At 47.1% G+C, this 70,817-nt stretch overlaps 2 protein-coding genes and 1 long non-coding RNA gene across 4 annotated transcripts; 1 reads left to right on the forward strand and 2 right to left on the reverse strand.

The window, feature by feature from the left end:
* Positions 1–20,264: 20,264 nt before the first annotated feature.
* SHISAL2A (shisa like 2A) lies at positions 20,265–40,417 on the reverse strand. Of its 2 annotated transcripts, none has more exons than XM_014844296.3 (3): positions 40,236–40,417; positions 34,450–34,589; positions 20,265–20,533 (listed from the first exon to the last, which is right to left on the reverse strand). In XM_014844296.3, exons 1-3 carry the CDS (start codon positions 40,415–40,417, stop codon positions 20,295–20,297), a joined length of 561 nt encoding a protein of 186 aa, XP_014699782.2. In that variant the 3' UTR covers positions 20,265–20,294. The 2 variants fall into 2 exon arrangements, with proteins under 2 accessions (XP_014699782.2, XP_044626729.1); XM_044770794.2 differs by having other exon boundaries at positions 20,273–20,548.
* Positions 35,797–47,226, forward strand: LOC139045309 (uncharacterized). The gene is made up of 3 exons (XR_011503392.1): positions 35,797–39,710; positions 40,266–40,592; positions 44,398–47,226. It is a non-coding gene; the product is annotated as an uncharacterized lncRNA (long non-coding RNA).
* Positions 47,227–55,652: 8,426 nt separating this feature from the next.
* On the reverse strand, positions 55,653–62,281 carry GPX7 (glutathione peroxidase 7). The gene is made up of 3 exons (XM_014844295.3): positions 61,762–62,281; positions 57,582–57,843; positions 55,653–56,262 (listed from the first exon to the last, which is right to left on the reverse strand). The coding sequence occupies exons 1-3, from the start codon at positions 62,065–62,067 to the stop codon at positions 56,099–56,101; spliced, it is 732 nt and encodes a 243-aa protein (XP_014699781.2). The 5' UTR covers positions 62,068–62,281; the 3' UTR covers positions 55,653–56,098.
* Positions 62,282–70,817: the final 8,536 nt, after the last annotated feature.

Consider the following 70,817-nt stretch of genomic DNA (forward strand, 5'->3'; position numbering starts at 1 on the left):
GTGAAGGAGACTAGCTTTTAAAACAGGCTGCTTTTGCTGCCATTCTTTTAACCTCCAGGGAGCTGATGGTGAGGCTCTGTAAGGGTATTCTCTGCTTCGAACAGCTGCAGGAGGCTGGCCTGGAGAGGGTGGGTGGGGCCTGCCTCCTGCCTCCTCCTCCTCTCTTGCCCAGTGGAGAGGGAGTCGGTGAGAAGACTTGCACCTGCTGTGGGCCCAGAGTGGAAACTATTCCCAGCGGTGCCCCTCTCCAGGCTTGAAGAATGATATTATATTACAGTTTATAAATCAGGCCTCCTCACTGTCTAAGGGGAAAGGCCGAAATTCATTGCCCAGCATGTCTCCTCACCCACAAGATACAGTGCCTGCCACCATATTTAGCCCCATCTTGTTACTAGCTTGCGCTTCTGCATCAGGGAACTGTAGTCTCTGCACCACGCCAAAAAAAAAAAGCAACAAGAAAAACACCCAGGCTGGTTCTTACTGCCACGCATCTGTGACGCTGGCTCATCTCTCTGGAATGCTCTTCATCTGTTAAGCCTAGAAGCTGATCACACTGTGTCATCATCTGTGTACTGATGTCTCCACTGCCCACAAGACTGAGTTCCTGGAGAACCGGGGCTTAGCCGGCTTCATCTCTCTCATCAGTGCCCAGAGTGAGGATGGGCGCATGCTGGGCCATCAGGGGCTGCTTGCTGAGATGAGCAGCACAGAGTGGTACCTTAGCAGCCTCCTGACCCCCCCAAGACACATCAGGCTCAGGCTCCTTTTCAAGCCACAGGGCTGTACTGGTTTTGAAACTGCTGATCAAAGAAAGCTCCGGTCTAAGCTGGAACTGGCTCCTGATGGATCAGTACTCTTTCTTGAGCTCTGTTGGGGAAAGTGTCTTTAAAAAAAAAAGGGGGTTGAAACAATGAAAGAAAAGAACCCAACACAGAGCCACCCTGGCACCCTAAAGTACTTGCTCAATAACTTAATGCCGACAAATCAGTAATAATATCCTCATGGCTAGAGAATCACAAGTCCTAGTATACCGCATACTTTTCTTGGAATACTAAGAATTAATGGTCTTTGCTCATCATTATAATTACTTGTTTCCGTGTTTGTCTGATTAGTCTATGAGGCTTCAGTGACAGGGACCGAGAATTCTATCCTCTTTGAAATCCTTCAGAGATTTCTCGTCCCCTCAGCAGTGATGACCACCCTCCTCCTCGGTCTCTTGGGGCACCTGCTTAAAATGGAGATCCTCGAGTCCACGTAGATGTACTAAACGAAAATCCAGATTTTCGATAAGCAAACCCCAGGAGATTCGTATGCATATGAAAGTGAGTAACCCACTCCAGTGGTCTCAAGCCCCCGCTCCTTAGCTCAGCACCACGACCTCTCTGTAGTCTGGGCCCCTCAGCTTCAGCTCTTTGCACAGCCATTCACCAGAACGTCCTGCTTTCCCACCCCTCTTGGCACAAGCCTGGCCAACTCCTAATGGTCCTTCAAAACTCAGCCTACATGTCACCTTCTCCAGGAAGCCCTCTTGGACCCCCCCAAGTTCTGTGGTGCTCTAGCAGTCCTGTGCTTCTCGCTCTCAGTTCTTTCCACCTGGTTGGGGACAGGCTGTAAGTGACTCAAGGGCATGGATTATATCTGACTCATCTCTGCTCCCAGTGCCTAGCTCAGGACCTGGTACAGATAAGGTACTTAATCTCTATTGAAAGAAAGGGAAGGGAAGGGACTCTGGGAAGAAATCTATCTTCCTGTGGATCCATTGAGCATTGCAAAGGTAGTGTTTTGGAGAAGGATCTGGATTTAAATAATTTCTCATGATTTAAATGTTATACCAATGTGTCATGTTACCTCTCTGAGCCTCATTTTCCTCATCTCTCAAGTAAGGGTAATGCTTACTTTCAGGACTAATGTGAGGGTTAAAGAGTTAAATGAGATAAAGTAGGTGAGGTGCTTAGCTCAGTGCCTGGCACATTCTAACTGTATAATAAATCGCCGGAAGACTCTTCTGGAAGGGGAACTGGGCTTGTTCTGTAAGCTCCAGAGAACAGAACGAGGCTCGATGGATGGAAGCTGCAGGGAGACTGGCCTCAGTTCATAGAGTCTGATTAGAAGAAAAAACTTTCCACGTGACAGGACGGGAAGCCTTAGGAGGAGGTGAGCTTGCTACCACAGGAGTGTGCGAGCTGAGGGTAGATACTCACCTGTTGGGCTGACGCAGCGGGCCTGATTCTACGTGGGATTTGGGGTGAGTGTGACGGAAGATGGGAGCCTAAGGCGTTTCCACTCAGTGCCTTCCATAATGCAATATTTACTCAACCCACACTGAGAGCGTCCTCTGGGCTGGGCCCTGGCTTGGGCACTGGGGACACAGAGCTGAACCTGACAGGTTCCCTGGAACTTAGGAGCTCACAGTCTATATGGTGGTCATTTATTGAGCGTCTGCTATGTGCCAGATGCCTTAATCCTCTCAACAACCCTCTGAGGAAGCTTTTATTCTCACCATTTTTCAGGCAAAGAAACTGAGGCTCTGACAGACGGAGTGGTTTGCAGAGACACATAGACCCAGTGAGTAGTGCAGCTGGGATTACAATGTAGTCCTGCCTGTCTCCCAACCGCTCTTTCCACCGCCCAGGGCTGCGTGTCATCCAGATGTTGGAAACTCTGCAGTCTCAGGGAGATCCCCAGACAGCACCCAGGCCCCTTCTGGGCACCAAGTAGATGCTGACAAACGTGAGTGAAAAGGCTGAAGTCAGCTTCAGGAGGACGTGGTCTCCCTGCAGCACGCTCTGTGCCCCAGGCGCTCTCCAGCTTGGGCCATGTGGAGGGCCCAGGAAAACATGCTGAGGTCAGACCTCGCTGCTCACATGACCAGCCCAGCTGCCTGGGCTGAGGCTCCCTGAGGAAACCTGAAACCCGGCGGGGTTCCATCAGCTCCAAGAATAGCAGCTGACCCTACTCTCCCTGAGCTGGTGGCCTCGATCAGGTTCCAGGAGGCCCCAGCCGACTCCAGACATCAGTGGCAGAAGCTCTGACCTTGAGGCTGCTCTGGGGAAGGGTAATAACAGCTACATTCACTAAGGGCCCACAGTGTGCAGGGCATCTCCTGGAGCAGGGGACAACCTTTAAGAGAGGTCTCGGAAGTACAGAACCCATTTTACAGATAAGGAAAATGGGGCTCAGAGATACTGAGACCTTGCCCAGGGTCACAGTCGGTATGTAGCAGAGCAAGATTTGAGCCTGCCTCTGCCAGTGACACTGCTTCTGTGAAGAGAGAAGAGTATGCTTGAGACCTCAGAGGAGTCCTGGGCAGAGGAGACAAATTGCATCAGCTTTCAAAGTAACGTCATTCCAGCCGAGTGGGGCCCAGGCGCCTAGGAACGCAGGATTTGAGAGCCAGTAGGGCTTCTGGAGAGCATCCCTGTTGGCTTGAGCCTATTTCCTCATCCATAAAGTCAGAAGCACAGACACATGGCAGCTTCAGAGCACAAGCACAAGCAGACTTTAAAGCCAGGCAGATGTGGATTAGAATCCTGGCTCTGGCATTTCCTACCTACGAGACCTGAGACAAATCACATCACTGCCTCTCTGAGCCTGTGGCCTCAGTCATTTGTTCCACAAATAGCTTTTGAGCACTGACTATGTGCCACGTGGCATTCCAGCAGCTGGAGAGACACAAGTGAAAAAAGCAGACAGAAATCACTAGCCCTGTCAAGTTTAAATTCTAGAGTTTTGAAAAATACCTCATAGGATTGTCATGAGGATTAAATGGAGGAATGTAGAATGGAGTAGTGTGTCTGGTAATGTAACAGTCTGGTAAATAATGTGTTCAGTTTAATGGTCTGATTATTACGATGTGAACATGCCTGGTCAATGATCAGTGAAAGAACATTTAATTTGATACTGAATTCAACCCTTTCATTTAATAGACAAGGAAACTGAGACCAGAGAGGGCATGAAATGCCTCTTGTTGCCCAGCAAGGCAATGGTAGATTTCCAGCTCCTAGTCTGTTGTTTCCAGCACCATCTACTAAACCCAGGGGGGCTATCTATGACAAAGGGAGCCAGGGAGGGAGGTGGGCAGCCTGAATCTTACAGCCAGTGAGGTCAAGGTAGTCTTATAGCTAACTGATGGACTCCAGAGCCCAGTGAACTTTGACTCTCTTTGTGTAAACGCTTCCTGTGTTTCTCAGGCGTGCCAGGAGCTTCCCAGGCTCAGCCTCCACATGGGCTCATGGCAGGTTGGGCTGAAGGTGGGATGGGGTGATGAAGAGCTGAAGATACAGGGTGCTGCCCCTTGCTGGCTTCATGGATGTGCCACCTGTGCATTTGCACAGGGCCCCACACTTGGTTTAATGCTCTGTTGTCACTGCCTTGAATTCCTTAATAACTTCTGAACAAGGCCCCTGCATTTTCATTTTTATTTCACTGGACCCCAAGGATTACGCAGTTTATTTATGTAGGTGCTGTGCTCTGGGGTGGAGGGTAGCAGGCCCCAACCTGAAATGGTTCTGGGACTTGTCAGAGGCTTGTTGATACTATGGACCAATGGCTGAGTTGCCAACAGACAGGAAAGAAGCCAGACAAAGCCCCACCGTACAGGTCTGGCCTGTGACGGCAAATCTCTGCGACCATAAGGGGCAAGGGAGACGACAGGCTCTAAGGAGATTCTGGGGGTAGAGCTGGAGCCGACAGAGGAGGAGCATGATCTGAGGGGATTTCAGCTCAGTGTGAGGAAGACTTTCCTAACGGTCCAAATGCAATCATAATATGTCAACTATATGTCAATAAAGCCGTTAGAAATCTGATCATCATACTGGCATCATACTGCCGTACTGTGATCATCGACTGGGTGCTTACTGTGTGCAAGGAGTTATGCTAAGCACCTCACTGAAAATCTGGAGGATAGCAGAGCAGTCAACAACACCGGGTCTCGAGCCCTGCCGCCTGGGTTCTATCCTGGCTCCACTGCTTATTAGTTGTGTGACCTGGGGCAAGTTACCTGACCTGTCTGTGCCTCCGTTTTCTCATCTGGAAAATGGGGATAAGAATGTTGTCTACTTCCCAGAGTTATTGTGAGAATTAAATGAGTTTGATGCCGGCCCTGATATCAGTTCCCCTACATTAAACCCAGCATATATGGGGTTAAAACCAAAGCACTCTTTCTCTGTTTACTTCCTGGCTCCCTGGCTCCAGAATCTACTATCTGCCATGGAGACAGACACAGCCAAGGACAACCATCTGGATTCCTTATCATCTCCTTTTCCTCCCAAGGCCGAATGCAGCCTGGTGGGAAAGCTCCGACCAGCAAGGCCACTGACTTCCTCCGCCTCTCTGCAAGCAGCCACATTCCTCACAAACCTTTAAAACCCCTTGCCTCCCCTCTTTTAGATAGATGAGATGAAACAAGACAAATTTGAGGGCTCTCTCTCGTCTCCCAGCTGATATCATCTGAAATAAAAACCCTTTCCTTGGGGGTGGCCCCGTGGCCAAGTGGTTAAGTTCACGTAGTCCGCTTCAGCAGCCCAGGGTTTCATGGGTTCGAATCCTGGGCGCGGACATGGCACCGCTCATCAGGCCATGCTGAGGAGGCATCCCGCATGCCACAACTAGAAGGACCCACACTAAGAATATACAACTGTGTATCAGGGGACTTTGGGGAGAAAAAGGAAAAATAAAATCTTAAAAAAAAAAAAAAAAAAAAACCCTTTCCTTGCCATAAGCCTGGTGTTCCAGTTTTTGTTGGGCCCCTCTTGTGTGGCGGGTAAAGAACCTATGTTTGTAGGCGGTAACAAGTTTACACATGTAAAACACTTAGCATAGTGTTTGAGGGGCTGGCCCCGTGGCCAAGTGGTTAAGTTCACGTGCTCCGGCTCGGCAGCCCAGGGTTTCGCGGGTTCGAATCCTGGGCGCGGACATGGCACTGCTCATCAGGCCACGCTGAGGCAGCGTCCCACATGCCACAACTAGAAGGACCCACAACTAAAAATACACCATTATGTGCCGGGGGGCTTTGGGGAGAAAAAGGATAAAATAAAATCTTAAAAAAAATAAAATAAAAGAATAGTGTTTGACATAGATCTACTACTGTATATAAGTGTTAGTTATTGATTTAAGCCTCAGGACAATCCTATGGTGTAGGGAGTTATTTGCATTATGCCCATTTAACAGATATGTAAACTGAGCCTTAGACGAGGTCAGTGGCTTGCTAATCACAGAGTTGGTAAAGGGTGGAGCTGGGATTTGGCCAGCAGTCAAGGAATCTTTGAGGAGATTCCACCTTAGGAGTTAGGTCAGACTAGTTGACCTTCATGCCCAGTGTTTAGAACAGAGTAGGCGTCTGGTGAGTTTTTGTTAAATTAATCAATTACTGTTTCTTTCATCTCTGAGATTCTAAGCCTCTGGGAAATGTGTGCCCTGAAGGAGGAAGATTCAGGAACCCAGCTGCTTGGGATTTCTTACCAATTGTTGGCCTCAGCATAATTAATATCGAGTGTTGAGTAGAGCATGCTTTACTCTAGGCCTTCTGGACTCACTGCCTGTTTGCTCCCTCCTGTCATCCCTGTGGGCGCTGCCCGGGCTCCAGTCTCATCTCTCCGGACTCGGAGCTCAGCACCACTGCACACCAATCCCGGTCTCTCACATCTGCACAGTCCTTCACCACATACTAAAGGTTTTCACATTCAGCGATTCGTTGCTCTGTGTGGCAGACAGCTCAGTGCTCGTGCCAGGCCTCTGAACAGAATCCAGCCAGCCAGAGCCAACTGCATGGGCAGGGGGGTGCGGTCTGGACACTTGGGGACACTCGGTGAGTTGTTGCTCTCTGGGTGTATTTGGGGATCTCCTGAGCCAAGGAGCACTGAAGGGGCCAAGCTTCTCACCAGGGAGTGTTCCCTGCCGCTCACACTTAAGAGCTCAGACTCAGAAACAGTGCTCGGGGAATGCTGTCTGAGGAAGGCAGGCCCTCGGCTCCTCTAGAAGTTTAGCAAGTATCCCTTCATGAAGCTCCAGCTACAGAGGGCTGCTGCCCTAAACCTCGTCCTGCCACAGAATCGCTTTTTCCCAAATTGCTATCAACCTATATCCAGGTTTGCTGTAGGACGTACAGCGGAGTGCCGCCACATCTATATTAAAAACAGTAAGAGCAGACACTCTGTGTCAGGTACTGTTTGAAGTGCTTTGTAAATATTAACTTTTAATTCTCACAACAACCTTATGAGATAGAGACTGTTTTTATTTAACTTACAGAAATTCAATTTTACTTGCTGTGAATAAAAAGAGACAGAGAGATGGAAAGAGAAAGACCAGTAATCTATTAAATACTATTTCACTCACTCAACATGTGCCCCGGGATCAGAGTGTCCTGGGAGAGGTAAATCTATTTCTCCCACTGGTATCAGTCCCTATACGCCTCATAAAATCCTCAGCGTGTGCGCGTTTGGCCACACTGACTGTGATTCTAGAGTTTAAGGATATGTCTCTCCCCCAAGCAAGCCAATCTCTTCATCAGATATCCCACCAAGGAAAACGCAGTCTGCTCCCTCACTAGAGGAAAACCGGCTGTGCTGTTGAGAGGTGCTTCTATACTCTACTTAATGGGTGATTGAAAGGCTTTCCAAGGATAATTTTGATTATTCACTATATTTTAGAACTTTACCCTCGTAAGCTTTGACTGAACTACAACTCACAAATAAGGTGACCAACCTTCTCAGTTTGTCTGGACTCGAGGGTTCCTGGCACAGGAGACTTCTAGTGCTCAAACTGAGAGAGTCCCAGGCAAACCAAGATGAGCTGGCCACTCTGCCGCAGAACGCCCCTCTGCGTCTATCGTGAGAGCTGGCTGAGGCTGTGGTCCATTGTATCATTCTTTATGAGGACGTCAGGAGAAATTCTTGTCTGGTCTTCAAACCAAGAATACTTGTATGTCCTCTAAGGAGTAAATGGTTTGTTTTTATCTCGTGAACACTGTGAACTGTGTAAGTGAATAGGTTACCCTATTTGCCTTGGCTGCTGGAATTCTTAGAGCTAAATATGTACAACACAAATTGAGCTGTGCAGGTCACTGCGTTCTGCACTTTTTGCACCATTCCAGGCTCCACTCTGTCCTACCTTGTTTTTTTCAATCTTATCTTGTCCCATCCTAAACTTAATGATCTTGTTTTACTTTAAATGTCTTTTTTGGATTAAGGCAGGGTAAAATTAAACAGTTCTTGACTTAGAGTCCATGTACTCCGCTGAGAGTCGTTAAAAATCTGAAATGTTATGCAAAATTTATATCTATATACATTTTTTTCCTGTGGGGAAGAAGACATAGATTTTAAATATTTCTTGAAGGAGTCTATGCTCCCCAAAATATTAAGAGCCATTGGTATAAGTGAACCAAGGACCAAATAAATGCTTTTAGTAGAAGGAAGTTGGAAAGTCGAAAGTTTCAACTTTAGTCCTGATATTTAAAAATATTGGAGAGATGGTATGGAGGAATGTTGGCGGGGCACAATATCGGAATGGTGGAGAGAGGAGTGTTCGTGGGGTGGAATGCCCCATAACGGAATGGCAAAGTAACTGAATGTGGTGTGCTGGAACATTAGCATGTTAGACTATTAGTATGTTCTGGAATGTTGATGTACCTGAGTCCCTAGAACGCTTCCTTCCAGATGTCCTGGCATCCTCCTTGCTTAGTTGTACCTCAGGGTTGGGCCTCTATCTGATTCAACCTGTAAATCTCCCGTACCCCCTATCTCAGTGCCATGTAGGAGCCCAGCAAAGATCCAGTTGGCTGCTAGAGCCTCTCAGTAAAGATCCAGTTGGCTCTTAGAACCAACCACCTGGCTGGTTCATGGGCTTCTGCCCACTCCACACTGAGATGCCTATTCCTTTCTGACTTTGCCCACTCTCCTTTAAGATACATCTCAAATACCTTGCAGATTCAGGATCCCAGCAGACTACCTTGTCCACTTCTGTGTCCTCAGTGCCTGTCTCAGGGCCTGCCCAGAAGGCATGCCAACCCTATGGCTACTCTAGGGCAGCCGGGCTAAGCTGCTGGCCAGAGGGTTGCCCGCAGATGGGGCTCTCAGCACTGGAGTTCAGCTTCTGGGGACTTCAGGCTGAAGGCAACTCAGATCCTTGGAGTTGCTCAGGAGCAGGGGGAGCCAGGTCAGAGTTAGTTGGGGGAGACAGTTGAGGCTTCATTACTGGAGGAACTGGTTCAAAGGCCAAATCCAAGAGTCGGGGTAGGACAGAGACTGACGTTCCTCAGCCTGGAGTGTCGAGTGGAATTAGATAGAGGAGGAGTTGGGCTGAGGGCTGGGATCCTAGATGTTCCCTCCTCTTTTTTCACTATCCATTCATTCAATTAGCTATCATTTGCTGAGGCCTCTCTGTGGCAGATGTGTCCATACCCTGAAGTTAATAGTCCGTAATAGAGGAGACAGGCACATAGACAATGACAACCCAGTGTGGTCAGGGATGTGACATAGGACAGACATAGGGACTGTGGGAGACCAGAGTACATCCCAACCCAGTGCGGGAGTCAAAAAATTTTCCTAGAGGAATGCTGTCTGAACTGACTCTGGAAGGAGTCAGGAGGGGTTGGGGGGGGGGGCATCCGTGTGGTAGGTAGGCTGCCTCAAGGACCAGGGCATGTGGAAATTCCCCAGTGTCTAGGTGTGGGCCTCACACGAAGGTGCTAATGATCACAGTCTGTCCAGTTCTTTGGGCTGCACAAGTTTGACTTGTCCAGGTCTAATCGAATTGCCTTCAGATCCCTCTCCCCAGCTATTCCAATAACCCACAAATGTGTCTGTTGCAATCAATTCCAACCAGGAGAAGATAATTGGCTCTTAACGTTCGGAGACATTTCCTATTATGAGAGAACAGGATTTTCTGGAGGTGCAAAGCCTCCTACCTTCCAGCCCTCCTGCTGCCATGTCCTTTCCTCTGGGCCCACACCTTAGCCAGGCCCTCATCCAAACAGCTGGTGGGCGATTTACTCCACTTCTGTCCATCTTAGTCACATCAGTTTTAAAACGAGCTCCATAATGGTGCGGAGAATGCTCACTAAACAGGGAGGCAAGAGAACTGTATTCAAACCCCGGCCCTTGTCCAGGGGCTTCACAGAGGGCTGGCTGTGTGAGGTTGGGCTGGGCACTTCCTCTCTCTAGGCTTCAGCTTTCCCATCGGTGAAAAGGGGGAAGGATGCAAAGATTCTAAGGCCTCTTCCTGCCTTGACATTCTGTGTCTGCACTGAACCCTGGATGTCCTGTTTTCAGCCTGCTCCTTTGAAACAGAGGCCATGTGATAGAGCAGACTCTGGAGACAGGAGACCTAGATATGACTCGAGTTCTGACTTGCTTTGTGAGCCTGGGACCGCTACTAAACCTCTCTAAGCCCCACTTTTATTTGGTGAACTGAGGTAATACCTACCTCACAGGGGTTTGTGAGGCTCCAATGAGCTAAAAGCAGTATAATGATGGTGATGGTGATGGTGGTGGTGGTGGTGGTGATGGTGATGGTGGTGGTGGTGGTGGTGATGGTGATGGTGGTGGTGGTGGTGATGATGGTGGTGGTGGTGATGATGGTGATGGTGGTGGTGGTGATGATGATGGTGATGGTGGTGGTGGTGATGATGGTGATGGTGGTGGTGATGATGGTGATGGTGGTGGTGGTGGTGATGATGGTGATGGTCGTGGTGGTGATGATGGTGATGGTGGTGGTGATGATGATGGTGATGGTGGTGGTGGTGATGATGGTGATGGTGGTGATGGTGGTGATGATTGTGGTGATGGTGGTGGTGGTGATGATGGTGATGGTGATCTGTCTGCATAGCAGTCAATCTCTTGGAATAAATTACAATTGTGAGTGTTGTTAGGAAGTTAGGGGCCAGCTCCAGAATCACAGGAGAGGTGACAAGTCTTTGAAAGCCTTCCCCATGGCTGAGCAAACATTCCTGGCAAGAGCTAGTACTGAAGGGGAAAAGGCATTAATCTTTGCTGACCCCCTATATCCATTTGTTTCTTCCATTCCTGTGAGGTGGGTGTTAGTGTCCCACTTACTGGCTGGGTGACCAGTAACTAAGCCCTTCAGGGACTCAGTCCCTTCATCTGTAAAATGTAATGTTACCTGACCCAAGGTTGCTGAAGGCTATAGTGGACACTGACTGCTTTTGGCGTCCCAGCATCCAAACGCTTTGCCTACTTTGGAGGACTTCCAGGCTACACGGAAGCTGAAGGGGGCAGCAACTCTTCCCTTGACCTCTGTGGGGTTGGGCTGGGCCAAATTGGTGCCCCACCAGGGCTTGAGTCTGGTGGGAGGTAGGCAGAGCGGGAGGCCAGTCAGAGGTTACTTCAGGAGGCTGCAGTGGGGACAAAAGCCCAGCAGTGCAGGGCTGAGCAACAAGTGGCTATGTGGCTCTAGGTAGAGTATGTCCTAAGCAGACAGTTCCTGTGGCAGGACTTTGGCTGTGCCCAGCTGCCCCTGATTCCTGTCCAGCTCGCCAGTCTCCCTTCATTTCAGTGATCTATCCAGTAGCCTTCCAGGAAAGCTCCTTTTTGCATAGTTTTGCCAGAGGTGTTTTCAATTGTTTACAACTGAGAACTCTCACTGGTACAGAGTAAACCATGTCCTTGCCAGACACAGTGCCCAGTGTATGGTAAGCTCTCAAAAACTACATACATACTCGCGCATGCACACATGGAAACAAAGGTTCAGAGAAGTACAACGACCTGTCTGAGGTGACACAGCTAGGCAGTGGTGCTGGTATGGGGCTGACCTCGAACATCTTAGTGGTACATTGTATTTACATATGACTTTACATCATAATACATTACTGTTGCACAATTATTGTTGGGTGAGTCACTAGCTGCCTGTGAGGCCGTCATGGAGGGAACACCAAGTACCAGAACTTGCAGAAAGGAATGCTCCTATAACCACTATGCTTATCTGGGGTTTGGAGGAATAAAGGGAGGGTGCTTGGGGTACAGCATGAGGATGGGGAGGGGACATATGGCGTCATCCTAAACTGGGACCTCCTCTGCCGGGCCTACCAACCAAGGGAGGTTTTGATTCCTGCAGTGTCGGCAAAGTGGATTAATTGAACCTAATGGGAGACAATGTGTAATGAATATGGATAATACAGGTGATGAGGCCCCAAGGAAAGCTGGCTGGAGGAAGGGTGAAATGCTGAAGACAGGTCTGATAGGAAATAGGCTATGGCTCCAGGGGTGCGCACAGGGACAGCTGCTCCTCCCCAGGGGCCTGGGACCATCCTGCTGACCTGGTCTCCACCCTGCCCTGGCCTTCAGACCTTCCCTTCACACTTGCATGGAATCAGAGAATGTCAGACTCACAGGGTTCTGGGATTAGAATCAGGCTCAGGATTCTAGAATCATAGACCTTTAGCATCACATACGTTAATCATAGAAAATTTCAGAATGTAACAATCTGACATTTGGAGGCCCTGGGCGAAAAACTTAGGAGCTCCTTCTCCAACCTTCATTTAATAACAGTAATTAACATCTGTTGAGTATATCACACCTTCCATAGTCCTTTCCATGTGTCCGGCCATCACGGGGGAGTGGGCGGTCTTCTACCTTCAGGTTAAGTAGTGTGTAGAAGGTCAAAAGGAACTGCGTGGGACGGGGACCCAGCTCTGCAGCTTATTTTCCATATGCCAAGGTTTTGATACCCTTGTCTTCTAGAGTTATAAAAACACTTTTAACTACTTGGTATAATGTGTCCAAATTATCAGATGTTTGTTGTTGTAAAAATTTTGCATGGTCATGTACTGTTTTTCTTAATTCTGGCATATTGCAATGCTCAAAATCACAAAAATGTGATTATCTTTGTTGTATCAGCATAATTAAGGCTAGTACATTCTGTGATAGCTTTTGGGCAGGTTTTATCATCCAGCAGTGTTTTCACTTCACAAAGGAGTTAATATATCCAAGATAGATTTAAAGTCACTAACGTAAAGACTGAACTTCAAGTCACTCTAGGTTTAATTAGAACATGTTCTGATTTCCTTAGAATAAAAAGTTAAACTACCAAAAGAAAGAAGATAAAAGGCAAAAGCCTCCGTGGACAGGAGCGCTGAACGCCACACCGAGAGGCGAGGTGCGCCTCCCGCAGGGAGGAAATCTGTGTAGGATTTTGCCAGTAACAGGCGGCGGGCAGCCTGGGGCAAATCCCTGCCCTCCTCTGGGTCTCAGTTTCCCCCGATTTCAAACGAGGATAACAATTCCTGTCCTGGGAAAGTTCAGGAGTTTTCTGCCCTGGGAGAGATGTGCCGCCGCTGGAGAAACAGCTAAGAGAGATGGCGAAGGGGGAGGGGCGCGGAACAGCAGGGAGCTGCGAGGGGCTTGCGGTCTCCATGGTAACGCACCGCAGCCCGGAGAGGAGGCGGGGCTTGGGAACCCGGGGCTGGAGGTTTTGAAAATGGAGGTTTCACAAAGAAAGCTCCCTGCTCCCTGGAGAAAAGCCTCCTCGAAGACACAGCTCGGCCCTGGAGCAGCCGTCTGTGCCGGACGGCGCAGCGGTTCTTGCCCTACGTTACAGATGGGAGAACGAGGCCCGGGGGAGAGCCGGAGCTGTCCGCAAGTTATCGGCAGGGCAGGCATTTGAACCCTGCTGTCCTGACATGCAATCACTGCCCTTGTCGGTACCAGCATGTTGTTCTTTGAACCTTGGTTTCCCCATCTGTATCATGAGACAGTGAAAGGAATAGGTTTCTGAGGGCCCTTCGAGCTCTGACAGCGTTCAGTGAAAGTATTAGCAAACACACCCAGACGGTGAATATTAAGGTGAGGATCACGGGTCCGTGAGGCCTGGGCATTGTCTGATTTGTCTCTGTGTCCCCGCCCCCACAAGTGGGAGGCACAGAGTGGACGTTTGGTATTTGTGGAATGAATATTTATGCAAACGAGACATTCGTTCTTTTGTTCCACAAGGTTTAAAGAACCTGCCATGTGCCAGGTACTGTGATAGTTCAGGGAAGGGCTCGTGCACTGAGGGCCGGACGCTGCTGGAGGAGGAAGCCCTGGGCGAGGGAAAGGGGAGCCAAGAGGGCACAGGTGAGGGAGAGGACTCCGCTGCCGGGACCCGCCCTACAAAACGCACTGCATTCCTGTCCTGGGACTTCCCGGGCAAGCATGATTTGCCCCCATCCCCAGTCTCTGGAAGGACAATTTCCTTCTCAAGGTTCCTGCTGGGCAGGGAGGCAGGCAGAGGGCCAGGACCTCCGTTGAAGAAGAGGGTGGGGTCCCCTTTGTTTTTTGTCTTCTTAGGGCAGGCATATGGGAGTGAAGGTGTGTGGAGGTGGTGCTCTTCCTCACCTGTATGGCAAAAAGAGCACTGGATGGGTAGGCAGAGACCTGGATTCAAGTTCCGGCTACCTCCAGCTCAGTGTGTGACCTTGGGCAGGTTGTTTTCCTTCCCTGGTCTTAGCTTGCTAAAAACTATCTGGGGATAGTGCTCTTGGTAGTTGTGTAGCGAGAATCGAATGGGAAAATGGTTATGAAAGCCTTCCGACCTCCTCACCGAAGTCGTATTTATCATTTACTGTGAGCCAGACATTTTACAAACATTATCTATAGTCTGAGCAACAATCTTGCAGTGTTGGTATTTGTTATCTAAATTTAACATGTGAGGAAAATGAGGGTCAGAGGAATGAAGAAATTTGCCCGCGGCCACACAGCGAGGAAGCCACAGAGCCAGGAACCTAAGTCTTTCTGACCAAATTCATTCTCAAATTCTCAAATTGGATAATTTGAGAAGAGTTTAATAAAAGGATTATTTAATACAGAGACAAGTAATAGGGAGTCCTCCAGGGTGAAGCAGGTTAGGGCACTAGTTACCACCCTTAGGCCCATAGCAGCAGGGGAGGGAGCAGTTACTAGAACCTGGAGACAGAGAGCTGTGCTAAGGGCAGCTTGACAGGAGCTATGTCCCTTCCTTGGTTGAGAGATGCAGCCAGCCCATGATGTCACTTCAGGGAGGAAGCGAGGGGACTATATACTCTGCTGTGACTCCAGTTGGCCAAACTTGACCAGAATCCAGAGGGCAAGGGAGCCCCTTGTAACCCATAGAAATCATCCTTCCAAGGTGTGGAGCCAGGTCAAGAAGGGAAGAGTGGATCTGGAGTGGCAGACAGAAGATATTCCCCACAAAGACAGGGTCTTTCCTCTGAGAAGAGCTCACAGACAAATGAAAAGACAGGTACATTCACAACTGAAGTAAAATATGTGAAAAGAACTGTATCAGTAAGCTATTGCTGTGTAACAAACTACTTCAAAACAGATGGCATAAAACAATAACCATTCATTTGACTCTGTGGATTGGCACTTTGGGCTGGGCTTGGCTGGTGGTTCTTCTGTGATCTCACCTGGGGTCACTCCGTTGTTGCAGTCATCTGGTAGCTCCACTGGGAGCTAGTTGGTGTAGGGACCCTCAGTGGAGAGCTCTTGTGTGTTCTACACGATCTCATGTTCCAGCAGGCTGGTCCAGGCTTCCTTACTTAGTGACACTGCATTGCAAGAGGGTGGAAGAGGAAGTTGCAAGGTCTTTTGAGGCCTGGACTCCAAAATAGCACAGTGTCACTTGTGCAACTTTCTATTTGTCCAAGCAAGTCACAAAGTCAGCACAGAAACAAAGGATGGGGAAAATACATTCCACCGCTTGATGGGAGGGGTAGCAGTTACATTGCACTAGTGTAGCGCCATGTATGAGGTTAGCATAGCCTATCTTAGTGGTAGGCCATCTTTCAACTGATGAATGAATAAAGAAATCATGGCACTGTCTACACCATTGTAATTATCTATTTAACCTTCAGTCTTTGCCCAAGAGCCTGAGAGCTCCTGAGGGCAAGAGTTGTGACTGATTCATTTCTTTGTTCTTGAAGCTCAGGACAAGGCCTGGCACATAAAAGATATTAAGTGTGTGATGGTTGAATGACTGTGCCTGGGGGTGGGCTGTTGAATGGTTTACTTGTCCAAAGTCCTTGGAACCACAAGTGGTACTCTCTTTAAAGTTGACATTATAGAACACTTCCTCTACCTTACTGAGACCCTTCAAACATTGCTATAGTCCATCAAGGTCAAATTCAACCCCCACTTCCTCCGCAAATGCTTCAAGACTATTTCTTTTCTCCTGTTTTAGAATCTCTGCAACCTTAATGGCCTTTGCCCCGCAGCTTGGCATTTCTTTTGAACTCTCTCTGACTGCTCTTAAGGATTTTCATGGGTTGAACCTATTCTTCATCCCTTGAGACTAAGTCCCTAAGGGCAGGGCCGCGTCTTCTATCCTACAGAGCTTGTCACAGTGCTGGGCCCACAGCACTCCCTGAACGGACCCACTCTGGGTGGCCTTGATCCTGGGAGGTTCAGAGAAGGTGTGCAAGGAGCCATTCACATGCTGGTGAGGGTTCCACACGTGAGAACCTCCTTGGTCTCTGGGACAGCAAGGCATGTCGCTCTCCTGGGCTCCGGTCTGTGGCCTGGGCCTCAGTGGCCCCCACGCTCCGGCCCCTGGGCTAACTGGGCATGGATCAGAAAGAGCAGTGTCATGGATGGCAGTGGAACGGCCTCCTCCTCCTGACAGGAAGAGAGATGTCCAGGGCTTGAGCCATTTCTTGTGAGCACAAGAGCCATAGCTGTCCTTCAGACTTATGAGGTTTCTGGGACCAAAGGGGCAGGTGTTCAATAGGTCCCAAGACAGAGCTCCTGGGTGACAAATTTCACCTCACTGTCATGATGAACATGAGAGCAAGCTATCACACAGGGTGCCCAGTTCCTTTCCATACTTACAACCCTTTCCCATGGCTCCCCCTTGCCTGCAGGGTAAAGCCCAAGCCCCTTAATATGGCAAAGGTTTCAGGACTTGGCCCACACTTCCCTCCAGCTTCATCTCTTGCCATTCCCCACCTTGACTATAGTGTCCACTGAACTGAACTACTGTTCCTTGAAATCACCGTATGTTCTCTCTTTGCTCTGGATATATATTTTTTTCTTTTTCTCCCAAAATCCCCCCAGTACATAGTTGTATATTTTTAGTTGTGGGTCTTTCTAGTTGTGGAATGTGGGATGCTGCCTCAGCATGGCCTGATGAGCGGTGCCATGTCCGCGCCCAGGACTTGAACTGGCAAAACCCTGGGCCACAGAAGCAGAGCACGTGAACTTAACCACTCAGCCACAGGGCTGGCCCCAGCACTGGGTCTTCATGTATGCTGTTCCCTCTGCTTTGAATGCTGTTCCCCACCTTATACCACAAACCCCCTTTCACTTGCCAGTGGGTCCTTCAAGACTTAATGCAGGCATCACTTCCTCCAAGAAGCTCTCCCTGAAGCCCTTGGCTGGGTTAGGGATCTCCTATAGATGCCATAGTCCTGAGCTCCTTGAGGACAGGGACTGGGACGTCATTTAGCCCAGATCCTGGCAGAGAATCACTGTCAGTCAATGTTGAAGGAACAAACAACAGTGAATGGTTGAGGACAGGCCGGAAAACTACCTGACAGGAATGGAAGGTTCTAACATTGTCAAATTCCCAGATTCAACAGTTCCCCAATTCTTGGCTGAAGATTCAGCCTTGGCCTCCGCTCCACCTGGTGCCCACTCCCCAGCCAGCCACCCTCACCCGGTGCCCGCGAGTGTTTGTTCTCCGGCAGGCACATGCACGTTCTCAACATAACTGAGAAAGCAGTGTGCAAGAAATAATTGCTGGTCAGTCGATGGGTGCTTGGGAGCAGCAGTGAGCTCAGACTATTTCTGTCTGTGCGTCAGCCCACCCAGCTTCCTTCCTCCTCGGCTGCCCTTGGGGAGGTGGGGGGAGGGGAGCTTCCGCTGCACAGGTGGGCAGCTTGTTTCCAACCCAGGACTCAAGACAGGCCAACTCCAGTGAGAGCCAGCTCTGAGGATTGATTGAATTCAAACGAGAGAGTCGCTGAACGTGGGGGATGTGGAGGAGCTTTATGAGGCCTGGGACGTGCAGGTCAGCAAAGGCAGCACACAGCCTATTTTCCACCTATCCCCACCCCATCCCCACAGGCTCCTGCTGGGGAAGTCCTACCAGGTCTTCAGGGCCTTGCTCAGTGTGAGGTCTCCTCTTAACCTCCCCAGCTCTGAGTCCTCTTTGTTCTTCCTGGCGGGTCATGCTCAGAGGGTGGTCCCAGACCAGCAGCATTGGCATCACCTGGAACTAGTTAAAGATGCACTTTCTGGGACTTACTCCAGACTCACGCAATCAGACGCTCCGCGGAGGGCCGAGAGGGGGCCCGGCAATCTGCGTTTTCACAAGCCCTCCCGCTGATTCTGTGCAGGCTGGTCTCAGAGCCTCTGCCTCGGGCCATGGCTGAGCAACAGATCACCTCCCGCTCTCAGACCCTGAGCAGCCTAAAGGCAAGGGCAGTGTCGGATTCTTTCTCATAACCTCCTGGAAGGCCCAGTGCAGAAAGAGTTCAGAGAAAAATTGAATTTTACTGATGGGGATACCAAGGAAAGAGACGAGATCAGTTCCATGAAAGGTCACACAGAGCGTCAGTGACTATCCCTCTCACTTATCACCACTCCTGCCACACACCCACACCCACACCCACACCCATACCCACAAACGCCCTGAGCCCTCTCCACGATAAGTAACTTGCAGTTCCTGGGCTGTGCTGGGTTCTCACACTGTTTTTCAACAGGTTGTTCTCTGACCATAATGTCTTCTAACCTTGTCTCCCCTGGAAACCTTGACTCATCTTTGATGATTCAGCTCAGACAGCATGTACTCCTCCCTCCGGCTGCGTGAAGGGCCCCACTGGGCCCGCTGCCCTTTGGTGCACCTGCCTCACCCTCCATATGAACTCCCTGAGGGCAGCAGCTGTGGTTGATTCCCTGTTGTTTCTGGTTAACTGCACAGGTCCTTGCACAGAATAGACACCATTGAATGTACAATAAGTGGGCAAAGGTGCTGGGTTTCGAGTGCTGAAAATAAAAGACACACACATGCACACATGTGCACACGAGACAACAAATAAAGCAAGACCCAAAGTGAAGTCTCTCGACTTCTAGCCCAGGGCACTTCTGTAGGTGACACCCTGCCTTGCCACCGCATCCTGTGCCCTTGGCCAGCTCAGGCCCCATGCACACATACCTGAGTGACCACTTTGCTGTCGCCAAATCCAGCAGCAGTTCATGTCACTGTCAGAAATGTCAAGAACTGCTTTCAGTGCTTACTGAGTCTCCCAGATTCTTGCCTTGCCCTCCCAAGGCAAAGCCTAAAGCCACTGCCAAAGTGAGGGTGAGGAGAGCAGCCAGGGGACAGGAGTGGTAGTCAGCATCCTGCCCTAAGATTCCTTTGCTGTCAGCTTAATAATAAAAAATAAAACAACAATAATAGCCAACACAGGGTGCTTTCTATTTGCCAACACTGTCCTAAGTACTTTGCATGGACTCAGTAATTTAATCCTCTCCAAAACCCTACGAGGTAGGTCCTACTATTATAGCTGCTTGTTTGGATGAGAGGATGGAGGCATGAGTGTTACCTAGCAGGTGAGGGCAGGGAGAGGATTAACCAGGCATTTGGCTCCAGAGTCCCAGCTCTTACCACGTTTTTGAAAAACACCCATTGGTAATGTTGAAAAAGTCTTTGTAGCACTTTCATGTTTATGAAGGGGCTTCATATCCATCATCTCATTGAACACTCACCAAAACCCATCAAGGGAACTGAGGCTCAGGGAGACTAAGGGACTTTATCAAGGCCACACAGGGTCAGGAAGTGGCCAAGTCCACACTAGAGCCTGTGTTGGGTCTGCCAACCATTCACTCCCTCACTCGTTCAGTCGCTCTTCCATCCACCTAAGGAACTGAATGGTATGAGACACAGCTGGGTCCTGGGTACTCTACACTCCCTCTCATTCTGTTCCTTGGCAAGGGGCTCGCTCCAGGAGAGGCAGGAGTCTCCTGCCTCCGGGTCCTGGTCACCAGCCCAGGTAGCCTAAGTACACTAGCTCTGTGGCAGGAAGACCAAGTCAGAGTTCTCTGACTCCCCAGGTTAGGTGAGGGGCTCCTGAGCCTCCACAGGTCCCAGGCTTCTCCCTGATTGCATGGAGTTGTTACTGGCCATTTTACCTGCGACCCATGTTGAAACTTCCTTTGGCCCACAGTAGGCCAGGCAAAGCAGTATAGCTGGGCCCACAGGTTTGGGTTTGTTGGGAAAAGCTCTCATTTATCCCACTAGGCTCCAAAGTCCCTTTGATCATCCCCACCCACACTTTTCACCGAAAAGAGACTCCAGAAGAGGGTGGTGGAGAGACATTTATTGGATGTTTATGGGGCTGGTCCACGTGGGTCTAGATTAGGGACAGGGGCCTCTTCAGGGCTGCCTGGAATGTCACTGGCAGTCACTGTGGCCATGAAGCAGTGTTGGAGGAGGCGTTTGGGGTCCGTGTTGCAGTCCAGCCGTGGGTTCAGAAAAGGGTGACTCTTCCCCAGAGGGCTCACTCCTGCCACCTCCACCGAACCGCCCATGTTCCCACCTTGGCGATCAGGGGGCACCTCCTCGGCGTCTGGAAAACAGCAAGCTGGGGACATGGGGCTTCCTCCTGTAGCCCCTTCCTCCCCACCAGGACACAAGCCCTGGCTGACTTCCCTGAGTGCTTACCTTGGGCAGGACTGTGCTCAGAGTCTTAAATGCATCATTCGTTTAACAAACATTTATTAACGATATGCCACATCATGCACTAGGAACTGTGAATGCTTCTCATGAACTTAAAGTTGAGTGGAGAAGAAGCACAATAAACAATTGTTAGGAGAGATGAAGACTGCACCTTGACCATAGACCTATGAGGTCGGTACTGTTAAAAACTCATTTCATAGACGAGGATAAAGGCTTACTGCACGGCTAGTATGCAGAGAAGTGCTGGAAACTTAAAAACGTACCTTTTTCTCTGCTTTAAGAATAGATGCCATGACTCTCTTCATCTACTGCTTTATCCTCCTCTTATATCTGAGCTTAAAAGGAAGCTCACTTGGCCTTATTATTCCTCACTTCCCATTCATGACTTATTCTGTTGCAGGTTACTTGGTTTCTGCCCCCAACATACTTACAATGTTTTGTCACTAAATCCCACGGTCACATAAATCCTTATGTCCCTTGACTTATCAGGAGCATGTGGCACAATTGAGCATTCCTGCCTTTCAGATAAAAAGTATATCAAGTGTTCAAGCTCAAGGAATGTGAGCATCTCTCACCCTTCTCCTCAACCCCTTCACAAAGCCAAGCAATTCAGCAGGTCCTGCTGATGCCACCAAACCACCATCTGCCATATCCACCCATTTCTCTCAGACACGCTCAAGGCCACCACCTTAGGTAAGGCTTTCATTTTCTTCTGCCCAGACCACTGGAACAGCTTCCAGTCGGGCCCCTTTCAGTCCATCCTCCAGGCTGTAGCCAGAGAGATCTTTCTAAGGTTGAGTTCATGTACTGTTCTTTCTTAAAAGCCTTCAACGTCTTCCCATTACCTGTGATCCTTGAGGTGGCATTCAAGGCTCTTTGTGTCCTGGTCCCATCCCTTCTCTTCAGCTTTGTTACTAACCACTCTTCCCTCAAGAACTCTTTGCTTTGCCACACCAAAATTTTCATTGTTTCCTTCACATCTCTGGGTGTCGCCTTGTGCTGTTTCTTCTGCCTGGAATGACATTTTATACCTCTGTCTAGAAAACTCCTATGCTTTAAGACCTATTGCTAGAGGCTATCCAGGAAGAATGGTGCATCTGAAACCAAGGCAAGAGTGAATTTCAAGAAGGTAGTTGTACTGGACATTGGAGTTGGTACCCAACATCCACCCCACCTCTTCCCACCTGGTGATAAAAGTTCTATTTAGGGGAGATTGGCCCCACCCCAGCTCTAGGAGTTGGGCCTGATTGATGTGAGCCAATTGGGCAATCCCATTCCTTTACCACATGGATGGGCAATCAGTGCATAGCATTTCCCTGGGCACACTGACTAGTTTAGTGGTGAAACATGCCCTAAGGTGGTCCAGTGAGAGCAGAGCTCAGGCCTTTTATTTTCTGGTTAAACGAAGAGATAGCTGCCTCTTTCTTCTCCTGACTAGAAGGGAACAAAGAGCACCTAGTCCCAGGGACTGCTGGCAGCCAACTTACTACCATGAGAGAAGTCAGTCTGAGGAGAAAGCCAACACAAAATAGAGCTGAGAGAATCTCAGAGGATGGAGCCACAGGCCTGAAGACATTGTGGACTTCTGTTCAAACCATGCCTGAAGCCCACCCTCCTTTTGGACTTCTCACCTACAGTCAATAAATTTCCTTTTTTGTTTGGAGCTTTCTATTTTTAAACAATTTAAGACTCACAAGAAGTTACAAAAACAGTACAGAATTCCAATGTATGCTTCATCTAGCTTTCTCCACTGATGACAGCTTACATAACCATAGAACAATTTCAAAACTAGGAGACTGACATCAATTTAATACTATCAACTAAACTACAGATCCTATTCAATTTTACCATGTTTTATGTGCACTTCTTTTTGGTGTATAATACTATGAAAATTTATCACGTGTAGATTTATATAACCACTGCCACAATCAGGATAAAGAACTGTTCCATCACCACAAAAATACTTCCTTATGCTACCCCTTTATAATCAGACCTTCCTCTTAAACCTCTCTAGGTAACCACTAACCTGTTTCCCATTACTATAATTTTGTAATTTCAGAAGTGTTATGTAAACGGAATTATATAGTATACAATCTTTCAAGATTGGCTTTTTCTTTTTCTTTTTCTTTTTTTGGTGAGGAAGATTGGCCCTGAGCTAACATAAGTTGCCAGTCTTCCTCTTTTTGCTTGAGGAAGATTGTCGCTGAGCTAACATCTGTGCCACCTTCCTCTGTTTTGCATGTGGGACACTGCCACAGCATGGCTCGACAAGCGGTGTGTATATCCGCACCCAGGATCTGAACCCGTGAACCCCGGGCCACTGAAGCAGAGCATGTGAACTTAACCACTACACCACTGGGCTAGCCCCCAAGATTGGCTTTTTCACTCTGCATAATACCCTTAAGATCCATTCAAGTTGTGTGTATCAAGAGTTGTTCCTTTTTATGGCTGCACATGTTCCACTATATGGTTGTACTACTTGCCCACTGAAGGACATTTGGGCTGTTTCCAGTTTTTGCCTATTACAAATAAAGCTGCTATGAGAGGTTGTGTATAGGTTTTTGTGCAGACTTACATTTTCATTTCTCTAGGCTAGATACCTAGGAGTGTGATTGCTGTTTAGTGGGCTGAACGGTGGCCCCCAAACATATCAGGTCTTAATCTCTGGAACCTGTGAATGTTACCTTATATGGTAAAGTTTTTGCAGATGTGATTAAGGGTTTTGAGATGAGGAGATCATCCTGAATTATCTGAGGGGACCCTAAATGCCATCACAAGTGCTCTTGAGAAAGGCAGAGGGAATCGGACACACACAGATGATGTGAAGACAGAGGGAGAGATCGGTGTGCTACAGTTACAAGCAAAGGAGAACAGATCCTCCCTGAAGCCTTTGATTCGGCCCAGCAAAACTGACTGGGAACTTCTGGCCCCCAGAGCTGTGAAAGAATAAATTCCTATTGTGTTTCTAATGGGCTTGTTTGTTTTCTTTTTTTTTAATTTCTCCTTCTTCTCCCCAAAGCCCCCCAGTACATAGTTGTATATTCTAGTTGTAGGTTCTCCTAGTTCTGCTATGTGGGACGCCGCCTCAGCATGGCCTGATGAGCAGTGCTAGGTCCACAACCAGGATCCCAACCAGCGAAACCCTCGGCTGCTGAAGCAGAGCGTGCAAACTGAACCACTCGGCCATGCGGCTGGCCCCTGTTTTGCTTTCTTTTTTTTTTTTCCTTTTTCTCCCCAAAGCCCCCTGGTACATAGTTGTATATTCTTCGTTGTGGGTCCTACTAGTTGTGGCATGTGGGACGCTGCCTCAGCGTGATTTGATGAGCAGTGCCATGTCCACGCCAGGATTTCAACCAACGAAACACTGGACCCTCTGCAGCGGAGCGCGCGAACTTAACCACTCAGCCACGGGGCCAGCCCCTCCCTGTCTGCTTTCTTAATGTTGAGTTTAGGGGATTCTTTATATATTCTGGGTAAAAGTCCTTTGTCGGATATGTGAATATTATTAAGCCCAGTATGGGGCTTGTCTTTTCATCCTCTTAATAATAGAGTCTTCAGCAGCACAAAAATTTTGAATTTTGATGAAGACTAATGACCAATGTATTTTTTTTTTTTAATGAGTTGAGCTTTTGTGAATGTCTAACAATTCTTTGCCTACCTCCAGGTCGTGAAGATTTTCCCCTGTTTTCTTCTAAAAGTTTTATAGTTTACATTTGGGTCTATGATTTATTGTGAGTTAATTTTTGTCTAAGGTGTGAGGTTTAGGTAAAGGTTTATTTTTTTACTTATGTAAGTCTAGTTGTTCCAACATCATTTATTGAAAAGACTATTCTTACCCCATTGAATTGCTTTTGCACCTTTGACAAAAATCTGTTGGACATACTTACAGTGTGGGTCTACTTCTGGCCTCCATCTTGGTACATGTTTCGGTCCCTCCTCCAATATCACACTGTCCTCGTTACTGTTGCTACATAGTAAGTCTTAAAAATCAAGTAATGTGATTTCCTCCAACTTCATTATTCTTTTTCAATATTGTTTTAGCTATTCTAGTTCTCTTATCTTTCCTTATAAATCTCAGAGTCAGTTTGTCTATGTATACTGGGTCTGCTGCAGTTTTCATCTTTACTGTGTCGAGTCTTCCAATTCATGAACGTGGTATGTCTCTCCATTTATTTAGGTCTTCTTTGATTTCCTTCATCCACATTTCGTAGTTTTTATCATACAGATCCTTTACATGTTTTCTTAGTTTTATACTTAAGTATTTCACTTTCTTTGGAGTGACTATAAATGGTATTAATGTGTTTTTAATTTGGTCTCCAATTGTTTGTTGCTAATATATATGAACACAGTTGATGTTTGGTTCTGACCTTACATGTTATTGATGAGGATTTTAGGCTGGTTACTTTTAAAACTGGAGATGAGAAGCAGGCTCCGAGGAGCAGATCTTGCTTGCCCTTTGTTGGGAGGCATTTGCATTTGTGGGGGAACCCCCATCTGTGGGGATGCCTCCCTCTCTGTGCCAGGAAGAGGGGAGATGACCTTATCTCTAGAAACTCTTAATCAATGCCAAAGGCAAGAACTTAAATTGGTTACTGTCTGGCAACCTCATGTAACTGATTTAGGGTGGTGGCTTCTGGCCTTTACTTAATCCTATTTGATTCTTATCTAAAAGTTGTGGGACCACCCAATGGCCAGATCCCACCTGGACTGATACCATTTTAACTTTTTTACATGTTCTTTCCTTTGTCTTGTAAAGAGATGGCTCACATACCTATGCCTTAAAATTAGCCTTACTCTCCACTCATTTTTGCAGCAGAAGCGGCAGCAGCAACATGCCGGCAGCAGCTCTGCCTGCCCATGGGTCCTGTCCCCACGCTATTCCATGCTATTCTCTAAATAAAAGAGCACCACTGCCAGATCTTGAGAGTCCAAGAAATCTTTCTTTCGACTCCTCGGCTCACCGACCCTGCATCAGTTATGACCTTACTAAATGCACCTATTGGTTCCAGGAAGTTGTTTTGTGGGTCTGTGTGTGTGTGTTTTGTAGATTCCTGGGAATCCTTTGTCATTTAAGCTTGCATTTTAAGGCATTCCATTGGGTACAGAGGTTTATTTCAACCTTCTATTCAGTGCAAGAATCTCCTTAGGTGAATCCTACATTTGGCCTTTTCCTGGTTACCTTCCAGGCTTGGGGGTGCTCTTTTTTTTTCTTCCTAAACCAAGAATTACCAACTGATGAACCAAACACAGCCCAGAGTGATGAGGGTGCTCTTTATAAGAGCATCTCAAATCTTATCCTAAGAGAGGTCTACCTCTATTGAGTCAACACCTGCCTCCCTATGGCTTCCACCACTGATCCCAGTGCTGTTCTCTGGCTTCGCACAAAATGTCTCCTCATTCCCCAGGACAGCCTTGTAGAGATCTGAGGCCCTAGGCTGTGAGCCCTGAGAATCCTTTGCTCAAGGCCAAATGTCCCCAGCTCTTCAACTTGATACTCACATGACCTGGTTTGCACACTGAGCTGGTCACCTGCCTCTGATCACATTCTGATTGGTCAAAGTCCCTCTTAAATTGTGGGGCTCTGAGCAGCAGGTAGTCAGGGCTCTGGGGAAAACCGTTAGCCTTCTAGAAGCTATAAAACCATGGCTCAAATCCTCATTCTGATATTAAATCATTGTGCTACTTTGGGCTAACCCATTCTCTTCTCTGGATCTCATTCTCTAAAAATTCTATAAAATGGGGTAGAAAGTAGGGCTGGCCTCATTTTTCTATTTATTTTCTCTTGAATTCCAAGTTTTAAAGGATTCTGTCTATATAATGAACTGCATTTATTAAGTACTATTTTTTTTCCATTTTGTATTAATCAAAGAGCTCTGATTAGCAGGAGAGAGCCCATGCTAATTACCCCCCTTGAACTAACATAAGTCTAGATCAAAGCAAAGAAACTTGGTCCCTTGGATGGTGAACATGATGTAATCTACACAGGAATCAAAATATAATGATGTACACCTGAAATTTATATAATGTTATAATCCAATGTTACTGCAATAAAAAAGAAAGAAAGAAAGATACCTGGTCCCAGTAAAACCTTTGAAATATTGGAAATTGCTCAAGAATCCTAACTGCTATATTTGGGGACCCTCAGGTGACAGGCACTCAACATTGGGAACCTGTGCTGTGGATGCCAAAAAGTTACCTCTGAGATGTGGTGGCTGGTGTGTTCTATCCAGCTGGGAGTAAAGAAGGACTATCACTCTCTTGCTTCCAGATCCTATATATCTGTTAATGCAACCTGAGATTCTACTCACCTTTATTTTGGGCAGACACGTCACAATGCTGGTTCATACTGAGCTTGTGGACCCACCCTGTCTTGTTTACATGACTCTTTCCCAGATCCTAGAGCTTCCCTGAAACGTGTAGCCTAGGCCCTTCAACTCCACAATCCTAGCCTTCCGGGGAAGCCAGCAGAACAGGCAGTGGTCCCACTCTCGATTACACGTTTCTGTCTCTTCCTTTGACTAATACGGACTTATTGAAGTCCCGCAGTGGTGCCTGAAGCCTGTGGGGTCCCGTCTTTGAAAAGCTGCTAGCCAAGAGGCACTTGGGAGAGCAGGAAGCCTAAAGGCAAATATGTCAAGTTCGATCTTCAAATTACGATAAGATTCCTGTTTGGCTAAAATGTGCTGGTACAACAATCTTATCTGATTCTCCTCACAACTCTCTGAGGTGGGTACTATTATTCCATTTTACAGATAAGCAACTGAGGCCCAGACAGAGAAGGTCAACATTGACACAGCTATTAAGTATTGGATCCAGGATTCTCTTTCCATTCTGCTTGATCCCAAAACTTGGACTCTTTCCACAGAGCAGGCATTCCCTTAGTGTGGGCAGGAACTATGCTGGGTCCTGGGGACACAAAGGGGTTTAAGGCATAGTTCCTATCTTTGACATTAACATTAATCTTTGATATTAACAGACTCTTTGAGGAAACTAACATGTAAAAATCTAAGTGCCTAATAATAATTAAAATGAGAGCTACTGGGCCCGCCTGGTGGCACGGTGATTAAGTGTGCACGTCCCGCTTTGGCAGCCCGGGGTTCGCCGGTTCGGATTCCAGGTGCAGACATGCCACTGCTTGGCACGCCATGCTGTGGTAGGTGTCCCACATATAAAGTGGAGGAAGATGGGCACGGATGTTAGCTCAGGGCCAGTCTTCCTCAGCAAAAAGAGGAGGATTGGCAGCCGTTAGCTCAGGGCTAAGCTTCCTCAAAAAAAAAAAAAAAAAAAAAAAAGAGAGCTACTAATTGTTAAAAGCCTACCATGTGTCAGAGACTAATTAGTTCCTATGTAAGCACCGCTTCTAGTTTTTACCACTTTTTTAGTAGGTATTATTGTATGCATTTTACAGAGTAAATTGAGGCCAAGAGAGAAGTGACTTGTTTAAGGCCCCACAATGCAAGTGACAAAGCCAGGATTAGAGCCCAGTTTGCTGACATCCCAGCCCAGGGTTGTGCCTTCCAACCTTTCTCCAAGGACCTCTGTGGTGACTCCCCTCATTGCCTGGGCTCCTCAACCCTGAACTTGGGACTGGCCTGTGGTGACCAGCCAGGAAAGTTCTCAGATTCTCTCCTGCCTGGAGATGAGTCAAGACGAACTCATCGCTGAGGTTCGTTTGGTTCAGAGCTCCCACTCTACCAACTGCGGTTAATGAAAGAACAGTGGGCTCTGGGGCAACTGAACCCTCTTTGGAAGGTGAGAGGGGCTGCTGCAGGGAAAGACTCCTGGCCCAGGAGCCAAAGGCTTGGCCACCAGTTGGCTCGGTGACCTTGGGCACATGACTGTCCCTTTCCGGGCCTCAACTGCCCATCTGCACAGTGAGAGCATTGGACTTGATTTCTAGGAGCCCTCTGAGTCGATGAGAATGTCTGATTAATGATCTCCCTACCAACATCTTTCAGAGGAGAATGAGAACCGAACTCTTGTCTATCTTTTTCCTTCCATTTTTTGCTCTCTCATTAAATGTACATAGGTTGGAATTCACCTCCACACTTACCTCACTCACCTTATCTACAAAATAGGGTTGATAATAACCACTGGCAGAGTCATTGAGCAGGTTAAATGGGGTGAGGTGTTTAAAGTCCTTAGCACAGCACCTGGCATAACAGTAGGGGCTCGGTCACACTCTGATCAAGCTAGTTCCTCACAAAGTATCAGAGTAAGACAGTTACGGTCTTTGTTGCATCCCAAGTTTGGGGGATGGGGTGGGGGTGGGGGTGATGGGACAATATAGAACGCCTGGGCAGCGGAAGGACCCTGTTTTCAGAAACTGTTCCACTTCCACTCTGCTTTTGCCAAGGCACTCCCCAACCCGCCCCTGCGCCCACAGTCAGATGTCAGGACCCCAAGGTGAAGGGCAGTGAAGGGCTTTAGAGTCTGGGAGATGGCAGTTGACATCCCAGCAACATGTGCTGGCCAGCTGTGTGGACTTGGCCGGTTCACTTCCCTTGGCTGAGCCTTAGTTTCCTCTGCTGTAGAATGGGGCTAATGGTCTCTACATGTCCTACTGAAGGGGAAGACAGCAAACAGAAATGGAAGTCTGCAAAGGTCAAAGCTCTGATGAACGTAGGATAGTGGGCCTGTAACTGTCTCAGATGTAGAAGGAGGGACAAGGGGCTCCTGGGTTGATGCCATGGGGTCAGAAAAAGGAGAGGACAGCACTAAAGGAAGAAGGGGAGGAACTGCGAGCTGAGTTTGGGCAAAAGGCAGAGAGAGCCAAAAGCCAGAGAGAGCCAAAAGCCATCATTAGTAAAAGGTCAGGAAATGCATATTCCATCTTAAAGATAAGAAGCAAAAGGCAAGATCACAAGCTGTCTCACACCCTGGCAACTGAAGAATACAGCTGGTGGCTGGCAGTGAAGAGGCGCAGGGCGGCTTTCATTCACCGGGCCAGGGGGTGAGCTGTATTCTCTTTGAGTCAGAAAGGCTGTGGGGCGTAGGGTGGGGAGAGACGAGGGAGCAGGACACAAGCAGGAGCACCCCACAAACCCAGCCTTGTGACATAGAAAGAGTAGGACTTTGGAGGCAGGAAGGCAGCCGTATTTGAATTCCAGCTCCACAATTTACAAGCTGTGATCCCTTGGGCAAGTCATCTAACCTCTGAGACCTGGTTTTCACTTCTGTACAATGGATGACAATAGCACCTACCTCACTGGGGTAGTTGGGAAAATTAGGTGAGCCAGTGCATGAGAAGTCTCAAACAGTGTCTGGCACATAGTAGGGACTTCGTGTTCACACCACAGGGATAAGAGGTGGAAGGAAGTGGAGGTTGAGTCTGCTCTGCCACTCACTCACTAGATGACTTTGGGCCTCAGTTTCCTCGTGTAAAATGGATAGTAATGAGAGCTATACTGCCTAGTCATTGTGAGGAGCAGAGGAGGTGGTCTGTTAGAACTAGTTCATTCCTTTTAACTGCTCTATCATCTTTCACTATTCCTCTACTGATGGACATCTAGTCTGTTTCCAATATGACAAGCTATCATGATATCCAGCTTTATAAGTCCTGTTCTAGTGCAACTATTTCTCTAAGTCAGATGATTAGAAGTGGGATTACAGGTCCCCTTTATCTGCTGTTTCACTTTCCATTATTCTGGCTACCCATGGTCAACCACAGTATGAAAATATTAAATGGAAAATTCCAGAAATAAGCAATTCATAGGTTTTAAATTGCACACCATTCTGAGTAATGTGATGAAATTTCTCACTGCCCCACGCGGGCTGTGAATCCTTCCTTTTCCAGCGGATCCACACTGTATACACTACCCACCTGTTAGTCACTTAGTAGCTATCTTGATTATCAGATCAACTGTGCTGGTATCGCAGTGCTTGTGTTCAAGTCACCCTTATTTTACTTAACAATGGCCCCAAAGTGCAAGAGTAGTGATGCTGGCAATTCAGATATGCCAAACAGAAGCCATAAAGTGCTTCTTCTAAGTGAAAGGGTGAAAGTTCTCCAATTAATAAGGAAAGAATGTGCTGAGGTTGCTAAGATCTAAGGTAAATTTTATTACAGTACATTATTATAGAATTTTTTTTAAGATTTTATTTTTTTTCTTTTTCTCCCCAAAGCCCCCCTGGCACATAGTTGTGTATTTTTAGTTGTGGGTCCTTCTAGTTGTGGCATGTGGGATGATGCCTCAGCATGGCTTGATGAGCGGTGCCATGTCCGTGCCCAGGATTCGAACTGGTGAAACCCTGGGCCGCTGAAGCAGAGCATGAGAATTTAACCACTTGGCCACGGGGCCGGCCCCTACTGTATATTATTATAATTGTTCTATTTTATTATTAATTATTGATGTTAATCTCTTACTGTGCCTAATTTATAAGTTAAAATTTATCATAGGTATATATGTATGAGAAAAACATAGTATATATAGGATTCAGTCCTATCTGTGGTTTCAGGCATCCACTGGGGGTCTTGGAACATACGCCCTGTGGATAAGGGGGGACTACTGTACTGAGTTATAGGGTGTACACACTTTTAGTTTAAATAGACATTGCCAAGTGGTTATATCAATTTATACTCTTACCAGTCGTGTATGAGAGTATCCATTCCCCCCAACCTTCTCACCATTAATATTTTTGGACTTTTGCCCAAAAAAAGTGTGTCATTCTTAAATTGCATTCTCCTGATTATTAGTAAGGTTGAGTATCTTTTCATGTGCATTCCTTTTTTTGTGGTTTACATTTTCCCATTGTTTAAAGGTGTGCTTATATATTCTAGATATCAATTCTGTCTCTATTTTATATGCAGTTGACTCTCATTATTCACAGTAGTTATGTTCTATAAAGTCACTGCAAACACTGAATTAGTGAATACTGAATCACTGCTCTTTGAGGAAATACAAGAGTAGGTTCCCATGAGCTTCTGGTCAAATTTTTGTCAAGTGATCAATACATAACTTTGTTTTGTGTTTCTGTTTAAAGACGTCTTACTTAGTATGTACTGTTGATTCATTAACGTTGAACCCACTGCCAACAGCACTATAACTTCCACCTGGACAAAGTTTATCTAACACATGTATTTTCTCCACAAGTCACGCCACAGCCTTCTTGTGCTTAGGACACTAGATACACTTCAGCATTACAGTCGGGGGCCATTTTAAACAGCGAAATCAACAAAAATCACAAGAATGCAGAAAACTTGGCACCAAATATACTGCGAAAAGGACACTTGTTTACAGTATGAGAGCTGAAACAGGAAGGCAGGGCGTGGCCTTGTTCAGCGTCAGCTGGGAATGTGTGTGACGGGGCAACTCAAAGTCTTTGCTGCTCTGTGCATGTCCACATCCACAAATGACCTCAAAAGCACTGCGAGTATTGATTTTGAGGTTACAAATCCATTTTAGCAAGTAGGCAAATTCCCAAAGATGGAAACTCTGAATAATGAGAACTGACTGTATATATGTATTTACATTTATATTTATAATATCTTTGCAGTCTGTCTCTTGTTTTTTAACTTTATGTACGTTATCTTTCGTATTATTTGTATTTAATGTCTGCTTGTACTTGATGTAGGCAAATTTGCCAATTTTTCCCTTATTTTTGTAAATTAAATGTTTTATTCAAATTCTTTTTTTTTTTTTTTGAGGACGATTAGCCCTGAGCTAACATCTGCTGCCAATCCTCCTCTTTTTGCTGAGGAAGAGTGGCCCTGAGCTAACATCCGTGCCCATCTTCCTCTACTTTATATGGGGGTTGCCTGCCGCAGCATGGCTTGATGAGCGGTGCCATGTCTACACCCGGGATCTGAACTGGCGAACCCCGGGCCGCTGAAGCGGAATGTGTGAACTTAACCGCTGCGCCACTGGGAAGGCCCCTATTCAAATTCTTATATTTTAATTAGTCTTTTTCTGGACTTTCTTTCTATTCTAGGCTTTCTGAACATTGGCACTATTGACATTTTGGGCCAGATAATCCTTTGCTGTGGAGTGCTGTCCTCTGTCTTGTAGGATGTTTAACAGCATCCGTAGCCTCTAGCAATAGATACCAGTAGCACCCTTTCCCCAATTGTGACAATCAAAAATGCCTCCAGACATTGCCAAATGTCCCCGGGGAGCAAATTTGCACTCAGTTGAGGGCCACTGCATTGCCCAATTCCTTTAATTTGTGTGTCAATATCACACTGACAAATTCTTGTATCTTTAAAATGTCCTGTTATCTGATGAGTCTCCTCTTCTTTCTTTGCCAAAATTGTTTTGTTCACTCTTGTACCTTTACTTTCTAGATTAATTTTAGAATTAATTTGACAGATTCCATGAAACCTTTTGTTGGCATTTTTATTTATAGATTAATTTGGGAAGAACTGATGTGTGTATGATATTGAGCCTTCCTATTTACATCCAAGCCATATCTCGCCAGATAGGTTCTTTTATGCCTTTCATTAACTTTTATGATTTCTCTATAAAAGCTGAAGCCCGGGCTGTCTCTGGTCTCCCCCACGCTGGGTCTATGCTCAGATTTTTCCCTATTCCCTTGCCATTGCCTTCCAGACCTTCCTGACTCCAAGGGGAGCCAGATGGATCCTTCCACCCCAAAAGCCATCCCTCCTGCTTTCCACCGCTCAGCCACAGCAGGATTATTCATAGTCATCAGCTTCTGGTGCTGTTGTTTGTTGCACAAGTTTGTTGTTAAGTTGGAAAATTAATCTTTTACAAACGGAAAAGTCCTCTCTGTCTTTTTCTGAAACTTAGCTGCTACTCATCCTGCGCCCCCTCCCTCCCTGATGTCTGCCACCCTTGCTTCTTCTGTTTAGCTTAAATTCCTCCCCTGTCCGGCCTGGCCTTAATCCCGGTGGTGCCCCAGGGTGAATGACCCTGCCATTGCATAAGTCTCACTCAGTCCCGCCCACACACCTTTACCCATTATTTACCCTCTCCCGGAATGCCTTTTCTCCTCTACTTTGCCTTAACCAACTCCTTTACTAACTCAACACTAATTCAAGTCTACTCTCCTTGAAACCCTCCTTACATTTGGTATCAAACAACTTTGTGCTTCATTATATCGTGGCCCAGACCCAGCGAGGTGGGCAGAAGAAAGAGCAGGACTCAAGGCCGAAAGACATGGGCTGCATTTCAGCCCTACAATGATTAGCTGTGACACTTGAAGTAAGTCATCTAATGTGTCTCAGTCTTGATTCTCTCATCTCTAGAATGGAGATAATAATGCCCATCTGGAGTGTTGTCGACCAATACGGAAAGGTCTTTTGCCAGTGGGGACTTGTATCTTTCACAGAGGTTGCAGAGGTTGTAAAAATATGTGCCATAAAGGCTTGTGAGAAAGCAACACTTTTTCTGGCCCCTCAGAGGCTCCAGATGGCCTATGCCAGTGAAGGAGGAGGTAGTCCAGAACATCAGATTCTTGAAAAATACCTGTATTTAATTTCTGAACAAGCTGAGTTTGGGGAGCAGCAAATTTTTCTTATTAATTCTATTTTGTTTGGGGTAATATTAAAATCAGTTTCCATTCCCTAAGGCTAGAATTAAAATATTTTCTTAGAAAATCCACAAACTGGATTAATCTCTATGTGACAAATAGACTGCTGACTATGTGAAATTACTTTGATAAACACCAAGCACATGCGAGTTTGGGATGGGCCTGTTCAGATCATGAACCTCCTGAGAAACGTGCCACGGCTTCTGAGCATCCCAGGGGCGCTCGCAGGCAAACGCTCAGACACCATCTCTGAATATCCCCTCTGTGAGGTGCTGCCCCGCTGGAGACAGGGAGACCACGTGGCCTCTTTCTCACCTGTAGTCTGTAAACTTAAACCTGGGTCCAACTTCGTGAGGGGCTTTGAGCTGATGAACAGGTAACAAAGCACACAGACAGTGACGATGAAGGCCAGGAGCACGACTGCTGCTATGGACAGGCCCACAAGAGCGCCAATGCTGGGGAGAGACCATAAGGAGCGGAGCGTCAGGGAGGGACTGGGCAGGCAGTGCGTTCTATGAGAAGTGTTATAAGTGTCACAGGAATTGGCCGGCTCTGACTTTTGTCCTGTCTCTACTTGTCTCAGGCTTTCTGAGCCTAACCATGGGAAACAGCATCAACTATATGACAAGTATTCACCACATACATAACATGACACGCCTCAGTGCCACCAGGTAGTTGGGACTCACTATGTGTTCCTTTTCTTCTCTTCTCCTTCCCTCCCTATTATCCTCAACCTGTTCCCACCCTAGAAAGCGGGAGAGGATCTGAAAGAGCCCTCCCCATGCTGCCGTTCCTTAAAAACAAGACACATAGTAGCCTTTAGCTAAAAACCAGCTATCCTTCCAGCTTCAAGGTAACTTCCCACCCACCCTCCAGTGGGTCATCACACCCGTGTGGACTCCTCGTCTAGACCCCCTCCCTGCCGCTGGTCCCTCGCCCACCAACCTCACTGCTTCTGCCCCAAGTCAGGCCTTGGGCACCTGGTCTCCAGACAACTACCTCCTGGCTCATTTGGGGGCCACCATCTTTCCTGTTTCACATGATCTCTCCACCGGGATTTTACCTTTGAAGGCCCTTTACGTTTGAAGATCTCTGAAGGCCCATCTCACTGTCTCCTCCTCACTAATGCTTTCCTTGGTCATCTTTCTCTCCCCTTTCTTCCCCCCATGCCAGGCTAATCCACCCAGGACACATGACTCAGGGCCTTCTGCCCTTCCCACTGGGTCAGGCAGCCCAGTGTGGTGGGGAAAGAGCAAAGGGCTTTGGAACCAGACCTACTTGGGTTAAGACCCAGGTCTGTAACTAACTCTGTGAGATCTTGATGAAGTTATTGAACCTTTTGAGCCTCGGCTTCTTTGTCTGAAAAGTAAGAAAGATCAAAACACAGCACCTCACAAGCAGTGGAGAGGATGAATAATATACGTAATATTCTTGGCACACAGTAGGTGTTCAACACATTCCTCGTGTGTTCCTCAAGGCAGACTCAGACCACATTTAATCGGCTTTGTCCTCACCTTGTATAAGCCCTGGCACATAGTAGGCAGTTAGTACAGATTATCGTGTGTCAGGCTTTGTGAGATGTTCTCCCAATAGTAGGGGAGACGTAGTACCAGGATTTGTGTGCCCTTCCACCTACAGCTCCTTCTCCAGCTTTTCTGCCCTCCCTCTCCCCGACCCCAGCCCCAGACTTCTGCTCCTGCCATTTCTGCTGGATTGTGCTCCCAGCTAGCTGACGGCTGATTTCCCAGCTAGCTAATAGCTAATTGAAACTTAACAGAGACACCTTAAAGCTTTGGAGAGTTCGTCTTCCCATGGTTAAATAAATTATTGGTGCCCCTGCCATGGAATAGTATAGAGCCAATAAAAACATGTTTTCAAATAACATTTAAGATCAAGGATAAATTCTGATGAGATAATGTTAAGTGAAAAGAGCAGGACACACTACTAAATATATAGGATAATCCCAACTTAAATAAAAATAAACATAAATATATACACAACTATATACATGTAAGGTTGGAGGGAAATACACCAAAATGCTAACAGGCTGTCTGTGGGTGTAGTGCAGGCTGTGGATGTCCTGTCTGTGTTCCCTTGGGTCTTATAATTGTCGAATATTCTGGCCAGAGTTTCAAATGCCAGCAACTGTATCTGTTTGTCTGAGGGCTTTCTCGGGCTTAGAGCAGTCTCTGCCTGCACGCTGAGCACGTCAGAAGTGTGGGAAAGTTAATGCCTCCCTTCTCCCACCAGCACAACCACTGACAGACAGACGTTGGCACGCAAATACTCAGCTCCCTGGCCCTCAGGTGGGATGACTCAGGCCTATGTTCTACACTGTCTGGCAGAGTTCAGCAGGTTTAAACTCCAGGGGCCCTCGCGGTGACTTGCTCGGTGACATACCATCGTTAGCTCCTTCCCTTCCCCGCTCACTTCCCCACCCTCTGGCAGTGTTTTCTAGGATCACTTTCCATATAAACTACTTGCCCTCAAATCCTTGTCTCTGAGTCTTCTGGGAAACCAAGTTAAGGTACTGGATCTCCCAAGATTTCTTTCCTTTTTTGTCTCTCCTGTCCTTTCCACATTTTCCACATTGAGCATGTAGTACATTTTAGTTCTTGTAGGCACTTTATTTAAACATTATTTACTTTTTTGAGACATATTCACTATTTATAAGGCCATCTGGAAGACTTGTGCTCAGATTGGGACTCCACCCTTTACGAATGACATCTATGGGCACCTGGATGGAAACCGCCCTCGAAAAGTAGGGTCCTTTGAGGAGGGGGGTGAGAGAGCTGGGGGGATATGTCCCAGATCAGTGGTCAGTCAGGGAGCAGGCCCTGCCTCTGATAGTGTGTCTGGAGACAGAGGAACCAGCCCCTAAGGATAGAGCTGGGAACAACAAGGGAGGCTCCAACGGGGAAAATCTATGCTTAGTATAAGATGAACTGTAAATGATCAGCATTGTCCCATGGTGAAGGTACTGCCTCAAGAGGACAGGTTTGCACAGAACACCTGGATGAGTACACCTTTCAGTGAAGTTAGAGATTCCTGCCCCAGGTGGGAAGTTGGGTTGAAGAGCCACAGGCCTCTAGGGTCTCACAGATCTGTGACTCTGAAAGATAAATAACCCACGGTGACCTCCAGGAAAGAATTGGAGAGGCAGCCTGACATTTGTTAGGGCTTTTGAGTCAAGCACTTCTAAGTTTGAATCTTGGTTCTTCCACATATAAGCTGAAAAATCCTTCACCTCAAAATCTTCATTCGTAAAGGTTCCTATCACACCAGATGTCCATGAAGATTAAACAGAATGTGTAGATACAGCGCCTGACCACCAATTCTGCCCTCCAGCAAGGCTGCTGCCTTTTGGCTCACAGCCCAGTAAAAAAAACCCAAAACACAACTACTGATAGAGAGTGTCTGGAAAGTGGATCAGACATGTGATAGCAACAGCTGCTTCTCCACAGGGCGTCTTCACGTCCTGAGATATGCTTTTAAAGACAGCAATTCTCCTTGAGCACAAGGAAACAGCATCCACCTGGAGATTTTTATGCTTTTAAGGGCCAGCTTTCATGAAAAGGGCCAAATGGAGTCCAGAGCAAAACAAGGCCTCCACCCTGCAATGCTGGGGCTCTGATAGGAGCATGCCAGAAGGACTGTCTCAGTACACTGATCACCTAGCTGTCCTGAGGACCCTTGGTTCCCCTCCTCCAGTTTGCAACTGTCTGTGAGGTTTATGAACCATGTTACGTCCAAGTTCAGGAAAAGTCAGCCCTGGAAGCTAGAACTTTTCAGTTGCCCTTGGGGTCTGGAATGGGAGCACACTGACATGCAGTGTGACGTCAGAGATCCCCCATCTAACCCACTACCTGACTGTCTGAGCCACTAAAGCACTCCACACATCAAAAGGGTTCAAGGCAATGGGAGGGACTACAAGGGGTACACAGGGAAGGGATGGTGGCAGAGGGATGAGGTCCCGGCTGGGTGCTGAGGGGTAACCGGGGTTGGGAGCAGAGGAGCCTGAGCTTTCGTCCCAGCTCTGCCACTTCCTCTCCCTGGGGCACTCTCAGATAGTAACTTAACCTCTTTCAAGTTTTCTCATTTGTAAAATGGAGAGCAGAGGTGCCAGGGCTGCAAATGTGTGAATGCATCTGGCCCTTGGATGTCCTAGTAATGTTCTTTAAATCTCAGTCTGCTATGACATTGCTAGAAGATCTTGGGTAATTCACTTTCATACCCCGAGCTTCACTTTCCCCACCTATGAACCAGGGAAAGGGAACTCCCTTTTACTGAGCACCCACTATAAGCACTAGTCACTTTCACATGCACTATTTCATTTAATCCTCACAACAATTCCATGAGACAGGTATTACTACTGCTATTTTAAAGATGAAAAAAGCAACTTGGAGAAAATTTGCCCAAATTCACATAGCTATTAAGTGACAAAGCCAAGGTTTGGACAGGGTTCTACCCAGCCCCAAGACTCCACACTGTCTCTATACCTCAAAGGGAGGTCAGCGCTATCATATTTCAGCACCCAGCTCAGTGCTAAGTACACAGTGGGTCTTCGACAAATAGTCCACTGTTAGCTTTAGGTGCATGTCCTATCTCTCTCAACGTTCTGTGAGCTCCTCAGGGGCAGGGCATAATTGATTTCTGTGTCCCCAGTGCCTAACATAGCACCTGGCAAAACGCAGAGGCTATAATGAATGAATGAATATATGGATGAATAGAGAATAGTAAATTAATATAATTCCCTGGGTTACGGATAGCAGATTACAGATAGCAGCCAAATGTGCAGGATTTGAAAACCTGGCCATCTGAAAATCCCTTAGAATTATAGATTGCGCGGTCTAGAAAAAGCGATAATATCTGTAATTGTCAGTGGCATATGTCAAGTTGATTTCACCTCTTTATCTCATTTGGTCCTTGCCCTAGTCAGAAATCAGAGCGACGATTTATCATCCTCCCATTTGATAGATGAAAAGACAGAGGCTCAGAGAGGTTTTAGTGAGGAACAGTTCTTTCCCACCCAGAGGGCACGCAGCCTCTGGCCCATACCTCCAGGGACAGGAAAACCACTGTCTACTAAGGCGGCCCAGCCCACTTTTGCTGATGTCTGCTTCCCAGAGCAGGCTCAGCATCAGGTCCTATTTTCTGGATGAGGCCTTTGGAGACCCAGAAAGACTGAGATCTATTGCCCTCCCAGCCCCACACTTAGGTTCCAGGAATGTCAGCACTGGCCTAACCACCTCCTTCCCTGAACAAGTAGGGAAACTGAGGACCTGTGGGTGGGGATTCACCCAAATAACATATCTATTAGTATAGCCTGAGCTGGCTTCTGCCGTGCCATTATGCTGTTGTCTCATGGTGAACTTGGAGGCAGCTCTGATCCCCAAGTCTTCTGCCTTAGCTCGGGAGTGGTGTACACCCCCAGCACTCACCCCAGGCCTGTCACATGCTAAGTGCTATGTAAGGAGCAGCTGAAACAATGACTAAATATGAGGCTGGGCGGAGGCTGGGGTTGAGCTGGGGTGTAGCATCAGGCGAGGATTAAGGCTTGAGGCTGAGGTTTGAAGGTAGGCCTAGACGATGTTTAGAGTCAGGGTGGGAGAGAAGTGCTGAGATGGAGTTGCAAGGAGGATGGAGGCTGGGATCAGCGTTTGGGAGTGAGTCAAGTCAGGGATCAGGTTGGGGTCGACATCAGGGAAGGGACCTTGCCGGCACTTGGGATGAGGGTGGAGTTTGGGTTTCCTGTGAACGTTAGAAGATGGGAGTTTGCTGTTAGGGAGAGAGTTGGTAGGTAATTTGGGGTCGGGTTGAGGATGAGGGTGGTGGAGGAGGACGTTCAAGCTTGGATCAAACAATGGAGAGAGGGTCAGGATGGGGGAAGGGAGCTGAGAAACAGTTGCAGGGGGAGTCGGGGTAGTGGTGGGGAGAGAGCGGAGTTCAGTATCGGGCCTGAGGGGCTAAGGGCTGCGTGGGGGCTGGTGCTGACGTTGGGACGGGCACCTGGGTGAGGACTGAGGGTTCGGCAGGCGGCTGGGCCTGAGGGTGGGGCGAGGGGGCTGGGTTCCAGGTGGGGTTCGGGCCAGGGCCGGTACCTGAGCCACCACATGTAGCTGTGCTCGTAGGGGAAGAAGCTGTGCGGGTCGTCGCAGCAGTACTTGTGGTCGCGGAAGCCGCAGCAGAAGACGGCGGCCGCCTCGCCCCCCGGCCGCGGGCAGCTGAAGCCGCGCACCACCTCCCGCTCGGTGCTCATGTAGCTCGTGCAGGCGCCGCTCATCGCGTCCGCGCCGGGCCGCCGCCCCCTCGGGCCCCCAGACGGGCACGGGCGGCGGGGTGAGCGAGGGGCGCACCGAGACAGACCTGAGCCCGGAGAGACAGAGACACGGACAGAGAGACAGAGATCGACGCACAGAGACCGAGAAAGACACCGCGAGAGGCGCGGAGACGCCACGGTGAGACCTGGAGTCCCCGGGGACCCAGAGGCGGCCTGGCGCGCGGACCGGACGCGGCGGGGGAAGGGGAGAGAGGGAGAAGGGCGGCGGGGCGGCAGGAGGGGGCGGCCCGCGGAGCCGGGAGGAGGGAGCCGCCGGGCGCGTCCCTGCCCGCGTCCCCCCACCTCCCACGGGCCCGGCGTCTGCGCTGGGGCGCCGGGGCTCGGAGAGACAGGGGGTGGACGCCGCTCCCGCTCTGAGCCCCGCCTGCCGCCAGGCCCCGTGCTGGACGCTGCGAAGCCCGGGGCAGCTGCAGGCGAGCGCAGGACACAACCAAGGGACCGGTCCGCGACCGCGCGCAGAGTCAGTGTGGCATGATGAATATACGACCTCAGTTACCCTTTACGACAATCCAGAGGACCAGGGATGTTCAAACTCACTTTATAAATGAGAGCCACCGGTCAGAGAAAAGTCATTTGTCCGGGCTCTGAAGCCTGCTGGGGTTTAACCTGGAACTAGACGGTTCCCGAGCTCTTCCCCTTTTGGGGCTCTCACATTGCGTCTTTTCCAGTGGACTTTTAAATGTCTTCGTCCTCTGGCTTCCTTGCTTGCCTCTTCCTTTCCCTGCGCGGCTAGCTCATACACCAACATGTTTACACTCCTCTGCTCACACTTCCTGCTACACTGGCCTAGGACAAGGGGGCTGGTGGATGCCCCAGATGTAGTAACCCCGCCCACCGGGAAGCAGAGGCAGCACACCGCTCCATCCTCAGAGATTATTTGCAGGTCACCGGGCAGTGTTCCCCTGGCATCGAGGACCGCGCCTGAAGCATCTGTGGGAAGCCCGTCGAGCCCGCGGGTCTGTCCTCTCAGGGTGCGCGGGGGAAACGCCAGCTCGGGCAGGCGCTCGGCTTGGCCCGGTTACGCTGAGCCAGGACCAGAGACAGCTGTCAGGGATTCCCATTCAGCCAGTCACAGGATGTTGGGGCTGAAAAGGACCTGTGGGCCATGTAGTCAGTTATTGAATCACAGCTGGCATTGAAAAGGATAAATAAATAAATGGAATAGGAAAAGTGCACTGCCAATAGTAGAGCTAACTATTCTTTCATAAAATGTTTGTTTCAGTTACCTATGTATGTATGTATTGTGGACCAGATCACGATGTAAAGTGAATTTCTTATATGCATCAGGTTAAAAGGGTTTGAGAGTCACTGACTGACGCCTCCCATTGTACAGATGGGCAGGGGCTAGCTCCAGATTACGAAATCTTTAGCTCTCCGCATGTTTCACAGCAGTGGGTAGAGTGGGAAATAGCTCATGTGAGCCTTGGGACTCCCCAGTTCCTCCATCCCTTGCTTTGGGTGTGTGGGGGACAAATCATGGGCTTTAGGGGATCTGGGCTCAAGCCCTACTTCTACCCTGTCCCTGCTTTCTCTCTCTGTGCCTCAAGTCCCTTTTCTTCTCTAGGCCAGCTCCTCAGATGCTGACGTGTGCCATGCCCTTGACTTGGGTTCTGGAGCCTCTGAGAGGGGTCAGACCTGGGTCTTTAGAAGCACGCAGTGTGGTGTGGAGTCAGACAATCACAGGACAGGGCAGTGAGAGGGGAAATATGAGGCCTGTGGCCACAGAGGGGCCACCTGAAGGAGCAGGGAAGAGTTTTGACGGGGTAGTGTCCTCAAAGGTGACTGTAAGGTCAAATATGAAAACTGGAGGGAATTGCCATCATCCCCCAGAGAATCCTCCCCTGAGCTGTGGATCTCTGCACACTGGGCCTGGATGACATCCTCTGATGGAGGTGCCTTATGGCCTCCTTATCAGATGGAGAGTAAAGAGGAGGAGCGGAACCCTGCGGAAGGGAGAAAGGTCTTCTGGGGACATGGGTTTCAGCTGAGAGGTAGAAAGCACTCTGCTCTGGCTTTTGGCAAAATTGGGAAGCTGCCAACAGTTTCCAAAGTCCTTTTCCAGCCAAGAATTAATTTGCTCCTCCTAACAACCCTGTGGGTTGAGCCAAGCAGGGATAACTGTGCCACTGAGAGAAATCACAAGCCCAATGTCACACAACAGTCAGTTGCCCAGGCAGGACATCTGTCTGGCCAAGGGTCCCCTTTTGGCAGTCTGATGAAGACTGTGGGCCCCTATTCAGAAGAATTTTTTTTTTCCTGAGGGAAACTTGCCCTGAGCTAACATCTGTGTCAATCGTCCTCTATTTTTTTTTGTATGTGGGACACCCCCACAGCGTGGCTGGTGAGTGGAATAGGTCTGAGCCGGGATCCAGACTGCCCAACCCAGCTGCCAAAGTAGAGCTCACAGAACTTTTACTATTCTGCCGTGGGGCTGGGTCCCAGAAGAATATTTTTAACTACAAAAAGTAAATTATTTAGGATTACAAAGGATATCAATTATATAGAATCATTATAAAAATATTTATTTTGTGAATTGGTCCTTGTAACATATTAAACAGCAAGATCTGGAGATTAAGCATTGTAATTTTGAGGTGATGAATGAGTGTAAACAGTGTTTCAAGATATGGCTACTCTGATGCAGTACAGAAGTGTCTGTGATTTTTATTGGTACCCGAGTCACGGGTACTGCTACTACTACTGTGATTTGTTGCTTACGTGCATGATAGAAGGAAATGCTAAATTTCAGTAAGAGGTTAGTGAAAATAAGGATGGTATTTTTCCCCCTCCAAGTTCATGGACAGCCCCCCACCCCCAGACACTCTCTCCATGGACCCCTTGGGCTCTGTGAAATCTGTGCTCAAACCCTCTGCCTCTCTGGTCCAGCTCCTACTCCAATGCTTGTTCCTTCATCATGTGCATCATGTCTCCTCCTGGAGGCATTTATTGCAGACCTACTATGTGTCAGGTGGTTTCCCATCTTGTATGAAATATAATCCTTGAAAACTTCCTTTGAGGTAGGTGTTATTCTTCCCACTTTGCAGACAAGGTAAGTGAGACTCAGGGAGGTTACGGGATTTACTGAAAGCCACACAGCTAGTAGCCGATCAGAGTCCTGTACCACTAACTCCTTCCTCCCCAAGTGAGGCCTGGGGGCCAGAGTCTACAACACCATAAGGGAGGAAAGTATAGGAGAGAAAAGTGAGCAGGGAGAACTCACATTTACGGAGAACACACTGTGACCTAGAAATTGTGCTCTGTGTTCTTCATTGTCTCCTTTAACCCTCACAACTCTATGCAGTATTACTCTACTTTTTAAAAATATAAAAATAACTAAATACATACATATTCATTATAAAACAGCAAATTAGAAAAGAGATAAATCAAAGGGAAAAATAAATATGACCCATAATCTCACCACACAGAAATATCTGTTGATTCTTTGGTGTAGAGTCTTCCAGATACACCCACTCACACACAATTTTGCACCCACTTTAGGAAAATGATCCAGAGAGGTTAAGTAACTTGCCCAAGGGTATACAAGTACTAAGTTCCAATCACCTGCTGTGTGTGACCTTAGGTCAGTCACTGTCCCTCGCTGTTTTAGGGCAGTGGTTAAGATTACTCAAGATAAAAGAGCTCTCGCGCTTCTGTGCTGCTCTCAAAACAGTGCGCTCTGGACCTCAGCAGCCTTGCTCCAGGAGCCTGGTGCCCTCAGAGGGTCCACAAAGAAACGCCCCCTCGCTGTAGTGACCGACTTCACAGCTCGGTGACCGCAGTCAACAGAGGCTGAGAACCCTGGCTCAACCTGCGGTTGAGTACTCGGTTCCGTGGGCCTCTGACGGGTGTGTGGTCAGCTGGGAGTCCCCGGACTCCGGACGCGGAAGCAGAGAAGGGCGAGCAGCCCTTCTCCCCTTGCCTTGCAGGCCCCAGCTGTGCCTACCCAGACCCTCCTCCCCATGTCTCCTCCCCTCCTCTCCCCAGCCCTGCCGGGCTCTGATGCCAGTTTGCAGTTCACGGCAGCTGGGGAAGCAAAGAAAGGACCAGGCGTGCATTAAGTCCTTCTAAGTGCCAGTGCCTCTCACCGCCATTCGCTTGATGCCCAGGACAGATTCTTTGCCTTCTCTTCTGGAATGAGGCTGTTGCGTCTCATTTTGAGAGAAGTGACTTTGCTACGGTGGAACATCAAATCCAGGGACAAATCGGAGATGGAGGCTCAGGTCTCCTGGTACCAGCCAGGTTCTCCCCTACTCTGCGTGGCCACTCTTTCGGTTTAGGTTTTCGTTTGCTGTTTGATTGTTTTACTATGAAATGTTTAAGACACACAAAACGACATAAAGGATAATGCAAGGACTACCCACGTACCTTCCACTCCGTTTACAAAATAAAAATTGACCAATCCTGTTTGAAGCCCCCTGTGCCCTCCTCCCTGCCAGCCCACCCCCACCCCGTAACCACTCTCTTGAGTTTGGTGTTCATTGTTCCCATGCTCTTCTTTATGCGTTTATCACGTATGTATGAATCTTTGAGCAATATATGGAGTTACTTTGCACGTGATTAAATTTTAAATAAATAGCGTCATACTGCATGTGTTCTTCTGGAACTTGCTTTTTTTCACTCCATCTTACCTTTGTGAGCTTTGTCTATACTGACACGTATGCTCAAGCTACTTCATTCACTTTTGTTGCTTTGTAGTTTTCCACTTAATGAATATGTGATGATTTCTTATCAGTTTTCTCCAACAATTAGATTCCTTCCAATTTTTTATTGCTATACAATAATGCTCCTCTTGAGTTTTTTCTTTTAAAATCAATTTTGTTGAGGTATATTTTACAAACAAAAAGATATACCCATATTGAATGTACAGCTTGGTGAGATTTGACAAATATGTACACTCATGTAACCAGCACAGTCAAGAAGCGGTCCATTTCCATCAGCCATCGCCATCCCTTGTGCCCCTTTGCAGTCAGCCCCTCTCCCCACCCCAGCCTTGCCTTAGACCCCACTGGTCTGCTGTCCGTCCCTATAGATTTGTTCTGCCTGTTGGTGAATTTTTATGTTCATGGAATCGGACAGTATGTTCTCTTTTGTATCTAACGGTTCACCACAATGCCTTTGAGATACACAGAAATTGTTGCATGTACAAGTAGTTCCTTCCTTTTTATCGCTGAGTATATGGAAAGATACAAATGATATGGAAATACTACAATCTGTTTATCCATTCAACTGTAATAAGCATTTGGGTTGTTTCCAATTTGGGACTATCATGAATAAAGTAGCTATGAACATTTTTGTATATGTGCTTTCATTTTGGGGGGTATGTATGTTTTCATTTCTTTTGAGTGAATACCTAGGAGTGGAATTTCTGAGTAATAGGGTAGATGTGTGTTTAATTATAAGAAGTTGCCAAACTGTTTTCCAGAGTGGCTGTACCATTTTGCGACCCTACCAGCAACGTATAAGAGGCAAGGCTCACACGCCTGAAACTAATATAATGCTTATGTCAATTCTATCTCAATGAAAACAACAAACAGAAGAAGAGGCAGGGCTCTACATCCTCACCAGCACTTGGTATTGTCAGTATTTTTCATTTTGGCCATTCTTATAGGTGCGAAGTGATATCTCATTGTGGCTTTAATTTGTATTTTCCTAATGACTAATGATGAATATCTTTACATGTTCTTATTAACCATTCATCTATCTTCTTTGGCAAAATGTCTGTTTTGCCTATTTTTAAATTTAGTTATCTTCTTATTGAATTGTAACAGTTTTTATATATTCTGGATACAAATTCTTTATCGTGTATATTGTTGTAAATATTTTTTCCCAGTCTGTGGCTTGCCTTCTCATTTTCTTAAAGGTATTTTTAGAAAAACAGAAATTTAAAACTTTGATAGTCCAATTTATCACTTCTTTCTATTAAGATTAGTGCTTTCTGGGTACTATCTTAAAAAAATGTTTGCCTACCTGGAGATCACAAAGATTTTCTCCTGTATTTTCTTCTAGAAGTTTCACAGCTTTAGCTTTTACATTTATGCCTGTGATCCATTTTGAATTAATTTATGTGTGTGACGTGAAGCAGAGGTTGAGGTTCACTTTTACAGGGATATCCAGTTGTTCCAAAATCATCCTTTGAAAGGACTATCTTTTCTCCGTTGAATTAACTTGACACCTTTCAAAAATCAATTAACCATATATGTGTGGATTTATTTCTGGATCCTCTATTCTATGTCGTTGATCTGGATTTATCCTTTATAAAGGCCAATACCACTTTGTCTTAATTACTGTGGCTTCGTAAGTAAATCTTGTAATCGGGTAGTGTCCTCTAATTTTGTCCTTATTTTTCAAAATTGTTTTAGTGCTTCTAGGTCCTTTGTATTTCCATATAAATTTTAGAATCAGCTTGTCAATTTCTACCAAAAAAAACAAAAACTATTCTGAGATTTTGCTTAGGATTGCATTGAATCAATAGAACAATTTGGAGAGAATCAACATCTTAGTATTGAGTTTCCCAATCCATAAACATGATATGTCTCCTCATTTATTTAGTTCTTGTTTAATTTCTCTCAGCAACATTTTATACTATTCAGTGTACATGTTGTAAACACATTTTGTAAAATTTATCCCTTTTTCTTCTTTTTGATGATATTGTAGATGACAGTTTAACAGGATTTTCCAATGGTTCATTGCTAGTGTATAGAAATACAATTTACTTTGTATACTCACCTTGTATTCTATGATCTTGCTAAATTCCCTTTTTAGTTCTAGTAGGTTTTTGGAGACTACTTAGGATTTTTTATGTTAACATAAAGAACATAATTTATTCACAGACAACATATCATGAATAAAGGCAGTTTTACTTTTCCTTTCCAGTAGATGTCTTTTATTTCTTTTCTTATTTTATTACATTGTCTAGGATCTCCAGTATAATGTCAAAGAGAATTTTTTTGAGGGTTTTTTTTTTTTTAAAACTGAAGTCAGATCATGTCATTATTCTTTTATTTATTTATTTATTTATTTTTAAAGATTTTACTTTTTTCCTTTTTCTCCCCAAAGCCCCCCAGTACATAGTTGTATATTCTTCTTTGTGGGTCCTTCTAGTTGTGGCATGTGGGACGCTGCCTCAGCATGGTTTGATGAGCAGTGCCATGTCCGCACCCAGGAGTCGATCCAATGAAACACTGGGCCGCCTGCAGCGGAGTGCACGAACTTAACCACTCGGCCACGGGGCCAGCCCCTTGAGGGTTTTTTTTTTTAAAGATTGGCAGCTAAGCTAACATCTGTTATCAATCTTCTTCTTTTTTCCCCTAAGCCCCCTCGGCACATAGTTGCGTATTCTAGTTGTAGGTCCTTCTAGTTGTGGCATGTGGGACGCTGCCTCAGCATGGGCTGATGAGTGGTGCCATGTCCGCACCCAGGATCCCAACCAGCAAAACCCTGGCCGCCAAAGTGGAGCATGTGAACTTAACCACTTGGCTACAGTGCCGGCCCCTGAGAATTCTTTTGAGTTTTGAGGCAGAATTGTGCAATTCCTTTTTCTCTGCACTTGATTCTTTCCCACCACACACTTATCAACAGAGAGATCCTTTGAAGGCTTGACCTGAGCTGTTGAAATAGCCCCAGTGATTCCAGTCTGACCTCTAAAATCTAAATTCTCCCTACCTCTCCAACTGTGCCTCTTCTTTCCTGCAAGAAACTTCTGAGTCAGCCAGTCTGACCTGGGAGAGGATCCTCCTCTCTCAATTTTTTGCCCATGTCATTCCACCCTTCTGCTTATCTAAATCTTCTCCACCATTCAAGGTCCAGCTTGAAATCCCTCCTGCAGGAAGCCCTTGTGTGACCAACTCTCAGAGCACCATTTTTTCTTGTAGCATCTGCTGTCCTGACTGTATATGTACCATTCGTTGAGCACCTTCCGTGTGCCATCATCTCACTTAGAAATCACAGCCTCAGACTATAGGGTGCTCTAGGACAGAAGTTGTACCTGCTTCAGCCCTGGTTTCACCACACTCAGACTAGGGCCTGGTTCTCAAAGGCAGGGCTGCTGCCTTGTGCCACATTTGTTCTTTCGTGTGCCTTTGTGTGCAGATCAGAAAAAAGTGCCCCTTCCTCTCACCTGATGTAGCCCTCTGCCAAAGGCAAGGCTTGGCAATTAGAGTTCAAGCTAGATTTCAGCTCCCACTTATCCCTTCTGCTGGACACCTTCAAAATCTGCATGGCCATATGGGTCAACCCTGCCTCAAGGAAGGAATTAATAAATGAACAAATAATTCTGAAATATGAGTGTTTTATATTTATAAAGATATTGAGACTCAGAGAGTTTAAGGTACTCACCCAAGGACTCTTTCAGGAGTGGAAGAAACTGGGGTTTGCCCTGGGTCTGCTGGTCTCCAAAGCTCAAGGAAACATCACCTTTGCCAACCTCCTTCTCTGATCTCAACATGAGTCCAGCACTTTACATGTTATTAAGCATCTTTCATGTTCGCAGTTCTTTTTCAGCCTGAGATCGGCCACTTCTGGAATTTACTCCAAGACTTCTGGACCCTAATGTGAATGTCGGGCTCTCTCCCAGGATCAGGGTGTCCAGCCCTCACCTCTGTGTCCCTGCTGGAGTGTTACCAGAGTCCAGGAAGCAGAGAATAGAGGGACAGGCAAGGACGGATACCAGGTCACCCAGGATTCCCATTGCTACTTGGCACCTGGCTTGCTGGGAGACCTTGGATTTCTCACTTAGCCTCATCTGTAAAATGGAAGGCATGATATGTACAGGAGGTCGTACCTATACATGATACAGGTATGTGAGCACTCAGCAAAGTTTAGCTCTCCTCTTCCTTCCACTTTGCTGAGAGCAGAGTATGTCCCCTGTTAGGTCCACACAGAAGAAAACTGCAGCCTTGTCTTCAGAAGACCCTTAGTGAAGTTTGTCACCCCCACGACTAGGACCGCTTTTTCTCTTAACCTTGGGCGAGTCTTTTCCCCTCTCTGAGCCTCAATTTCCTGTCTTTTAAATGAAGACAGTAATACCTAATAAGGACAAGCAGAACTATCACTTACTGAATATTTACTATGTCCCAGGCACTGCAGTGCTGTGTGGGCGTATTGTCACTTAATCTCACAATAGGCCTATGAGGTAAGTGCTATTAATATCCCCGAGTCCCAGAAGAGGACACTGAGGCCCAGAGAGAGAGGTGAAGTACTTTGCTCATGAGTCACCCAGCTGCTAAGTGGCAGAGCTGGGATATGAATCCTGCTTTGCAATATTTTAGACCAGGATTTCTCAGTTTATTGATGATTTAAGCCAGATAATTCTTTGTTGGAGGGGACAGTCCTGTGCACTGTAGGATGTTTAGCAGCATCCCTAGCCTATACCCACTAGATGCCAGTCGTACCCATCCCCGGTTGTGACAACCAAAAATGTCTCCAGATATTGCCAGATGTCCCCTGGTGAGCAAAATCACCCTTGGTTAAGAACCACTGCTCTCCACTCTGGAGTCCTAGACAATGTCTTTCCTCTAGAATATGACCAAGCAGGGAAGCTTCTCCCCTGGCAAGGGCCAGGGAAGGAACTCAGCTGCAGACAGATGCCACATCAGCCAACACTATTTCATATTTGCTAGAGCCCTTTCCACTTACAGAGTTCGTACATTCTCATGCATTCCTGTTTGAACGTTCCAGGTGAGAGAGCACTTGGACAGAAGTATCCAGCACAGCGTCCAGCACTCATCAGTAAAATCTTAGTTTCCTTTTATTGGCTAGATGAAGCGACGGAGGGTCAGCAAGGTTAAGTGACTGTCCCAAGGTTACACAGCTAGTCAGGGGGGATTGTCATTTGTTATGTTGATTAGCCAATTAACTATTGTTCTCAGCTTCTACTTTAATCCTGAGAAGAGTTCCTGCTTTCATTGGGAGGAACAAGGCAAATCAGAAGAGTTAGAATGTTTGTTTCCTAGAGTCGAAGGGACCCTAGAGGCTATCCAGTTCAACTCTCTACTGCATAGTATTCCACTCTGGATTAGGGTTGCCAGATAAAATACGGGATGGCTAGTTAAATTTGAATTTCAGATAAACAATGAATTTTGTTTTTAATGTAAGTAAGTATGTCCCATGCAATTGTCACTAATACCAGGGATGTGGCCCTGGGACTCCTTCTGGATAACAAAGAGCAGGGGTCAGTTGATCATGTGATCAACTGGAGCAATTGCAGGGGAGCAATCATATTCCAAGGGATTAGAGGAAGGGGCCTTCTGACTGGGCTTTCCCATCTCACTGAGATTGGTCACCTCTTCTGTGGGAGGACTTGAGCCTTTCAGGTCAGGGGGAATCTAGCTGATGCAGGGACTCAGACAGTCCCTGGGACATTCAGAAACAGACATAGATGATGATGATGACGTCAGTCAACAAATGCGTTTTGAACACCTACTATGGGCCAGGCATTCATTATGCTCAATGAATACAATGGAGATAAAGTATACAGCAATAGCAAGGAAAGGAAGAGAATTTCCACCTGTGCAATGGGAGGAAGGAGTGAAAGAGAACGCGGCTAGCAGTTTGGTGTTGCTGCAGCAACTCCAAAGGTAAGGAATGGAGGAGGATGAAGCACAAGGGCTTTGAATGACAGCGTAAGGAACCAAGCCTTTATTTCAAGGATAAGGGCAGAGGGCACATGGAAGCAGAGAGGTTATATGCTCAGATTTGCTTTTATGAAGATCATTCAGCTTGCAATGTGAAGGAAAGATTGGAGGAGGGAGTTGGGGCCAAGGAGATGAGTTATAAGGATGATAAATCCTGAGTTAGGATAGTGGTAGCAGGAAGAAGGAAAGGGGAGAGATTTGAAAGATGTTAAGACGTAAGGCAGAGATGGCTATTTGTCCCTGCCCCCTCAACATGTGTTCTCCCCTTCTTCTATGGTAATGGAAGCCCCAGTTTTCATCTGGGCACATGGTCATACAGAATAAAAACTTCATTTCCTAGTCATCCTTATGTCTGTATATGGCTATGTGACTAAGTTCTTTTAACCTGTAGGATGTGGTGTAATGCCCTTAAAGGAATAGAGTTGGGGTAGTTGGCTATGTTGGATCATGTAGATGTTGGCAACATCCTAGGGATAGCGGAGACATGAGCCTGAGCCACTGACTAATTCATGGAGCAGAGTAAAAGTCCAGTTTTTACATAGGACAGAAATAAACTTCTATTTCACTTAAGACTGTGTTTACTCTGGGTTCCTGTTACAGCTGCCAAATCTCCATCCTAACACAAAGTGGTAAAAGTCATAGGTGATGGCTAAGATGTAGGGACTACAGGAGATGCGGAGAGGGAGAGGAAGCTGCCGAGTCTTTTGTTACACCTAAGGCAGTGTTTCTTTCTTGAAAATGGCCTTTTGACCACCTGCAGTGTAATCACTCTGGATGGGGCCCAGGAATCTGTGCAAGCAGCTTGGTGATTTACAGGGACCTTGGCTTCGGCAATCCCTTCCAGCAGCCCCCCAGGCTGGCTCTGCTGGAGCTGGGAGGTTTCAGGTCTGCCTGCCTTCCTCAGGTGTCTCCATGGTGACCCGACCTCCGGGCAGCACCCAGAGCAGCCTACTTCTATCAGTAGTTCAGTGTCGGCCTCTGCCTTCAGATTTGGGACTGAAGACAGGCTCTGTCATGTTAAGTCAGGTCACTATCATTTCTTACCTGGATCCCACAAGGCCCTGAATGATCCTGGCTCCAGGCAGCACTGGCTCCATCATATCAAGTATCTTTCTTCCTTAGGGACTTTGCCTGAGCCACTCGGTCTGCTTAGGTCCTCCCAACTTCTTTCCCTTAACGCTTATTAAAATTTTAGCTCTCAGCTTAAATGTCATGCCTTAGGGAAGCCTTCTCTGAACTCCAGAATAGGTCCAGTGCCACTTCTATATATGCTCATGGCTCCTTGTACTTCTTCCTGGGGCTTATCATAATTGTAACTACATAACACTTGGTGTAATGATTTGTTTAATGTTTGTCTTTCCCACTATTCTCTAAGTGTCATGACAGTTGGGAACATGCAGGTTCTGTTCACTGCTGTATCCCTGGGACCTAGTGCAGAACTTGACAAATAAGCAATGCTCGAGAAAGATCTGTTGATGAATGAAGGTCCCTTCCAACCATAGTTTTCCAGGAAGGCCTCTCATAATCACACTCTCCTCCCTCCACAGTCCAGCCCAGCTCAGAGAAGTAAATAAGCAATTAGGATGGGATCTCCCTTTCTCTGAGGACCTGGGACCAGTTGATGTTGAATGAGAACCACGTGAGGGTGAAAGGAGAGCCCAGCAAAAGACAAAGGCCTTTTTCATATCCGCAGCCAGAAATGACCCCCTCCCCAAACTCCTAACTAGGGGTCTCTGGCTTGTTAATGTACTCTACACTAATAGCAGATAGCTAAGGGATCAGAAATAAGATTTAAGCAGACAGCTAAAATATTGATTAATAATTAAGGCTTGGCAAATAGCTAAACTAAGATATAACCTAATGAAGTATTTGGCTTATAAGTAAAGTGTTAGAAAATAATTAAGGTGTTAATAGAAAAGGAAATATTAACTACTCAAGTGTTAGCCGACAACCAAAGGATTAATTTAAAACTAAGTTGTTAGCAGATACTGGTTAAACAATGACTAAGGTAACAGCTTATAAGGATTTAAAGTGAGATTGTTCCTAGGGGACTCTTGTGCGTGAGAAGGGCCCTGGGGCCAGCAGAAAGCTGATAAAGCCTATAGGAATAAAGGAGTGCAAAATCCTCAGCTGTACTCTAAACTGCTGGGGAAAACTGTTTGCTCGTCTTTGGTTTCCAGACAGGGTCTCTTCAGGGACAGCACGGAGCTGGTGCTCAAACTGCTTACCATATAATTAAATTTAATCTGCTAAGGGCTAGGCACGGTGCTGAGGAGAGAAGGGAGGGCAGTTGCTTAAACCATGAGAATAGTGTGGCGAGTGAGCGAGGGAATGGTGTGTGAAAGGAAAGGCTTGGGGCTTTTGTGAAGGCTGGGTGGAAGGGAGAACAGGTGTGTCAGTGAGAGATGCTGAGTTTAGTTCTGGACACGGTGAATTGAGGTGTCTGTAGACATGCCCAGTAGGCAGGTGGATATGAGTCAGTGTGGATTTGGGCGTCATCAGAGTGTAGATAGTGGTTGAAACGATGAGAAAAAATGAGATGGTGGAAGAAGACAGTATGGAGGGAGAAAAGGGACCAGCCTAGAACCCTAAGGAAGACCAACAGGGAAGGAGTGAGCAGAGGAGGAAGAGACATCAACAGACATTGAGAAGGAAGGAGCACTCAGAGACACGGGGGCAAACCAAGAGAAAATGGGGGCATGAAAGCTAAGGGAAGAGAGTGAGTCAGGGAGAAGAGTGTAGTCAGCAGTGTCAGATGTGGCTGACAGGTCAAGGAGGATAAAGTCACAGAGATGTCCATTGAGAGTATGGTTCTGAGATGTCCGCCACAAAAATTTCTGTGATAGCTGGGTTTGGGGGGGAGGAACGTGTGCATACGCCCGCGCAGGTGCACACATGAGCATATGCAGAGCTGGAGCTTGGAGCAGGGTGTGCAAGGGCAGGCTGGAGCCCACTACAGGGGAGCTTATGGTCAGCCCAGAGAGAACCTTCATTTACTCTTGGCAGCTTTTGAGAAGGACAATTAAGGGAGACTGCAAGAACTGTAAGCACAGTTGAACCCTTTCGTTGTCCAGTGGGAAAATGGAGGACAGCAGAAAGGGACAATTTGCTTAGTTTGTGAGTCAAGGGCACAGCCGGGACCTGAATCTGAGTCTCCTTATTCCAGAAGAGTGACCTTGAAAGAGCAGACATGAAATTCTTATTGGCCAATGAATTAGTGATCAATGACTTTGCCCATCACCTCAGTTTTTACCTGCCTCTTTTTATATTTATATAAAAGTGAAACATATATTTTATATACAAAATTCAAACATTTCAGAAATACTTAACAAAGAAAGTGAATGACTCCTGTTATCCCACCCCACCCCTCATGGACAGCCACCATTAATAGTTTGGTCTATATTCCTCTCCCTCTCCCTTAACATTGTACATTTTTAATAAAAATATTATACTTATTTATACTGGATTTTTTGTGCGTGTGCCTGTGTTCATTCTGTTTTACAACTTTTTCCCTTTTGGACGACTTTCTCTGGCAGCATAGAGAAATCGCATTCATTCATTTTAATAACTGCAGTAGTGTATCATTTGGATCTGTACCATAATTTATTACCAGGCCATATTGATGAGCACAAGAGTTGCATCCAATTTTCACCATTACAAACAGTCTACATACATATTATTGTACATATATATTTGCACAGTTTGGGAGTCTTCCAGTAGGAGAAATGACGGATCAAAGGGTATGAACATTTGCTTTAAAAGATATTGCCAAATCACCCTCTAAAAACTTGTGCCAGTTTCTTGTCCCACCAACAGTTTATGCAAAAGCCCATTTCCCCACGTCCTTACCAACAATGGGTATTATCATTTAAAAAATCTTTCCAACTGGAACGAGGCTGAACATCTTTTCATATCCTTATTAGCCATCTATAGTCTTCTGTGAATTATCTATTCATATCCTTTGCCATTTTCTATTGTAGTGTACTTTTGGTCAGTAAATTATTTTTGGGGAATAATGATTAGCTTGATTAAAAAAGGCTTGGGGGGGGGGGCGAGCCTGGTGGCACAGCAGTTAAGTTCGTATGATCCACTTTGGTGGTCCAGGCTTCTCCGGTTCGGATCCCGGGTGCGGACATGGCACCGCTTGTCAAGCCATGCTGTGGCAGGCGTCCCACATATAAAGTAGAGGAAGATGGGCACGGACGTTAGCTCAGGGCCAGTCTTCCTCAGCAAAAAAGAGGAGGATTGGCAGCAGATGTTAGCTCAGGGCTAATCTTTTTCAAAAACACACACCACACACACAAAAAAAGGCATAGAAGGCTTTGTACCAAATTGACAATTGTGTTTACCCCCAGGGAGTGAGAGTATAGAAAATGAGGGGGATATTTTCATTTTCATTTTAGAGCATCCTGTATTATCTTACAATGTATTTGCATTATTTTTGTAATTAAAAACATAATACACAGGAAAAGAACAACAACAAATAAATGTTTGGCCTGGATTCTCATTGGTTGGAAATTATGTGGGTGCAAGTTTTTATTGATCACAAGTTATTTTTTGTTTTATATGCAAAAAAACATTTATTGAATGTCTCCTATTGAGCTGGCACTGCCCCAGACACATTCATAAGTCTTTCGTCCTAATCCTCACAACAGCCCTGTGAGGTAGGAATTGGCCCCATTTTACAGAGTTCTTAACAGGTAGTAGATTATTGCTTGATACACTTCTATTTGCCACATGGTTTCATGGGCTAGAGGTTCCTATTGGCTGGTGATTCCCGAGTCAAGAGCTCTCATTGGCCAGGGGCTCCTATTGGTTGCTCTAAGATTCAAATCATCAAAATACTAGAATTTTTCCCTCACAGGAGTGGTGGGGTAGGTGGGATAAGAATGGAGGAAGGAGTCAATGGACTCTCCCTTTGAAGCACCATTTGAGTTTGCTTTGGTCACCCATGCAAGATGGGGGTAAGGGGACAGTGGGAGAGGAGGGAACGTGGTTACAAGTCTTCTCGCTTCTTCAGGATGAGCTTCCTCACAAGTTCTGTGATATGGGGTCTGATCTCCTCCACCGACACGGTTGGATCCCAAGCCCCTACAACCTTCCCATCTGGGGCCACTAGGTACTTCCAGAAGTTCCAGGTGGGCTCCTTCCCAGAAGTCTCTAGAGCAAAAGGAAGAAGGAGAGCGGCTACTTCCTTACACTGCTTCCCTGCACACCCTCTCCTGGAATTCCACTCTAGTGTCCACCCTTCCGTGGAAGCAGGGGTTCCATTAGAATTAACTGGTGAGCTTTTCAAAATCCTCATGCCCAGTCCACACCCCAGACCACTTAAATCAGAATCTCTGGGGGTAAGACTCAGTCATCAGTATTTTTGAAAAGCTCTCCAGGAGATTCCAGCGTGGTGCCAAGGTTGAGAACTACTGCTTTAGGATTCTGTGAAGTGCTTGATAAAGCATATCAGATCTTCCTTTATTAGCGACTTCAAACTAGAGCACAGGCTACACCCTATTCTCTAATGAAATCTTAATGGTTTCCAAATGTTAGTCCATGGACTGGTTGCATCTGAATCACGATGGTGGTGGTGGTCGGGTGCTTAAAATAAACAGATTCTTGGGCCCTGCTTCAGTAGGTCTCAGGCTAATGCATTTTTAAGAGCTCCCCAGGTGCTTCTAAAGCACGGCCAGGTTTGATCTATAACTATGGGAACTGGGGAGGAACTAATAAAAACACACAGGAAGAAAAAGCAAACATTAGGATTGACCCCCAGAGCAAAATTCAAATCTGCCTCAGTAAAGGACCTTTTGTTTGTTACGTTGTTGTTTTTTCATTTACTCCTCCAAGAGTGAATGGATTGCCCTGGAGGTGAGGGATATGAAGGCAACCAGAAGCAGGGACTAAGAGAAGGCAAAAATGGAGCCCCCAAAGGCGGAGAAAGGCCTGAGGGAGGAAACAGAACCACAATGACAAGCTTGGCTCAGCACCCTATTTTGAGGCTCTGAGCCTTCTTGGGCTGGAGGAGGGATCTATTTCTGAAATATTAAGATCTAGTATGTTAGCTCAGAAGGTTTCCCGCCTGTGGTCTACAGACTGCCTCTGACTCAGGCCAGGAGATGCCTGTCAGCCTTCTCCAGGCATGTGGCATCCCCTGTCTGCCTTGGTTTTTCCACCCTAAGTCCATAAGCTCAACTAACTCACATTGACTAAAATCTGAGGGCCCAGTCTCCTTCTAGGAGCGCCTGCATTTGAAAACAGGATCTCAGCGAAGTCTGCGACAAGGACTCTGAGGGAGAACCGCAAGGCAGCAGGGCTAGAGACATTCTTAGGCAGGAATACCCCTCCTCCCCAAAGATTAGTGCTGGAACAGAGCATCAGTCCATGCAGGGATCTGGAAGGGGGCCCAGGTCACCCGACCAGCCAATGGCTTCTACTGCCCAGGGAGGCACGGCCTCACCCACCTGAGGGAAAAGATCAAGACTCACGGGTCAGGTACTTGAAGGCAGGGTGGGCTCCAGTGCCGACGACTGCAATCTTGCTAAACATGGGGAAAGAGACGCTATAGGTGCGGCGGGCAAAGCTCTCGATCTCCTTGTTGCTGTCAGGCTCCTGCTGGCCAAACTGGTTGCAGGGGAAGGCAAGCACGTTGAAGTGGTGGGGCCCCAGGTCCCGTTGCAGCTGCTGCAGGGCTCGGTAGTGCTGGTCTGTGAAGCCGCACTCGCTAGCCACGTTCACCACCAGGGAGACCTGGGTGGCAAAAACAAAACTCAGACAGACACACAACCCAGTGAAGGGGCATGCACTTGCACATGCCTGGACACGCCCACATGTGTGACCCTCAGCAATTAAGGCTCTCTCTCATACATACACGAAGACCATGTACACATATGTAAACGTGTGCAATGCTCTCACATATACACAAACACACGCACACAGGCACAGATGAAATCAAACATGCAGGGGCTTACAGATATGTGTGCAAACACATACATGAACATTCATGAGAATAAGCACACAGTATTCATAAATGGGTATGAACACACCCCATGAGACAACGGTACATTAGCACACCTCACACATGCCCACAAACACACACGACACATTCACAGAGAGAGGCACATAGAGAGAGCGGTTCATACAGGAGGTGATGTGAGGGAGGGGAACGGCAGACCTGGGTTCAGTTTCTGACTCAGTCGCTCTACACTGTAGCTGCCTGTACACGTGTAGATCTCCCTTCTAGAACACGAACCCACTGAGGGCAGGTGTCCACTTCACCCCTGGGTCTGATGTATAGAAGAGTCTCAGAAAGTATCTGCTGAATGAATAAGTAAGTGTGCACACATGTGTGCTCCAGCCCTGGAGACCTACAGCCGTGGAGTGAACGCACAGCTGCATAGACAGACACGGGTTTTCTTGGTAAACGGACCCCAAGGACCCCAGGGCAATCCTTTTTCGCTCCTGTCCTTCCAGCAAACAAATACCACTTTCTTCTATCACTAAACTAACCCTTAAATTTATTATTTCCTTATAACAAATTTTTTATTTATACAAATGTATTTATAAATTTATTTATTGCCTTTTGGTGATAAATATAAAGCGGGCAGAACTTGATTATAATACTGCAATTAGAATTCTGGCATCAATGCTGTGTTTTTAGCTTCTAGTTATATATTACTAAAGGATTTTAAGTCTTGTCCTGTGTCTGGGCAGTCCAGCCTCATCTCTCTGGCCACTTTTTTAGAAAAGCTGGGATTATACCAGCTGGCTCCATAAAGAGGGCCACCTCCTAGGAGGAGCCTGGGACCCAGGACATGGACAGGCACCAACTGCTCAGGCTAGACAGCATTTCTCAACCTCAGCGGTACTGATATTTTGGGCTGGATCCTTCTTTGTTGTGATGGGGCTGTCCTGTTCATTGTAGGATGTCAAGCACCATCCCTGCCCTCTATCTTCTAGATGCATAGTCTTGATAATCAACAATGTCTCTAGACATTGCTAAATGTCCCCAGGGGAGCAAAGTCATCCCCAGTTGAGAACCGCTGAGCTATAACTCCCTCAACCTGCCTCCACCAGATGAGGAAGGACCCATTCTCTGGGGCCACAGGCTGTTAGAACTTCCCCCATTTGCGTCAGCATATGCCATATTCTGCCTGTAGTGGTGAGAAACTGGGACCCTTACCTCCCTTCCCTGGTTAGGGGTCTTCCTCTTTCTTCTCTGCTGGATCCCTAGGCAATGAGACTATTAAAGGTTGCTTATTTTTAACCTACATCTTGTGTGTCCGCCCACTCTTTTGGAAGGAGAGAAATCCTGCTTCTAGGTCTATGCCTGAAACCAAAAAGCTTATCCTTAAAGTGACCAAAACACAGACAGACACACCCAAATACACACAGTTAATTTACCTATGTACATATACAAGCACAGATAGAGATTCGGGTGTGCACAGAGAAGGAATCAAACACATCATACACACACCCCCTAGACTCAGGCCTACGTGTACATAACCCACACGTAGCCAAGGACATTCCCAAGTGGTCACCATTCATCCATCCTCAACACTGATCTACATGACTGTCTTCCCAGTTAGCCTGAGGGCACAAATCATACAGCCTTGCTCATGGCTATGTCTCCAGGGCTGGACCTAGTGCCAGGCATGTAATGGGAGTGAGTAATATTTATCAATTTTTAAAAAAATTGTGGTAAAATACATATATTGAGCCAGTAACTATTTGAATGGTGAATGAATGGCCAAGCGGCAGACCTAGGTGGGACAAACTCACAGCATCGACGGCCTCCGGACTGCCTGCTTCGAATTCTAACTCTGCCACTCAGTAGCTGTGTGACTTTGTTCCCTTTTTTTTTTCAATTTCTTTCTGACTGATTTCTTGGCCTCTCGCCCCCACGCTTTTTAGGATTTACCAATGACCTCGAGTACTAAAACACTCAGAATTCTGGCATCACTTTTCTAGGTCATTTTTCTCCAGGATTTCTGTTCCTCACATTCTGGATGCCTTACTACTTCTAAAAACAAATAGACCTTGTTCTATTTTTGTCTTAGCACTTATTGCTACAGGAATTACCCTGTTCATTTTTCTGTTTCTTGTTTATTGTCTCTTCTCCACCTCATATAAGCCCTATTAAAGTGGAAACTCGTCTGTTTTGGTCATCACTGTATCCTCAGGCCCGGCCTAGTACTTAGTACACAGTAGGTGCTCAATAATAAATAATGAATTAATGAGTAGCAGAGTTGATCAAGCGCTAAACCTGGGGCTCTCTGACCAGCTGTTTTGGAGGGAAGAGGAGGCCTGAGTAGGAGTAGGCCCTGCTCTTATCAGCTCTCTGTCCTGAGTCCTGGATAAGCTTCCAGGGGGGCCCACCAAACACAGGGGCAGAGCACTCTACCAAGTGCTTCCACACGGTCATCTCATTTGAAACTCACAATACCTTGGGGGACAATCAGGACAAGGATTACTGCCCCCAGGACTCCCAGCATAATTGAGAATTTCAAGGCTTAGAAGAGTACGTTCTTCACTAAAGATGGCCTTGCTCCAGGGAGAAGAATGCTGACAGCCATTTGTGCCTGGTCCATCCAAATCTGGATGCTGGGCCCACCTGTCCATTAGAGACCAGCTCCCCACTGGTCCCACACTGTGGCCCCAGGTCCATCTTGAGAAGTGGGCTTGGAGGGCTCCTCATTACACACAAGGCAACATCTGGGCCTCTGGACATAGTGTTCAAGGCTCCTCTTGGTCCCTCCCTCTCCTCTTCAGCTTCATCCTTCCACCACTTGGCCTCATGCTTTATACTCCAGGCATGACTGCTTGAAGTCCCCCACCCCTCCACCACCCTCCTTGCTGTTCGCTTCTGAGCCTTGGCATGGACAGTTCTCTTTGTCCGGAATGTTCTTCTTGGCCTTGCTAAAACTCACTCTTGTTTCAAAGACTCACCCAAGCACACTTCCTCTCTGAAGTCCTGTCCGAGCTGAGATTCCTTCTTGGTAAGGAGGGAGCAATTAGCCTGGATGACTCTTCTATCTCAGCCTGAGCAGCCATCTTAGGAGTTTGCCCGAGCAGACCACGGACAGACGGGCGGTTCTCCCCCAGGCTCTGTGCTGTCTAGCGCGGTGTGACCCCGCGCAAATGCCTTCCCTCTTTGAGCTTTAGTGTCATCTCTAAAGGATGATCTGTGTTAGGTCCCCGTGCATCTTAAACGAGAACTCCCTCTGCACTGCACATTCATTGTCCTCACTGGACTCTATCAGCAACTCCCAGACGCGGAAACTAGGGACAGGAGAGACAAAGGCCGCAGGATGCAAGAGTTCCTATTCCCACCCATGCATGACAAAGGCTGGGCCGGGACATCCAGCCCCTGGGAGAGGTCCGACCCCGCAGCCCAAAGTCGCTGGGAGGGAAATCCGCGCCGGCTGCGAGAGTTTCGGATTTCACTGAGCGCGGGGGCTGTGCCACGTAGTCGCGGGCCAGACCGGCGCAAGACCTGGGGGCGCCGCGCCGCGGGGGAATGCCGGGGACGGAGGAGGGGGGCGCCAGTGCAGGGTTGCCGGGCGGTCCGAGCCCCCTCGGAGCCATACCCGGCAGGGTCCCGGGCCGCGGGGCGCCCCCATCAGGCCCGGCCAGGGCGGCGCCGAGGCCACGCGGGCGGACACTCACCGACCCGCGGTACTTCTCCAGCGACACCAGCTTGCCCCGGATGTTGACCGCCTTGAAGTCGTAGAAGTCCTGCTCCCGCTGCGCGCGGGCCGCGACCGCCAGGAGCAGCCACGCCGCCACCAGTGCAGCCACCATGACTCGCTCCCGGGGTGGCGGCGTCGCGAGGGCAAAGACGGGGCGGGGGGACCCGGCGCGGGGGGCGGGAGGGGGCGGCCCCGGCGCCAGGCGGCCCGCGAGGCAGGACGCGCCCCCTTCCCCTTCTCCGCGGGCGGTGGAGCGCCAGGCTCGGGACCTCAGTTTCCCCATCTTTACTGCGGGAGCGTGGGCCTCCGCGCCCCTTCCGGGACGCGAGAGCCATGGTTCCAGGATTCTGACCACTGAGACCAGAATTCGCGCCAGTGAGGCTCCCTCTTGTTCCAGGATGCGGCGACTTAGTAGCGAAAGGGAGGTGAAAATATGGATCTGAGAGTTGAGCTTCTAATTAGCTCAGTGGCCTTAGGCTGGTCACTCCACCTCTCTGGACTTTAGTTTCTCCATCTGTTCAGTGCGTCAGCCTCCCTTCCTGACGCACCTAGACAGTATAGAGTGGGAGTAATCGAAAAATAGATGCGAAACTTTGTCGGCTGAATGGTGCCTGCAAACTTTAGATGAATGAGTGAACGTTCCCTCAAAGGGGTGGCAGGGAGAAGGCGAAGAGAGGACGGAGGGCCTGTTGCAGGTTGGGTTCCTGGGAAGCAGATTCCGAGATGGAGATTGCAGCACAGGATGTTTATGAGGCAGCACTCTTGGGATCAAGACCTGTGGAAGGGAGACGAGGGGGCAGGAGCGGGCAGGAGTCCAGAGCTCCATGCAGGCGGAAGGACAGTCTTGGCTGACCCCACAGGGACTCTGGAGCAGGAAAGACCCATCAGAGTTGTCCCCGATGAGCTAAAATGGCCAGGCCAGCCTTTATATCCCTGCCTTCATCAGCCATCGGATGTGGGGCCTTCTGGGAAGACGCACGACAGGAGCCAAGGTGGCTCTGTCCCTGGAGGGGCTGACAGTTAAAAGCTTTCCATGGACAGCACACCCAGCAGCAGTGTCCCAAGTCCACTGCTGGGGGTTCTGGGCAGCACATCACAGTGTCTCCCACACTCCGGAAACTCCTCCTGAGTACCGCCAAGTGCCAAGCACGGTGCTGGGTGCTGATGCCGTACTACTTCTCTAGGAGCTCACAGGCTGGGGTGAGAGAAGCCAAGTAAACCGGAGGTTTCATGTAATGCTGGAAGGGCTAAACATTCCTACAGTCATTCAACAAATGCTTCTTGAGCACCTGTTCTCTGCTAAGTTCTGCTCTAGGTGCCTCTTATGCAGTGATGAACAAGACAGTGTGGTCCCTACCCAGGGGGAGACAGGTATTAAATAGTTCATAATCAGCTCTAAAATTACTATTGTGGTGAGTACCACCTAAACTAGCCTGGGGTGAGGGGTGGGGTGGAAGGAGGGCTTCCCAGAGGATGGAAGGTTTGAGCTCAGCTCTGAAGAATGAGTAGAAAGTAGCCAAGTTGAAGTGAGGAAGCAAGTGCAAATGTCCTGATGGAGAGAGAAACATGGTGCATTGAGAAACAAAGAAGGCCAGTTTGGCTGGAGCAGAGAGAGCAAAGCGCGAGAGAAGGTGGAGAGGCAGGCGGGCGTCGGGGGTGGGGTGGCACACAGAACCTGGTAGGCCGCAATAAAGATTATGGTCTTTAAGCCAAGAAATGAAGGTTCTGTTTTTTAAAGCAGAGAAGTGTCAGTGAGTCCTCTGAAAGATCCCTCTGGCTGTTCTGTAAAGAGTGGACAGGAAGAGGCAAGAGCAGATGTGCTCCAGATGCTGGGGTAGACAGAGCTCCAGGGTTTCGAGGCCCAGAGGCAGTTGCTAACCTAGCAGTCATGAAAAGCCTCCTGAAAGTGGTAACACCAGAGTCATGTCTTAAAAGAGAAATGGGAATTCTCTAGTTGGGGAAGGCGGAAGGTAAAGATGTCAGACTGAAGATGTCTATGAAGGCACAGAGCTGGAGAGAAGAGATCGGCTGTCTGGAGTGAGAAGCGGTATGAGGTAGATGAGGCTGGAGGGATCATCAGGGGCCAGATGGAGAACGGTCTTGGATGCCAAGCTGCGGGGACCTGGAATTGGCCACCCCAAGATATGTCTCTTTGGCATCAGGATTATTTGAGGCTGATTGCTTTTGATAAACTGGGACAGGGAAGGAGGCTCTGAGGAGTGGAACTTACCCTTTGTTAGGACACGTTTACATTTGTAAGGTAAATCTCTATCTGTAAAAGGTGCCTCCCTCTCTGTACCAGGAAGAAGAAAGGAGATGACCTTCTCTCTAAAAACTCAGTAATCAATACCAAAGGCAAGGACTTAAATCTGCATTTTATTGTGCTAGTCTGGTAACCTCCTGTAACTGACTTCCCTCCCCCTCCCAACGCTGGCATCTCCTTAAAGATTAAGCATCTTTCTTTAGGCTGGGAACCGATTGCGGCGCTCATCTGTGACCCCCCCCCAGCCCGAGGTAACACACCTGCCACCTTCGGCACTCACTGAGACAGCAGACCTATCTGCCATTTCCATCAAGAGCTGTGCTGACAGAGCAACCTCGTGACTATTGTAAAAGGGACATTTCAATCACATGTGAAACACCCTGTTTGGGGGTATATATCCACTATGTGCACCCCACTTCTTCGGTGTCCTTTCTTCCTTCGGGAAGAAAGGCCCCGGGCCATGGTTCCTCATAAAGCTTTGTTTAATTTTCTCTTGCTATTCTGTCTCATGTGAATTTAATTCGTTCTCCGGCCAGACGAACCCACATTTGGGAAGAGGAAATGTCTTCCTCTCCTACAAAGCCAAGGAGCTTGGACTTCACTCTCTAGGCTGTGGTGAGCAGTGGTTTTGAAGCTGGGCACAAGATTACGAGCCTCGAACTCAGGCCTTCAGATTCAGAACATGGGATCTTTCTGCACTACCAAGGCAGCCTCTCTCTTTAGGAGCAGACGACACTATCAGGAGAGGTGGAAAAGAGGAGAAGGGCGCTCCAGGCAGGGCCAAGGCAGAAACAAAGCACTCCTGCTCTTCTCGCTCCTTTCCCCTCCTCTCTCGTGGGAGCCTTGAGCCTGTGATGAGTCCTGTGGTTATTAGATGGTCCCCTCTTCCCTGCTCTACCCCTGTGAATCTGTTCGTCTTCCTTCTTGCCGTCTGTCCCTTTTACTCAGCCTTTCCTTGCATGTCCCAATAACCAGGAGTTCTCAAATTCTGCTCCACACAACTCTGAGTTTTGCAAGCTTAGCTGAGCTATTTCCTGCTAAAATCTAGATAGGTAGGCATTTCTACTAAGCAGGAAAAAAAGTTAATGGTGAAATGTTTCTCACTTGTAAATTTTTTCCTGGGTCCCTCCCTCCTCCCCTATTCCTGTTTCAGAACCCAGCTCAGATATCATTCCCCCTCTGCTGCTACACTTAATCACTCCCTGCTCTCTATTGCCTTTGTCCCCAGTACATTTTCCTGTAGTGGGCAGATGATAACATTGTTTGCGTGGCCATCTTCCCCCAGCAGACTGGAGCTCCTTAAGGGCAGGCAAACCTGTGTCTGATCATCTTTGCGTCCTCTGGGACACACTGGCCACTCAGTAAATAATCATTTTTCTTAAATCTTCTAGTGATTTTATTACTTGTCTATGCTGGATTCTGATGTGAGGCACTGTTGATTTTAGCCAACAGTATATATTTTTTCAGCCTGCTATATTTTATTTTCAGTCCACTATGAATTTTTGGTGTTTCTGAAAGAGCACAGCTATTTCCAGGTGGTCCGTCTACACAAATGGGAGACCCACAGGCACAGACAAACGCACACAGTTTTCAGCTGAGCATCTGGAAGGGTAGAGGACTCATTCCTGCATCCCCTGTACTCCCCCTTCCCAGAATAAACTCAAAGAAGCTTTTTCTGGGTGTTTAGAATACTCATTAATGCTTTGTTTATTCAACAAATTGTTGAGCACCTACTATATACGAGACACTATTTTAAGGGCTAGGAATATAGTAGCTAATAAGACAGACAAAAAATTCTTGAACTTACATTCTGGGGACGAGAGGATAATAACTAATATTTAAAATATAAAACATATGGTACATTAGATGGTGATAAGCAGGGGAGAGAGAGAGAGAATGTGGTGTTGGCGTGGGGAGGGGTTGCAACTTTAATTTGGATGATCAGGAAGCCTCACTGGGAAAGCGGCATTCGGGCAAAGACCAGAAGAAAGAGCAGAAACTATGGGGAAAACTGGGAGAAGAGAAACGTTCCAGGAAATAGCAAAGGCCCTGAGACAAGCGTGTGTATGATGTGTTTGGAGAACAGCAAAGAGGCCAGTGTAGATGGAGTGGAGTGAGCGATGGGAAGAGAAGCAAGGGATGACATCAGAGAGGGAATGGGATGGAGAGGTAGATACTGTAGGGTCTTAGGAGCCTTTGTAGAGAAATTTGCTTGGACTCTCAGTGAGATGGGAAGCCACTGAAGAGTTTTAAGCAGGGGAATGACATTTCTAATTTATATTTTAACAGAATCACTCTGACTGCAGTGTTGAAATAAGGAGACCATTGAGGAAGCTATTGTAGTAATCCACGTGAGGGAACCTGTAGGCTTAGACCAAAGCGGTGGCAGTGGAGGTAGTGAGAAGTAGTCAGATTCTGAATATATTTTGAGAGTAGAGGCAAAAGAATTCCTGATAGGTTGGATATAGGGTATAAGAGAAAGAGAAGAGTCACAGATGACTTTAAGGTTTTTGCCCAGAGCAACTGGAAAAATGAAGTGGCCGTTACAGTCATGCATTGGGATATGTTCTGAGAAATGTGTCATTAGGTGATTTCGTCATTGTGTGAACATCATAGAGTGTACTTACACAAACCTAGATGGTATTACCTACTACACACATAGGCTATATGGTACTTATATTATGGGACCACTGTTGTATGTGTGGCCCTTGTCTGAACCGTCATTATGCGGCACATGACTGTAATTAAGATGAAGACGCCTGAAGGGGCATCTGGTTTGGAATAGGAAATCCAGATGTCAAGTTTTGGATATGTTAAGTTTAGTCGCCTATTAGCAGTGGTATGCTGGTAAATGTTTAACAACTGATTCTCAGGGAAGAAAGTTGTATGTGTGTGTGTGTACCCATATATATAAGTTCATTATAAAGTTTACCGATATCAATGATGCATAGCACACAATTCACAAATAATAAAATATACAATACTTTTTGTTGTAAATTCTTCATGGCCAATTTATTCTCACAGAATGCTTTCGTTGATTTTTGCCAAATTTGTATCTGTAGCAAACTAATGGTTGCAATTGCTGAACAAGCAGAGTTCCAAGATAAGTGTTGGTTGATATATTCATTTACATCAACAGTAAGATGAAAGTGAAACAATAAAGACATATGTCAGAACTTCACTAGTCAATGAGACAAAGTTGCTTCTTTGCTGAATTGGATAGTACTTTTCCAATACTGGAAGAATATTTCCTCAAGTCATTTATGTTACTCACAATGGAATAGCTATAGAAACCATACCCTCTAAATTTAATCTGCATTATTAATATTTTTTCCATTACTTTCTTAATCTGGACAATCAGCAAAACAATAAATCAAACTCTGGTTAGTAGAATTTGCCAATATCCGTGGTATAGCACTCCCCCACGGTTGGTTTTGAGCTACCTACATGATGTCTCCAAACACGGAGTTAGGAAGACATGCAAGAGTAGCACACCGTTATATAGTATTTCCACAATACAGATAGAGGAGATGCAAATAATCCAAACAGCATAGAAAATAATAAAATATAGTAAAATAATTAGAAAGTGATGAGTTTTGTATATTACCTTTGCTTTAAATATAATGTGTTTAATTTTAAGTTTTCATAATTTGTTAGTAATGGCTGAATTTAACAAGAGGCTGGAAAAATTACTGAAAATGTAACAATTGGCTCTAGGTGCTGGCTTGACACCACTCCTATCTCTAGTTGGGTTGGATATATGAGTCTGGACTTGGAGGAGACATCTAGGTCAGAGATATAAATTTGGGAATGGAGAGCATACTGAGTATTTAAAGCCGTGAGACTGAATGATGATGGAGTTGGTATAGATAGACAGGAGAACCAAGGACAGCCCTTGGGACTCCAACATTCAGCATTAGGGAGATGAGGACATCAGGGAAATGAGAGGGAACCAGAAGAGGAGACTGAAAAAGAGTAGCCAGAGCAAGAACAAGAACCACAAGAGTGCAATGTCATGGAGGCCAAGTGACAAATTTGTCTTAAGAAGAAGAGAGAGCGGGGCCGGCTCCGTGGCCGAGTGGTTAAGTTCATGCGCTCCGCTGCGGCGGCCCGTCAGGCCACGTTGAGGAGGCGTCCCACATCCCACAACTAGAAGGACCTGCAACTAAGATATACTAACTATGTACGGGGGGGTTTGGGGCGATAAAGCAGAAAAAAAAAAAAAAGATTGGCAACAGTTGTTAGCCCAGTTGCCAATCCTTAAGAAAAAAAGGAAGATTGGCAACAGTTGTTAGCCCAGGTGCCAATCTTTAAAAAAAAAAAGAAGAGAGCGATTAACTGGTCAGATGCTACTGAAAAGTCTAGTAAGATAAGAGCTGAGAATTGAACACTGGATTTAGCAATTTGTTCTTCACCAATAAAAGGAATTAAACAAACAAAAATACATTTTCATGCCTCTGTGCTGTTATTCATGCTGCTCCCTCTGCCTGATTTTTTTTTTTCCCCGTCTTCATCCTTATAGCAAGTTCCCATCCTGCTTCCAGGCTTTATCAGTCTCAGTAGGAAACAGATGACACGCTCAGATTAGGATAATCAGACAAAGGTTTATAGCATGTGGGTGGGGTGTAAAGAAAGACAAGGGATAGTTCAGGAACCTGTTTGAGCTGGTAACCCGCTTTGACCTGAATGGGCCGGGAGAGGGAGGAGAGGTTACGGAAACTGCAAAGAGTCCTGTTCATCAAGCCATCTAGAAAGGGGCGGTTACCTTCTTCATAGCCAGCCCGGGGCAAACTTGGGGAAGTAGGCAGGGAATTAATTACCCAGCCCTCCTTCTCCTCCCTCCTGCCAATTTCCTGCAAGGACGTTGGCTCACACCTAGTGGAAGCCAGGGAGCAAGGAGCCCGTTGACTTAGTCTGTTCAGATTCATTGTACTGGGCAGACAATGAGTGGACAGTGGGTCTAAAGGGCCAAACAGAAGGTACACAGCACACAAACCCAACTCAAACAACTTCTCTCTGAGGCTTCTCTCGACACCTTCAGGCAGTCAAGTGCCCCTATTCTATGCTTCTCTTTAATGTAGCCAGTGTGCTGTACTGCAGTGATCCTCAATCCTGGCTGCAGCTTCGAATCACCTGGGGAGCTTTTAAAAAATACTGATGTCCAGGCCCCATCCCAGACCGAGTGAATCAGAAAGTCTGGGAATAGGGCCTCAACAAGGGTGCCTTTTAAAAGTCCTCCACGTGATTCTAAGGCGCAGCCAGGATTCCGAACCACTGCTGTGTTGTCACTGCTTCCTGCCTGTGTGTTTCCTTGAGGAGTCTGTGAGTGCTTTGAGCACATGTCTGTGTCTGATTCAAACCAGTGTCTTTAACATGCAGCATGGGACCCAATACAGGGCAGGTGCTCAGGACATGAAAGTTCATGTTAAAGAATATGATGACTTCACATTTTGTGTAATTTTGTTAGGATTGTGGTATCTAGGTCACCTAGGGCTTTGTTTTTCAAACTGCTAGTTGCAACTCATTAGTAAGTCATAGACCCAAATTAGTGGCTCAGACCAGCATGAAAAAAAAAAAAAAGAGTTGGAGAGAAAACATCAGAGTGGGTTCTGTATAGTAAGGATTAGTGTACTACCGTGGAACAGGTATGTGTGATCCAGATTGCAATATAAACTGTATTTCTCCTGTGGGTTGCATTCAAAATGCTTGAAACCCACTGACCTAGGACAAGTAACATAACTCTCTGCTTCTGTTTTGCTACCTTTAAAATGAGGATCATAATAGTCCCTCCTACCTCATAGGACAATAATGAAGATTACATGAATGAACACACGTAAAGTGCTTGGTGTCTAGCACAGAATAAGTAATCAACAGCAGTGGTTTTATTGTTCAAGAACAAAAACATTTTTAAAAAGCAGAATATAAAATTTTATTTATCCTCAGATTACTGCTATATAACATTAGGCATACAGCTAGACAAGGGCTTTTTTGTCTTACTATATCAGATCAGCTTTAACTGGTAAGTGCTATGGCAATAAATAACCTTTACAAATAAGAAGCTGTGTACTCAACCTCTTTCCTTTCCTTGAGGTCAGGAATGTTGTGGGGCCTGACTGGGGCGGAGGAGGTGCTGCCTTAGATTCTGTCTGAGGCTATGTCCTATTAATATCTCTACTGCATCTAACCGGTGCCCACAGGCTATCTCAGCACCTGCTCATGGAAAATGAACACAGCTCTGTTTAGAGGCCCTGGGAGGAGGACTCAGCAGGGCTTACTTATTTAAGTATCCAAAGCATTTAGAACCATGCCTGGCACTGAATAAATGTGGGCTAAATTGAATGGAACTATTGATAACTGTTGTGTGACCTTGATCAAGTCACTCCCACCCTCTGGAGCAGAGTTTCCTGTGTGTCAGAAAGCGAGATTGCATGGAAAGTTAGAGGTAGAAGGCGCCTCTGGGTTTACAAGTGGGGAAGCTAAGATTCAAGCAGGGGAAGGGACTTGCCCAAGTCCATACCACAGCCTAGCCGAGAGGCAGAGGTGCTAGCTGAAATCCCCCGCTCCATGGTAGAATGCTTTCCACGGCGTTGTATTGTCAATCCAGTTCCATGATCCCAGTGAGCAGCTGGAGACAACGAACTGAAGATGTGCATTGCAGCAGAGAGAGATCTTGGAAAATATGTTGAGGGGTGCAAAAGCAAGACACAGAATGAGATACATAATCCAGCACCATTTATATAAATGTAAAATATGTGCACACAATGTGAAAA

Source organism: Equus asinus, chromosome 5 (genome assembly GCF_041296235.1).
Source record: "Equus asinus isolate D_3611 breed Donkey chromosome 5, EquAss-T2T_v2, whole genome shotgun sequence".
Lineage (NCBI taxonomy): Eukaryota > Metazoa > Chordata > Mammalia > Perissodactyla > Equidae > Equus > Equus asinus.

What these genes read in the sequence shown, in the direction of transcription:
- SHISAL2A (XM_044770794.2), bottom strand. Translation starts at nt 40,417, where the DNA reads ATGAGCGGCGCCTGCACGAGCTACATGAGCACCGAGCGGGAGGTGGTG. An exon ending in AGCTACATGTGGTGGCTCAG is followed by an intron (nt 34,590 to 40,235) that starts GTACCGGCCCTG and finishes GTCTCTCCCCAG; the next exon opens with CATTGGCGCTCTTGTGGGCC. An exon ending in TTTAAGTTTACAGACTACAG is followed by an intron (nt 20,549 to 34,449) that starts GTGAGAAAGAGG and finishes CCATGTCCCCAG; the next exon opens with CTTGCTGTTTTCCAGACGCC.
- GPX7 (XM_014844295.3), bottom strand. Translation starts at nt 62,067, where the DNA reads ATGGGGAAACTGAGGTCCCGAGCCTGGCGCTCCACCGCCCGCGGAGAA. An exon ending in TGGAGAAGTACCGCGGGTCG is followed by an intron (nt 57,844 to 61,761) that starts GTGAGTGTCCGC and finishes TTTGCCACCCAG; the next exon opens with GTCTCCCTGGTGGTGAACGT. An exon ending in TGCCTTCAAGTACCTGACCC is followed by an intron (nt 56,263 to 57,581) that starts GTGAGTCTTGAT and finishes CTTTTGCTCTAG; the next exon opens with AGACTTCTGGGAAGGAGCCC.